This window comes from Cynocephalus volans, chromosome 8 (assembly GCF_027409185.1).
Source record: "Cynocephalus volans isolate mCynVol1 chromosome 8, mCynVol1.pri, whole genome shotgun sequence".
NCBI lineage: Eukaryota > Metazoa > Chordata > Mammalia > Dermoptera > Cynocephalidae > Cynocephalus > Cynocephalus volans.
In genome coordinates, this window is record NC_084467.1 from 15,570,534 (window position 1) to 15,640,902 (window position 70,369).

The 70,369-nt window shown below is 48.1% G+C and overlaps 3 protein-coding genes across 9 annotated transcripts; 2 read left to right on the forward strand and 1 right to left on the reverse strand.

The window, feature by feature from the left end:
• Positions 1-14,364: 14,364 nt before the first annotated feature.
• PLA2G2F (phospholipase A2 group IIF) lies at positions 14,365-22,112 on the forward strand. Its single transcript, XM_063105713.1, has 5 exons — positions 14,365-14,480; positions 15,050-15,102; positions 18,128-18,272; positions 19,194-19,303; positions 21,916-22,112. Exons 1-5 carry the CDS (start codon positions 14,365-14,367, stop codon positions 22,110-22,112), a joined length of 621 nt encoding a protein of 206 aa, XP_062961783.1.
• Positions 22,113-30,299: 8,187 nt separating this feature from the next.
• PLA2G2C (phospholipase A2 group IIC) lies at positions 30,300-51,381 on the reverse strand. 3 transcript variants are annotated; one of them, XM_063106318.1, is made up of 8 exons: positions 51,296-51,381; positions 42,876-42,991; positions 40,913-41,057; positions 40,114-40,217; positions 36,612-36,721; positions 36,423-36,512; positions 31,519-31,849; positions 30,300-30,539 (listed from the first exon to the last, which is right to left on the reverse strand). In XM_063106318.1, exons 2-8 carry the CDS (start codon positions 42,967-42,969, stop codon positions 30,415-30,417), a joined length of 999 nt encoding a protein of 332 aa, XP_062962388.1. In that variant the 5' UTR covers positions 42,970-42,991; positions 51,296-51,381; the 3' UTR covers positions 30,300-30,414. The 3 variants fall into 3 exon arrangements, with proteins under 3 accessions (XP_062962388.1, XP_062962389.1, XP_062962390.1); XM_063106320.1 differs by lacking the exons at positions 30,300-30,539; positions 31,519-31,849 and having other exon boundaries at positions 36,433-36,512; positions 36,601-36,721; XM_063106319.1 differs by lacking the exons at positions 30,300-30,539; positions 36,423-36,512; positions 36,612-36,721 and having other exon boundaries at positions 31,421-31,849.
• Positions 51,017-58,676, forward strand: UBXN10 (UBX domain protein 10). Of its 5 annotated transcripts, none has more exons than XM_063106321.1 (3): positions 51,018-51,087; positions 55,796-55,847; positions 56,299-58,676. In XM_063106321.1, exon 3 carries the CDS (start codon positions 56,314-56,316, stop codon positions 57,154-57,156), a length of 843 nt encoding a protein of 280 aa, XP_062962391.1. In that variant the 5' UTR covers positions 51,018-51,087; positions 55,796-55,847; positions 56,299-56,313; the 3' UTR covers positions 57,157-58,676. The 5 variants fall into 5 exon arrangements, with proteins under 5 accessions (XP_062962393.1, XP_062962391.1, XP_062962395.1 ...); XM_063106322.1 differs by having other exon boundaries at positions 51,074-51,158; XM_063106324.1 differs by lacking the exon at positions 51,018-51,087 and adding an exon at positions 52,370-52,390.
• The last annotated feature ends 11,693 nt before the right edge of the window (positions 58,677-70,369 follow it).

A 70,369-nucleotide genomic window follows, 5' to 3' on the forward strand; every position in this document is an offset into this window, starting at 1 on the left:
CACAAGAAGGCATTTTCAAAGTCACTTGAAATCCCCATGCCCAGCAGCTTCGAGATGGTCATTGCTCAAAGGTTCTTGCTTGTTTTCACACCCAGCCCAGCCCTCTGCTGCCTTTCTCAGGCCACTTCAGGCTGGGAGGCAGCAGAGCCTGGATGTTCAGAAGGAGGCTTGGGGGTCAGACAGACCCGACATGGATCCTGACTCCTCCTCTGTGTTATCATCTGTTAAATGGGACAGAGGAAAAAGATAATGCCCAGTGAGTGTGGTTGTTACAAGGATTTCAAGACATGGGGCGTGTTCAGTGCCTGGCAGTGTGCCTCAGACAGAGTGCTTAGTAATGGTAGTTGGTGATGGTGCTATTAATATGAGCTTGTGGGAAGCCGAGAGCTCACTTCCCAGTAATGCCATGGAGCCCAGCCAATAATTCCATTCAACAGGCATTTTTCTGAGCACCTACTATGTGTTAGGCCCCAGACAGACCCACAACACCGTGTAGAGTGCAGAGAGGAAGAAGAAAGAGAAGTCTCCCTGCCCACTAGGAACTTAGAGTGTCTCCAGAGTGACTAGAGCTGGTTGAGACCTGGGCTGTGCAGACCCCCGGTGGGCCGTCCCGTGGGTGGGGTGGGGGCTCACACTGATTTGCACAAGTTGGTTTGCATGGAGGTAGGTTTCTCTGCCTGAGGAGTCAGAATGGGGGGGATGACTGTGCACTCCAAGATATTTGTCTGGTGGGATTGGTGGAGAGAGCCCTGTAGAGCCTCCAGGCACCCCTAGGGTCACTGGGAGGAGTTCTGCAAGACACAGAGACAGAGAGGGTGCAAGTGTGGCAGGGGCTGGGGCTGGGGCAGGTGCCTCTTCAGTGCAGAGCATGGTGTGGCCCTGAGCCTGGAAGGTAAGGCGACCTTACCTCGCACCTCGAGAGTCTGCAGATTTGGGGGGTCTGTGGATGCCAAGACCTCTGTGAATAGCTGTGAGTGGACATGAACAAGGTGGGGGAAAGGGGAGTCGAGCAGAAAATGAGCCACTGGGCTCTCAGGCTCCTCTGAAACTCGCAGAAGCAATGGGCGGCTTGGGGTTTTTGTTTTGTTTTGTTTTGTTTTGCTTTGCTTTGTTTTGTTTTGTTTTTTGAGGGGGACTGGGTGTGCTGACTTACGTGGGTGGGACAGAAGCCAGAGGCAATTCTTGATGTTAATATGATCCCACAGGGGCCCACAGACCTGGTGGAAGGGCCAGCCCCAGTGGTTGCACCATTCACCCCGCAGGAAATCATAACTCTTCAGGGTGCACAAGTCTTCCATCCCACTCACTCCTTGAAGCACAACTTGTAGGCTGGTATTATTTGTCCTGTGTGTAAATGAGGTTAGTGGGGCTCTGAAGGGTCACGCCACTTCTCAAGCTGGCCCGAACCCAGTCTTCTTCTTCTTTTTTTTCTGGTGGGCCATAGTTATGGGCTCTATGGCATTGTAATGAGCTAAATTGTGTCCCCTCCCCCCATTCATATGTTGAAGTCCAAAACCCCAGTACTTCAGAATGTGACTGTATTTGGAGATAGAACCTTTAAAGAGGTAATTAAGTTAAAATGGGGTCATTAGTGTGGGCCCTAATCCGATATGACTAGTGTCCATATAAAAAGAAGAGATTAGGACACAGACAGGTACAGAAAAAAGGCCATGTGAAGAAGACACAGGGAAACAGTGGCCATTTGCAAGCCGAGGAGAGAGATCACAGAAGACACCAATTCTACTGACACCTTCATCTCAGACTCCCAGCCTCCAGAGCTGTGAGACAATACACTTCTGTTGTTTTTGCCTCCCAGCCTGTGCTACTTCATTATGGCAGCCCCAGGAAACTGTACAGGTGTTAAGAGAGCTCAGAGAAAATATGAATGCCTGGTGGGTTTCCTGGAGGAGGTGAGCAGCTGGTAAGTCACTGCCCTCTTTCTTCTGCTCACTCCCTGTCCCCTTCCCCCAATGTAGGCACAACAGGGTCCCTGCCGTACAGAGACCTGGTCTGAGGGACTGACCTGGTTCTTAGGACACTGCCTGTAGTCGGGTCTTCCTGGCTCACAGGACTGAGACATGTGACTTCCCAGCTCACTGCCTCAGTTTCCACCTCATAAAATGGAAATAACAACCTTTGGTGCCTCCCTCCTCCAGAGTTAAACAACTTAATGATTAGGAATTATCTGGTGAAATAGATATTATACATATAAACATTTTTGTTTTAAATGTAGAAACTATTTATTTCTTATAAACATTGTTCTGGTTTCTTTTAGAATCAACTTTATTGAGGTACAATTTATGTAAAATAAAATGTATCCATTCAAAGTGAATGGTGAATTTTGACACATGCGTACAGCTGTGGAACCACTTCCTTTGTCAAGACACACAACATTTCAATGACCCAGAAAAATTCCCTCCTGCCCCTTTGAAGTCAATTCTAACACCAGCCCCAATCCTAGGCAACCACTGATCCTCTTTTCTGTCACTGTAGATGAGTTTTGCCCTTTCTAGAATGTCATATAGTTGGAATTATATGATGTGTAGAATTCTGTGTCTGGCTTCTTTCACTTAGCATAATGCTTTTGAGATTCATCTATGTTGTGTGTACCAATAGTGTATGAATTTTATTGCTGAGTAGTATTTTATTGTATAGATGTATCACAGTTTGTTTATCCTTTCTTCAGTTGGCAGACATTTGAGTTGTTTATAGTTTAGGCTATTATGAATAAGGTTGCTATAAACATTTGTGAATAAGCCAATGTATGCATACCTGTTTTCTCTTGGGTAAATAACCAGGAGTGGAATGACTGGGTCTCAAGTTAAGTGTATGTTTAACTTTATAAGAAATTGCCAAACAGTTTTCCAATGTGGTTGTATTCATTTCCTCCAACTGCTACAGAATATACATTTTTCTCATCAGTATATGGACTATTCTTCAAGATAGACCACATATTAGGTCACAAATTGAGTCTAAAAAAAAATTTTTTTTAAATTGAAATCATTTCAAGTATCTTTTCAGACTGTAATGGATTAAAACTAGAAATTAATAACAAGCAAACCTCTAGAAACCATAAAAATACATGGAAATTAAACAACATGCTCCTGAACAACCTATGGATCCAAGAAGAAATTAAAAAGGAAATCAAAAAATTTCTTGAAACTAATAAAAATAAAGACATATCAAACCAAAACCTGTGAGATACTGCAAAAGGAACACTAAGAAGGAAGTTTATTCAATAAACACTTACATGAAAAGAATAGGAAGATTTCAAATAAACAACCTAATGCTATACCTCAAAGAACCAGAAAAACAAGAACAACCCAATCCCAAAATTAGCATAAAGAAAGAAATAATTAAGATCATAGCAGAACTAAATGAAATAGAGACCCAAAAAATGATATAAAAGATTGGTGAAACAAAAGTTGTTTTTTGAGAAGATAAGCAAAGTAGATAAATCATTAACTAAGCTAACTTAAGAAAGGAGAGAAGACCCAAATAACAAAAATCAGAAACAAAAAAGGAGATATTACAACCAATACCACAGAAATACAAAGAATCATTAGAGACTATTTAAACAACCACACACCGATAAATTTGAAAACCTGGAGGAAATGGATACATTTCTGGACAAATACAAGCCACCAGAACAAGAAAACCTGAACAGACCAATAACAAGCAATGAAATTGAAGCAGTAATCAGCAGTCTCCCAACAAAGAAAAGCCCAGGACTGGAGGGCTTTACTGCTGAATTCTACCAAATCTTTAAAGAGGAATTAATACCAATTCTCTTCAAACTATTCCAAAAAATTGAAACACAGGCCATCTCCCAAACTCATTTTATGAGGCCAGCATTACTCTGATACCAAAACCAGACAAAGATACAACAAAAAAAAGAAAACTACAGGCCAATATCTTTAATGAACATAGACACAAAAATCCTCAACAAAATATTAGCAAACAGAATACAGCAACACATCAAAAATATTATACACCATGATCAAAGTGGGATTCATCCTAGGGATGCAAGGATGGTTCAAAATATGCAAGTCAATAAATGTCATACACCACATCAACAAAATCAAGGACAAAAACTATATGATCATATCAATAGATGTAGAAAAAACATTTGACAAAATTCAATCTCTCTTCATCATAAAGACTGTTCGCAAATCAGATATAGAAGGAAAGTATTTCAACACAATAAAAACCATATAATACAAACCCACTGCCAATATCATCCTTAATCATCCTTAGAACAGGAACAAGACAAGGATGCCCACTCTCACCATTCCTATTTAGCATAGTATTGGAAATACTAGCCAGAGCAATCAGGCAAGAGAAAGAAATAAAGGGCATCCATATTGGAAAAGAGGAAGTCAAACTGTCCCTGTTTACAGATGACTTGATCCTATACACAGAAAAACCTAAAGACTCTAAAAAAAAAGTCTTAGAGCTGATAAATGAATTCAGTAAAGTTGCAAGATACAAAGTCAACATGTAAAAATCCGTAGCATTTTATGCTTCAACAATGAACTAGCAGAAAAAGAAATCAAGAAAGCAAGCCCATTTACAATAGTCACCAAAAAAAACAAAAAACAAAAAAAAAACCTAGGAATCAATTTAACCAGCGAGGTGAAATATCTCTACAATGAGAACTATGAATCACTACTGAAAGAAATTAAAGAGGACACAAAAAAATGGAAAGACATTTTATGCTCTTGGATTGGAAGAATAAACATTGTGAAAATGTCCATACTACCCAATGTGGTCTACAGATTCAGTGCAATCCCCATCAAAATACCAATCACATTCCTCACAGAAATAGAAAAAACGATCCTAACATTTGTATGGAACAACTAAAGATCCAAAAATTGCCAAAAATTGCCAAAGCAATTCTGAGCAAAAATAAATAAAACCAGAGGCATTATACTACATGACTTCAAATTATACTACAAAACTATAGTAACCAAAACAGCATGGAACTGGCATAAAAACAGACACTCAGACCGATGGAACAGAATAGAGAACCCAGATATCAACCCACATACTTACAGCCAACTGATCTCAACAAAGGCACCAAGAACATATATTGGGAAAGACTGCCTCTTCAATAAATGATTCTGGGAAAACTGGACATCCATATGTAGAAGAAAGAAACTAGACCCTACCTACCACATACCAAAATCAACTCAAAATGGATTAACGACTTAAATATAGGACCTGAAACTATAAAACTCTTAAAAGAAAACATGGGGAAACTTAAATAAGTAGACAAAGATTTTATGAATAAGATCCCAAAAGCACAGGCAACAAAAGGAAAAATAAACAAATGGGATTATATTAAACTAAAAAGCTTCTGCACAGCAAAAGAAACAATTAACAGAGTGAAAAGACAACCTACAAACTGGGAGAAAATATTTGCAAACTATGCATCTGACAAGGGATTAATATCCAGAACATACAAGGGACTCAAATAACTTAACAGTAAAAAAAATCAGTAACTGCATTTAAAAAGGAGCTGAATAGGCATTTCTCAAAAGAAGATATAAAAATGGCCAACAGACACATGAAAAAATGCTCAAAATCACTAAGTATCGGGGAAATGCAAATCGAAATCACATTGAGATATCATCTCACCCCAGTTAGACTGGCCATTATCAAAAAATAGAGAATAACAAATGCTGGTAAGGATGTGGAGAAAGGGGATCCTCCTACACTGTTGGTGGGACTGTAAGTTAGTGCAGCCACTATGGAAAACAGTATGGAGGTTCATCAACTACAGATAGCACTGCCATATGATCCAGCAATCCCACTGCTGGGTATCTACCCAAAGGAATGGAAATCATCATGTTCAAGGGATACCTGCACTCCCATGTTTATTGCAGCTATATTTACAATAGCCAAGAGTTGGAATCAATTTAAATGTCTATCCGTGGACTACTGGATAAGGAAAATGTGGTATATATACACAGTGGAATATAATCTGCCATAACAAGAATGAATTTCTGTCATTCACAGCAGCATGGATGAACTTAGAGAATATTATGTTATGCCAGCCACAGAGAGAGAAATAACACGTCTTCACTCATAAGTGGGAGTTAAAAATAAACAAACAAATAAAAAAGAAAGAAAGATACAACAATCACAATAATTCATTGAACTTTCAAAAGGAGAGAACTGAACCAAGGCTACTAGAGGTGGGAAAGGGGGAGGTGGAAGGGGGGTTAGCAAGAAATTGGTAAAGGGCAGCAAAAAATGATTACATTGTGTAGTGTTGAATATACTAATTATCCTGATTTAACCATCACATATTGCACACAGGTATTGATAGTCAATGCTGTACCCCACAGATATGTACAATCAATTATGTTTAATTTAAAATAATTTTTTAAAATTAAAATTCTTTATAAAATACAAAAAAAAAAAAAATCTATAGATGGAAACAAAACAGAACAAAACAAAAAATGAAGTGATTCTACCATTTTGCATTCCCACCACAAACATATGCAGATTTCAGTTGCTTCACATCTTCACCAAAATTTGGTGTTGTCAGTCTTTTTAAAGGAGCTGGCCAGTTTCTCAGTTGGTTAGAGTATGGTGCTGATGACACCAAGGTCTACGGTTCAATGCCTGTACCAGCCAACTGCCCAAATAAATAAATAAATAAATTAATTAATTAATTAATTAATAACAATAAATTTTAGACTTTCTAATAGATGCATAGTAGAATCTTATGATTTTAATTTTCATTTCCCTAATGACTGAGGCTGACCACCTTTTCTGTGTGCTAATTTGCCAATTTGTATACTTTCTTTAGTGATGTGTCTGTTCAACTCTTTTGTTCATTTTTCTGTTGGGTTTGTTTGTTTTGTTATTACTGAGTATCAAGAGTTCTTTGTAAATCCTGATTCAAGTTCTTTATCAGATACTCGATTTGAAAATATTTTCTTCTGGTCTGTCTGTGATTTGTTTTTTCATTATTTTAACAGGATTTCTGAAAGAGCAGAAGTTAAATTTTCATGAAGCCCATTTTATTGATTTGTTTTCTCTTATGTGTTGTGCTGTTGGTGTTGTATTAAGAAATCTACCTGATCCAAAGAAACAAAAATTTTCTCCCATGTTTTCTTCTAGAAATTCTATAAGCTTAGGTTTTACATCTACGTCTATGATCCATTTTTAATATTTATTTTTTTAAATTGTGGTAAAATACACATAACATAAAATTTTACCATCTTAACCATTTTTTAGTGTATAGTTTAGTGGCATTAAGTAGATTCACATTGTTGTGCTAACATCAACACCATCCATTTCCAGAACTCTTTCCATCTTGCAAAACTGAAACTCTGTGTCCATGAAACACTAATTCCCCATTTTCCCTCTCCCCTCACCCCAGCCCTGGCAACCACCAATCTACTTCCTGTCTCTATGAATTTGTCTAGACATTTAAAATAAGTGGAATCATTCAGTATTTGTCATTTTATGACTGGCTTATGTCACTTAGCACAATATCATCAACGTTCGTCCATGTTGTAGCATATGTTAGAATTTCCTTCCTTTTTAAGGCTGAATATCATAATCCTTTTTTTAAAACAGCTTTATCGAGATTAATTTGCATACCATACCATTTATTTATTTCAAGTGTATAATTCAATTGTTTTCTTCCATATATTCACAGTTATGCAAACATTGCCACAATCTAATTTTAGAACATTTTTGATATCCCAAAAAGTAACTGTACTCATTAGCAATCACTCCCCAATTCCCTCCACCACACTCTCCCTCCCTTCAGCCCTGGACAATCACTAATCTCATACTTTCTGTCTCTACAGACTTGCCTATTCTTGGTATTTTGTATAAATGAAATCATGCAATATGTGGGCTTTTGTGTCTGGCTTCTTTCACTTATCATAATGTTTTCAAGTTCATCCATGCTATAGCGTGTATCAATACTTCATTATTTTTAATGGCTGGATAATACTCCATTATCTAGATATATCACATTTTATGTATGCTTTCATCAACTGATGGACATTTGCTTTTTTTCCCACTTTCTGGCTGTCATGAATAATGCTGCTATGAACATTTGTATACACTTTTTTGTGCGGATGCATGTTTTCATTTCTCTTGGGTATACACCTAGGAGCGGAATTGCTGGGTCATACGGTAAGTCCATATTAACACTTTGAGGAACTGCTAAACCATTTTCCAAAGTGGTGCATTATTTTACATTCCCATCAGCAGTGCACGAGGGCTCCACCTTCTCCCTGACACTTACCATTTGTCTTTTTCGATACAGCCATAGCTGTCCTGGTGGGTGTGAAGTGATATCTCACTATGGGTTTGATTTGCATTTCCCTAATGACTAATGATGTTGCACATCATTTCATTAGTTTGTCTTCTTTGGAGAAATGTCTATTTAAGTGCCTTGTCTATTTTAAAAATTGGGTTGTTATCTTTTGACTGTTGAGTTGTAGGAGTTCTTTATGTATTCTAGATACAGATTCCTTATCAGTCACATGATTTGCAAATATTTTCTTCCATTCTGTGGGTTGTCTTTTTACTTTCTTGATGGTATAGTTTGTAGCAGAAAATTTTTTAATTTTGATAAAGTTCAAATTATCTTTTTTTTTTTCACTTGTCTTTGGGTATACTATCTAAGAAATCACTGCCTAACCCAGCAGTACAAATATATATTCCTCTGTTTTCTTCTAAGAATTTTATAGTTTACATTTAGATCTCTGATCCATTTTGAGTTAATTTTTGTGTATAGTTTAAGGAAAAGGTTCAACTTCATTCTTTTGCAGATGGATATCCAGTTATCATCTCAGCAACATTTGTTGAAAAGACCATTCTTCCTACTTAATTGTCTTAGCACCGTTGTTGAACTGAATGATCCATTCTGGATTAATTTTTGTGTACAGTGAGAGGTATGAATTGAAATTCTTTTTTTTTCCTTTTTCTCTTTCTCTCCCTTCCTCCTTCTCTCCCTCCTTTCCCTCCTTCCTTCCTTCATATCAATAGCCAATTGGCCCAGTACCATCGTTAAAAAAAAAAAAAAAACAACTATCCTTCTTCCATGGATTTGCCTCTGCATCTTTGTCAAAAATAAATCTTCCATCCATGTATACATCGAATTCCGGATCATCTATTCTGTTCCATTGACCTATGTATTTTTATGCCAACACTACACTGTCTTGATTAAAGTAATTTTCTGAGTCTTAAAATCAGATAGTATAAGTCCTGCAACTTTATTTTCTTTTTATAGTTGATTTGGCTATTCTAGATCCTTTTACTTTCCTTATGAATTTTAGGATCAGCTTGTCAATTTCTACAGAAAAGCCTGTTAGGATTTTGACTGAGAGTGTTTTGACTCTATCGAGCAAGTGGGGAGAATAGACATCATAATGATATTGAGTTTTCTCATTCATGGTATGTCCTTCAATTTATTTTTGGTCTTCCTTGGTTTTTCTGAGCATCGTTTTATAGTTTTCAGTGTACAAGTCTTCCATATTTTTTGTCAATTTTATCCCAAATGTTTCATATTTTTGAGTATTATTGTAAATGTATTTAAATTTCTTAAATTTATAATTAATTGCTAGTATGTAGAAGTAAATTTATTATTATTATTTCGCATCTTTATCCTACATCTTGCAATCTTTCTAAACTCAATTATTAGTTCCAGTACCTTTTTAATAGATTCCACAGGATTTGTTACATGGAGTATTATGTTTATGACAGTAGAGATGATCTTACTTCCTTTCCAACCCAAGTGCCTTTCTTTTCTTGCCTTATTGTACCAACTAAAACCACCAAACAATGTTGAACGGAAGTGGTGAGACTAGACATCTTTGCCTTCTTCCTGGTCCTGGGAAGAAAAACATTCAGTCTTTCACTATTAAGCATGATGTTAGCTGTAAGCTTATTGTAAATGCCCTTATTCAAGTTGAGGAAGTTCCCTCCTATCTCGGTTTGCTGACGGTTTTTCATTTTTTCGTTTTTTTAAAATCAGGAATAGATGTTCAATTTTGTTTAATGGTGTTTGTTTGTTTTGTTGCATTTATTGAAATGATCATATGGTTTTTCTTCTTTAGTCCATGAGCATGGTGTGTTACATTGACTGATTTTGAATGTAAAGCCAACCTTTTATTCCTGGGATAAATCTCACTTAGTCATGGTATAGTTTCCAGTTTATGAATTGCTGGATTCTCTTTGCCAAAATTTTGTTAAGAATTTTTGTATCTGTGTTCATGAGGGATATTTGTCTGTGGTTTTCTTGTAATGTCTTTTCTTGGTTTGGGTATCAGAATAATGGTGGCTTAATAGAATGAGTTGGGAAGCATTCCCTGCACTTAAATTTTCTGGGAGAATTGGTGTATAATTGGTGTTATGGGCTAAATTGTGTCCCCCTAAAATTCATATGTTGAAACCCAAACCCCCAATACCTCAGAATGTGACTATATTTGAAGACAGGGCTTTTAAAGAGGTGATTAAGTTAAAATGAGGGTGGGTCCTGATCCAATATGACCGATGTCCTTAAAAGAAGAGGAAATATAAACACACACGGAGAGACACTAGAGATGTCCATGCACAGAGAAAAGATCACGTGAGGACGCAGCAAGAAGGCAGTCATCTGAAAGTCAAGGAGAGAGCCTGAGAATAAAACCAACCTTGGACACCTTGATCTTGGACTTCCAGCATCCAGGAAAGTGAGAAAATAAATTTCTATTGTTTAAGCCACCCAGTCCATGGTACTTTGCTATGGCAGCCCTAGAAAACCAATGCAGTTGGTATTATTTCTTCCTTAAGTATTTGGTCAAATTCATCAGTGAAGTCATCTGGACCTGGAGTTTGTTTATGGCAAGGTTTTAAATTACACATTAAATTTACTTAGCAGATATAGGGCTACTTCCAGTTGAGTGAGTTCGCATCTTTCTAGGAAACTGACTATTTTCTCTTAATTGTTGAATGTATTCTGACATTCATTTTTATACCAAAAACCACAAATAAGAAAATAAACATCACCAGTTATTCTACTGTCTAAAGATGACCATCCCTCTTCCCCCCTCCCTCTTGTCTTTACAAGTTCAAGGAATTGTTGTGATTGTTGTGTCTTCTTCCCCCCACACCTTTTATTTGTTTGAGTTTATTTATTTATTTATTTTTAGCTCCCACAAATAAGTGAGAACATGTGATATTTCTCTTTCCGTGCCTGACTTGTTTCACTTAATATAATTTTCTCTAAGTCCATCCACGTTGCGAATGGTAGTATTTCATTCTTTTTTATAGCAGAGTAGTACTCCATTGTGTAGATATAACCACAGTTTCCATATCCACTCAGCTGATGATGGACATTTGCGCTGGTTCCAACTCTTTGCTATTGTAAACAGAGCTCCAGTAAACATGGGAGTACAGGTGTCCCTTTGGCATTATGATTTCCATTCCTCTGGGTATATTCCCAGAAGTTGAATAGCCGGGTCATATGGTAGATCTACCTGTAATTGTTTGGTGAAGGGTCACGAAAATCAACTACAATGTATATTGAAAAGTTAAAATAAAATTTAAAAAATATTTTTAAAATAAAGAAAGAAAGAAAGAAAGATGACCATTATTACTGTTTTGGAGTATATTTTTCCAGATAATTTTTTAAATATGCACACCAATCCCTTTTAAAAACACTATTATCCTGTATTATAGTTTTTTTTAAATGTCAGATATTCTTTGAAAACATGATCATAGATGGATGTTAATAATTTGCCTAATTCCCTAACTTAAGTTGCTTCTGATTTGAGGGCCGTCATAAACACACCCCACTCAGTGTTCTTTTTCATCTGTCTCTGGGAACAACTCAAGTCGGCATCTTGGTTTACAGTCCCCAAAGTGGAATGACTGGGTTGACCAGTTTATTATTGACTAGTTATTGGGCACCCATGCTTGATAGGGGCAGGGTGCGGAAGAGGGAAGACCAGCCCAACCAGCACGTCCAGTGGGAATTTGAGATGAGAAAGTGACAAGTTTCTGTTCAGAGGCTCCTGGGATCCAAGGCTCCTGGGGTCCCCAACCCAGCCTTGACCTCCTTAACATAGATCTAAATGGATCCCGGTTACCCGCAGGTTGGAGGCTGTATGCTTAGCATGTGGACTGTACCCGGCATTGCTTCTTGACTCTTCCTACTTTGGAGTGCAGTGATACCATTCAGAGGTGTGTGCAAAAATCAGCCAAGCTTTGTTCAGACAAGTGAAGGCAGGGACTAGCCTTGTCTTCCCATCGCTCCCAGTCCGATGAGGCAGATGCAGCCCTTGTTCCACTGGGAACCCTGGGGAAATAAAGGGCCCTGCTGTCCAGGATCCCCAGCCTGCGTGAAGCGTCAAGATCTACAAACAAGAACGTATTCAGGCATCTACAAAGGAGTGCATAAGCAAAATAACAACTCCTCATGTGGGGATGTGTGCTTGGATGCAGTGGGGTTTTCCAGAATAACTTCCTGAGAAGAAGATGGCCTGGACCCACAGAGGGGAAGTTGGACAGAGGAAGGGTGGGGCTGGCTGAGGGGGAAGAACGTGTGGGATTGGCCAGTTGATTTGGTATAGCCAGAAGAGGAAGCTGGCAAGGCTAGGGGTAGGGAGGGAAGCCTGGGGTCTCTTCTGCCTATTGTTAGCAGTTTTGGGCACATTGGGGAGAAAGGTCAACATGAGGTTGAAGGTGTTATTTGGAGTGTCAATTTCCAGATGTCCTCTTTTCTTCCCCCTCCCACCATCTCAATTCACCCCAAGGCTGGAGATCGGGCCGCTGCTCTGTAGCCATCAGATCTTTAACTGAGCACCTACCACGTGCCCCAGCCATGTGACACCTGCCCCCTACTAGTACAATCCTTACTCATTGAGGTCTGGCTATATTCATTCTACAGCTGAGGATGCAGACCAGGGAAGAGAGCGCTCCTGCCACAGTCTCACAGCCAAGAAGTGGGGGTGATGGCACCGGAGCCCCATCAGTGCAGCTGCTCAAACCTCTAGGCCCAGCCCAAAAGGCCAAGCCCTGAGCAAGAGCTCCCAGAGCTCAAGCCCCAAAAGAGGCAAACAGCTCTGACTCCCAGCCCCCCCAACCTCTCAACTGGAGGTAAATGTGCCCCCCACCCCCCACCCCAAAAGTGCAAATTTGTCAATGTCCAGGGATGTTTTTGGTTGTCATAACTGTGGTGAGGGGGAGAGGGTAACTATGAAAGACCAGGTGCGTTCTCAGTATTCTGGGATGCACTAGACGGTCCACCTGCCATTCCTGCAGCACCAAGACTGAGAAGCCCACTCCAGATGGAGCAAGCTTGCCCTTCCAGATGTGAATGGGGTCTAGAGGCATGTGCCTGTGCCCCTCTAGTCTTAGCCCGGTGGCCAGACAGATGTGGGCACTGACATGCTTCTAGATGCAGGGAGCCCCCCTCTTTCAGGTGTGGGTGGAGAGTTCTCCCCAGATTCTGGACTGTCCTCTCCAGATGTGGAGGAACGCCCTACAGACATGGGCTTGTCCTCACACAGTGGTCCCCCGACAAAGATTCTCTCCTTGACCAAACTCTGTGCAGGCTCCCAGGAGCTCTGTTTTCAACTAGGTCTGAACATTTGGGCTTCTGTTATCTCAGCATTGTCCAATTTTAGCAAGAACCCAGCTAAGGTGGTTTATCTAGAATCCCCTGTCCTCCGTATCTGATCAGGTTCCTCATCCTCCACATCCCCCAGGTAATGTCTGGTCACCTGCCCTGCCTGCAGCAAGAATCCTGCTAGATGGGTTCAGCCAGAATCCCCCCTCACCCCTGATGTGTTAGTAATTTTCCATCCACAGGCCCCCTCCGCAACCATGTTCCTTGGCTATGAATTCCCACTTTTCCTTCTTGAATTTGGAGTTGAGTGCAGTCTCTCGTTCCCACTGCAGGACCCACTGCTGTGGTCCCCACACCTCTCACCGTGGCCCCCCTTGAATAAAGTCTGCCTTCTGTGCTTTAGCAAGTGTCATTGAATGACTTTTCCTTTAACATCTTTCAGATGGAGATAAAGAGACCTTGGGGCTAATTTCCTTTCAGACGCCTGGGGAGGGGCCATCTCCTGGCCAGGTGCATACATCCCTCCACCAGGAAGGCCAGAGCACCCTGGGGTGGGGACTGTACCAGCCAGCTGTGGGCAGGGCTGTGGTGGTGGGAGGGGGTGGAGCCTCCTTTTTCTAGGGCATGTGTCACCTACCTCCTGCTCAGGGGCACTGCCCTGGCACTGCCCTGCCAGCGTGTGTGGCAGCGTGAAGCTGGGGCCTGCTCCCCGGAGCCTTTGGAGTGTGTCACAGACCTTTCAAGACCTATGTCGCTGGCCCCCCAGAACCCGGAACATGGCAGATGGGGCACAGGCCAACCCCAAAGGGTTCAGGAGGAAGGTGCTGGTTAGATGCCTCCCTGGGTGGAGGGGCCCAGGCCTCAGGGCCCCTTCTCCTGTGAGAACCTCCAGGTAGGTTGCTGCTGCCCTGGGACGGAGTCCTCCATGGAAAGGGGCAGGGAGGGGGCAGGGACTGGCTCCTAGAATCCATTTCCCCTGGGTCTCTGAGTGAGGGGCTGAGATGTGTCACCGCGTTTCAGCACTAGAAGGGCCAGGGAACACTTACAACCCTCATGGGGCTGAGGGATCTGTCCAAAGTCACTCAACATTTTGGAAGCAGAGCCAGAAGTAGAATCGAGGGACCCAGGTCTCTTGGCTCCCGGTTCAAGGCCCAGCCACAAGTTTGGGTCATGTGACTCCCTGTCCCAGGACTCCCTGGAGTGTGATGAGCGTGGGTTGGAGGCTGATGCATGGAGGGGATTCCTGCTCAGGGTGGGAAGGACAGAGTCTTCGGTGCCCCCCAGCCCTGCCATCCGGGGTGAGCTCCTCCAGGAGGAGCAGGGCAAGTGTGGAAGTGCTGGTTGCAGGGCCGGGGTGGCCACTGGGGCATCAGGGACAGCAGAGGTGGCACCCGTGATGAGGCCCTATGCTGCAGGAAGGTGGAGGGGCACACTCAGGCTTTGGGGTTCTTCCTCTCTCAGGTGCAGCCTGTGTCTGAAGAAACTCCTCGCCATGGCCATCCTGGCCGGCAGCGGTGAGTAAAGGTTCTGGGGGAGACTCTTCCCCCTCTTCCCCTCCCAGTCTTCCTCCTGTGACATTGGGCGCCTCGGTTACTGTTCCACTGACCGGCCTGGAGACCTTAGGCCAGTCCCTTCCTCTCTCTGGGCCTCCACTTACTGATTCATCCCCTCTGCTGGGCTGTTTACTCCTCCAGCCAGCTGTAAACATGCCAGGGGCCAGTTGGCATTTACGAGGCTCAAGGGGCAGGGCGCAGAGCTGAGCAAGCATCGTAAAATAGTGGTGTTTGCTGGGCGTTTGTGTACATAAGAGTGTGTATGAGTGCGTGTGTACGTGTGGGCAGGAGTTAATGAGTGTGTGTGCAGATTGACACATGTATCTGTGTGTAGGTTCATCTGAGCATATGCTGGTGGGTACGTGTGCAACACACATCAATGAATGTCAGTGTCGGCACCTGAGTGTGTGAGCCTATTAGTGCCTCTTCCTGTGCATGTGTGTTCTTTGTGGTGTGTGTCTCCAGCATGTGCATATTGATGTAGGGCACACACCTGTGCACGTGGGTGTGTATAGGGTGGGGGTCTGCGTGAGTGTGCAAGGCAGTGGTGGGAAGGTCCCACACTTCTTTCCCAGGGCGGTGCTCTGGGCATCCTGGATCGGGGGCAGCTGCCCACAGGGTTGTTGAGGGAGGCTCCTGCCAGGTGCCTTTGTGCAGGTGCCTCAGGGACATCGAATGTTAAGTGACACCTCGCTGGCTTTTCATGCAGCCTGTTAAACACGGCCCGAACACAGCCTGGCTTGAGGGGAAAAAAGGAAATGCCAAAAACAAAAATAAGGTCTGGTGTGGCCAGATATGAGAAGGGGTTGACTGCACTCAGGCAAGGTGATCTGATATTTAGAAAACTACCGCCTGGGTTCAGCCCAAACCACTGGTTAGGAAGGCTGAACGCGGACTTTGTTTCTTGCGCTTGGAGTGTGAGTGCGGACATGGCCTCAGTCCAGCCACCGTCTTCCCCCGGGGGCCGTGTGCGTGTGTGTGAGTGCATCAGGCATGTGTGGGCGTGTGCGTGTGTGTGAGTGCATCAGGCACGTGTGGGCATGTCCGTGGGTGTGGGGTGTGCGTGAGTGTGAGACGTGTCAGCTGTGTGCGAGGTGTTTCTGGGTGAGTGTGTGCATGAGTACGTGGTGTGTAGAGGACAGTGTGAGGTGGGGAGTGTGAGTGTGTGTCTGTGTGTGCGGCCACCTCGCATGGCCAGGTAAGTTTCACTCTTCTCTTGCCACCTGGGAGTTGATGGTTGGGGGTCCCCTTCCCACAGGGTAACATCTACATTGCTAGTGGGGGGGGGCCTTGGGGGCTGGGGGAGGAGGCGGCCAGGGTCAGACTGCTGCCAGGGCCAGGTGCTCCACACACATTCATGATGACACTTAAACCTCCGAGGTGCCCTGCAAGGTGCGGGGGCGGGGGGGGGGTTATTATCCCCAGTCCTCAGATTTGGGAATCGAGGTCAAAGAGGTTACTGGTGTGCCAGGCCCCGAGCTGGGCACTGGCCCGCCTGATCTCTCATGGTGGAGCTTGTTATTCCCATTTACAGATGAGAAAACAGAGCCCCAGAGGGCTTTAGTTATGGGCCCAGGTGTGTCTGACTCCAAAGTCCATGCTCTTCCCACTAAGGCACGTTGAAGTGATGAGTTCCCCATCACTGGAGATGTTGGGCAGCCACGTCTAAAGAAGCAAGCCAGAGTGGACTTTGGGTTTTCATGCAGCCTCCAGTTTCTGAAACCCTTGGCTTTGTCCCTCTCCTGGTACATTTTGTCCTTCGGGCTGTGAGGCGGGGTGGGGGATGTGGAGAGAGTGGGGACAGGGCACTGAACTGGGCACCTAACCCTGGCGCAGCTGGAGGTGCCCAGGGGTGGAGGTCACAGGCAGGTGTCTGGGCTCTGCCACTTCCAGCCTATACGACCTGGGCAAGGCTTCACCTTTCTGAACCTTAGTTTTCTCATCCATAAAATGGGGATAGAGAGGTTCTCCTGCTATGGGTGGGGTGGCTTCACCCATGTAAGGACCATAGCACCAGGCTGGGTGTGTTGATTCAGCACCAAGCCAATAAGACATGCGGAGTCAGCACGGGCTGCTCGGAGAACCCAGCACAGCAGGGACTACAAGAGAGAGGGAAGGAGCGGAGAGGGGAGATGTCCCTGGGTGGGTGGGCCTGGCAGGTTCCATGAAGCTGATTTCACTGGTACAGGAAGTGTCCTTGCACTATTGCTTCCTGTGTGTGTGTATGTGCGTGCATGCACGTGCGTGTGTCCTTCCTCCAGCACCAGCCAGTATCAGCCTATAATGTGAAGCCTTTTCTGTGTCTTCATTAAATGACCAGAGCACTGAATTCGTCTCTGGATTAATCCTGAGATACACCAGCCCCAGGACGTTGGTGCTGACAGCGACTCCCCGCAGGAGGCAGAGGTGCCAGACAGAGGCCAGGAGGGCAGAAGAGGACCCAGGATCAAAGCCCTGTAGTTCATAGCAGCGTGAGGCCTTTGCAAAGCCCCTTCCAGTGTATGGAGCCCTTGGGCAGCCCCTCTGAGAAGAGTGTACAGCCAAGCGGCAGAGGGTGTGGATGCGGGACCCTTGCTTCCGTCTCCCTCACTTTCTGAAGACATGACCTTGGGCAAGTTACTGAGAGCTCCAGGCCTTAGTCTCCTCACCTGTAAAATGGGACAACAATGGGCCTCGTAGAGTTGCAGTGAGCCCTCGGTGAGGTGATGCCTGGAAGAGGCTTAGGACAGTGCCTGGCCTGGAGCGAGCCCTCAGCAACATTAGCCGCATTAGTTTCTCAAGGCTGTAGGGTTTGCTGTGGAATGTGGGCACTCAGCATGCTTGGGACCCTCTAGATTTCTTCTCTCTTGCTGCTCTACAGTCCTCCCTCCCTCCCCCTTTCCCTGGCCCTGGGGTATTGGGAAGACTGTCAGTCCTGACTCAGGCCTGGACAGGAGCAGCCATTAATGGGGCAGGGGCTCACAGCGTCCCTTTGGTCATCTTGCAGTTCTGTCCGCAGCCCACAGCAGTCTGCTCAACCTGAGGTCCATGGTGGAAGCCATCACAGGGAGAAACGCCATCCTGTCCTTCGTGGGCTACGGCTGCTACTGCGGGCTGGGGGGGTGCGGCCACCCCAAGGATGAGGTGGACTGGTAGGTGCCAGAGGCCTGGGCTCCTGTTGAGGACAAGGTGGGGTGGCTGAAGGTCAGACTGACTTCTGTCGCCGAGAGGTGGGATCCTTTCCCCAAAGGATCAGGCTTGTTGGCTGGGTTAGTGACCAGGAGCCTGATCTCCCATGTCCTTTCCAGCTGTCTTGGATGCTTTCTATTGTCCTTCTCCAGGGTCTCAGGCTTGGAAATATTTCAACCCCTCCCCTTTCCAGGAAGGTACCTTTGACCTGCCCCCAAACACACATGGGAGCAACAGTCACAGAGCTGATGCTCTGCAAAGGCGAGGGCTGTGACCCCAACCCCCATCAGAGTGGAGGCTCTGGAGGACAGGACTGTCTTCCTCCATCAGACTGGCTGCCTTCTGCTCTTATCTCCTCAACAGCAGCCAGCACCAAGTCTGGTATCACTGGGAGCTTAATAAATGCATGTTAACTAACTGGCTTCACTCCCCCAGAGGTGATGGGGACAGCCACACTGCATTTGCTTCCTGTACCCCCCATTGACCCTCCAGACCTTTGCTCCTTCCTGGCCATCAGGCCCAGCTAAGCATAGCTTCTGCATACAGTTGGTGCTCTTCTGGCATTGATGTAAACCTAAGCCCTTCCATCCCACTCTGACCCCATTGCTGGACTGCCCCACCCCTCCTGCAGTTGCACCCAGGGCTCCAAGGGGGAAAGCTGGGAACCCTGGGGATAGGACAAGGAGGCAGGATCATGGACAAGAACCTGGGACCCGGACTCCAGTTCTGCCCGGCTGTGTGACCTCAGGAAAGTAACTGCCCCTTTCTGGGTCTCAGTCTGAAGGTCTGACCCGTGAAGGACTGAAACAGATGATCAGAGGTCTCTGCTGGTGAGAGATGGGCCAGCTGGCCGCACCTGCCTGTTCACCTCTGCCCACCCCTAGGTGCTGCCATGAACATGACTGCTGCTACCAGAAGCTCTTTGACCAGGGCTGCCACCCCTACATGGACCGCTACGACTACACCATTGAGAATGGCACTATGATAATCTGCAGTGAGTCCCTCCTCCACCGTCTGGGCCAGGACAGGGGCAGGGACTGCCAGCCCCACCAGCTTGTGCCAGGGTCAGGGGCAGGCTTGCCAGATAGAATACTGGATGCCCAGTTAAGTTCAAATTTCAGATAAACAATAAAAAATGTTTTAGTATCAGTATGTCCCAAATACTACATGGGATATTCTGACACTAAAAATTAAATGTTGATATGAAATTAATTAATAATTGATAATTAACTAATATTCATAAGAAATGAAGAATTAGGATAAGTATATCCCATGCAGTATTTGAACATACTTATACTAAAACATTTCTTGCTTATCTGGAATTCAAATCTCATCAGGCATCCTGTCTTGTTTTGTTGTTGATGTTTTGCTAAATCTAAATCTGACAAGCCCAGCCGTGGCTCTTGCACATCTCCCTGATGTGCTCTGATCCCCCAGCCTGGAATTGGCACCCTGGTTCTCCAGTTCCAGTGATTCTCAGGCTTTGGAGAGCATAGGAAGTGATTCTGATTCAGTGGGTCTGGGTGAGACCCAGGAATCTGGTTTTTAGCCAGATCCCTAGATGATTCTGAGACTGTTGTTTTGCAAGGGGCCCTTTGAGATGTGCTGGCCTGAGAGTCAGGAGACCTGGTATATATATATATATCAGTCCGTTTCTGTTGCTTATAACACAATACTTGGAACGGAGTGATTTTTAAGAAAACAAAATGTATTGCTTACAGTTTCTGAGGCTGGGAAGTCCAAGGTCCAGGGAATACATCTAGGGGGAAGGCCTTCCTTGGTGGTGGCTTCAGTGACACAGGACATCTCACTGTGAGATGGCAGAAGAAGAGAGAGAGAGCTCCTCATGTGCTCTCCTGTTAAAGCCCTCAGAACCACGCTCGTTATTCCAAGAATGGAGCAATCCATTCATGAGGCTACAGTCCTCACAATCCAATTACCTCTTTGAGCCCCCACCTTTCAACTACCATGGTAGTATTTCCCATCCTCTTAACACTGTCACAGTGGGGGCCAAGTTTGGAGGGGGACATTCAGTGCAAGGCACCTGGGATTGAACACAGGTCCTGCCACTGGCTCCTCACTGGATAGCCCCAGCAGCATCCTTCTCCACCTAACCTCAGTCCCTCACACTTGGGTACATGGAGGGGTTTGGATCAGAGCAGACCCTTTCCCTTCCAGTTCCATCACTGGGTGCCCACCAGAAGAGGTGGCCCATCCTGGGACTCCCAGCATTTCCAGGGATCCAATGTGTTGGAGCCAGGCCTGGTGGGGTCCATCATTTACCGCGAACTCCCAATGGCCATTCCCCAACTAAGGGGTATAGGCAAGTGGCATTCAAGATAATAGGGCCCAGGTGTCCCTGCCCTGCCTCCCTCTGTTCCCCTCTCTAGGGCGGGGTGGGACTGCCATGGCCTAGCCCATGGGCAGCCTCTGGGCTCTCTCTGCCTTCATGTCTTATCCAGGCTCTGCACGTTGTTTCTCTCAATAGCTCACAAGCAGTGCCAGCTTTGCAAAGAAACCTGAGTCTCCTGTTAGCTGGGAAAGAGTCTGGTGGAAAACTGTCCACATTTGGGGCCCCCAGGGAGCCCATAGCTCTGCGTAGTCTGCTGTTCAAACATGGGGTAAAGGGACTGGCTTGCAAGAGGGTATCTCCCCATTAAAACAGTTCAAGGAGAGAAAGCCTCTCCCTATCCAAACAATGAACTAACCTAAAGCAGAGGAGTGGTTTTCAGGCTGGGTTCTAAGGCTTCCCAGGGGCAGGGGACAGCGGCCTTGAGAGATGATGGGTTGGGGGGAGGGGGGTCCCTGAGTGGTCTGGCTGGCTCTTGAGTGTATTTTGTAATTAAGCAGCTTCTCTTTCAGCTATTTGACATATCAGCCTTCTGCAAAGAGTTTCATTAAGAGAAAGGATTCTGCTGATGGAAAGTTTGAAAAGTTTGCAAATCAACGGGGCTAGTCAGAGGTTCTCAAAGGATGTTCCCCGAACCAGCAGCAGCAGCAGCAGCTCCTAGGAACTTTTAGAAATGCAAATTACAGGCCCCACCCAGACCCACTGGATCTGGAGCTTAGGGGTGAGGTCCAGCAGCCTGTTTCAACAAGCCCCCAGCTGGTTCGAATGCACAGCGAAGGATGGTTTCTGCAGGCTGATAGCAGCGGCAGCAGTTGCCCTGTGTTAAGCATTTGCTAGACATTGAGTGGTTTTCTCTCTCAGTCCTTACCAAAACTCCCTCCAGGGTGAGTGCTCTTTGATTCTGTGACTGAAGGGAGGAGGTCTGAAATAATAGAAAGTAACTGGCCTGGGGGTGGGCCTTTATTTAGTTCTCTGGTGACTTAGGTAAACCCACCCCCCTTTCTGGGCCTCAGTTTCCCCAACTATACAACTGGATTTAGTGGTTCCCCAACTTCAGCAAGCCCCAAAGTCACCCAGAGGGCTTGTTACAACACAGATTGCTGGGCCCAGCCCAGAGATGCCAACCCCCAGGCCCAGGTGGGGACCACATTCTGAGGACCACTGGGCTCTCAGAGTCTGTGTGCTCTCTCCCCCAATGTCCTGGTGGGCCCACTGCCCCTTTCTCTTACAGCCTTTGCTGCTCCTGCTGTTCACAGGTGAGCTCAACAATACAGAGTGTGGCAAGCAGACATGCAAGTGTGACAAGAGCTTAGTTCTGTGCCTCAAGAAACAGACATACCGGGAGGAGTACCGCGGCTACCTCAACATCTACTGCCGGGGCCCCACGCCCAGCTGCAGCATCTACCAGCCGCCCCCCGAGGAGGCTGCCTGCAGACAGGGCGCCCCTCCCTAGCACCTCTGAGGTCTGATGGAGAAGAGGGTCTGGGGGACCAGACAGGTGGAGCAGAGGGTGGGGGCTATAGAGGGAGTCCGGGGGCTGGCCTGCTGCCTCCTCCTGGGGCACCCAGAGGACTCAGGAAGGCCTGGGCCCTGGCTGTGATCGCCGGGCTCTTCCAGCCCAGCACTGGGGTGGCTGTGTCCTGCCACTGGTTCTGGACTCAGGAGGAAGCTGTGGCTTGTAGAGGTCTCCCCTGAGCGTGGGCGTCAAGACCTGGGAGAGAGGAGGTGGGGCCTCTGAGCGGGACCTCTGTCCCTGGCCCCGTCTTGCCTCCCTGGAGCCTGAGAGACCAAACCTTGAGCCAGCACAGGACCAAAGCTTGGGTGTGTCCTAGTGCCAAGACCCCAGGCAGGTAGAGTGCTGGTCACCAGGCCTAGGTTCTGGGGCCCCTTGGCCAACCCCACAGGCTGGCTCAGGGTGACCTCGCTTTGCAGCTTGTGGCCCTCTAGAGCCCCATTAACAGAGCAGGTAGCCCCACCCCGTCCTTCATCAAGGGGGCACCTGAATCCAGGCCCAGTCCTGGCCACAGTGCTGAGTGTCCCAGTCCCTAAGCTCGGCCACCATTGCCCAAAGTGCCTCAAAGTGGCTCTGGGGCTCTGATAGAGCCCACCTGCCCCTGCCCGGGGACACTCCTCTGGGTGCGTGGGGGACAAAGGTGGGGCACAGGGACTAAGGTGGGGCACACTTGAATATGCCCCCAACACTCACAGGTCTTCTTCTTGCCCCCCTCCGGCCCAGCCCTGCCCTCAATACCACACTGCTCTGAGGAGCACCCAGCTGGGGTGGGGGGCAGGACACAAACCCCTCTCTCCCTTTGCAGGGGGAGGCAGGGCTGTTTCCAGGCGCCGGAAGTCCTGTCCATGGGGAAGAGGCTGAGGGCTGGGACCCACCGCAGTGGAGAGGGAAACAAGGGCAGGAGGGAAAGGGTCGAGGCAAGCGGCTGTAGGGAAGATTCTAGAAGGCAGGAGGGAGGGAGCAGGGTGGCGAAGAGGGAAGGAGGAAAGGATGGAGCGAGGTGAGACAGGCGAGGGTCAGCCATCCAGAGGCAGCGGCAGGACGGAGGAGCTCGGGGTGCAGGGGCCTGGGCGGGATGGTGGCTCCTGGGCCTGCCCAGAGGGCTGTTTCCCCAGGGCACCTCCCCCTGCTCCTCAGCCTCCACCTGGCCAGCCCTGCCTCATGCCCGGCTTCTGCCTCTGTCCCATGTCAACTCAAGGACCCTCTGATAATGTTCCTCCTGCCTAGACCCCGTGAGCAGCCATCAGGACACTGGCCTGCCCTGGCAGTGTCCCCGTGAATCACGGTCACTGGGAGGGAGCTCCAAAGGGGTGGAGGTGGATAGGGAGAGACGTCTGCAAAAAAGATGGCAGGAGGGGCAGAAGCCTCCAGAGCAGCAGCTTCTAGAACACCAGCCTTCAGGACTGAGGAGGAGGCCGTCCAGGGTCAGCCGTCATCGCTGTGTGTGGGAGGAGGCCCTTCCACTGCTTGCCTGCTGGCCACGGTGGCCACTGTCTGTCCAGTCACTGAGATCCTTGCCCCCTCAGCTGGCCTGAGTCTCTGAGACAAAGCCCCTACCCTGCCAGGGGTGGAGCTGGGATGGGGCCCCTGGGGGGTCCGGCAGGGGCCCTGTCCCCTTACCTGTGGGAGCCCAGGCTTCTGGCTGTGCACCCTCCATGGTGAACACACCCTCCCCTGCTGCAAGTCTGGGCCAGCATGTGGGGATGAGATTCTGCTGCTAAGGGGTCCTGCCCCTCCCACAACTCTCCCAGATGCTGCAGCCCCAGAAGCATCTGCACAGGCCTCGGCATCCCCTTCTCTAATTAATAAAGTCCTCCTGCCTCAACTCCCCACTGCTGGGTCCTCCTTGGCTGGGCATCGGGGGAGGGGAGGGCACAGTGCCTCACTCCTGGGACTCCAGCTCCGGGAAGGCGGTGTCCTGACAGCCAGCAGCTGGCATGGCCCTTCCCCTTGCCGCCCCCTGGCCTGGGGGTGAAGAGGCCTTACTCCAGCAGAGAGGCAAAGGTTGGGAAGGTTGGAAAGCAGATTCTGTGGTCCAGCCATGGGACAGTGACAACAAAGACTGGGTTAAGTGCTTTCGGGCCTTCAATCTCCGCAACACTCTTCCCAAGGCCCAGAGAGGGAAAGCAACTTGCTCAAAGTCACACAGGTCATCAGTGATGGGGCTGGGCTCTGAGTCCTCAGTGTGTGACTTTTAACCACCCCTCCGCACACCTCCTTAATGATGATTAGGACAGCTGGGGCAGTGGGACAAGTGACCACGGTCCTGGATATCAGCAAACTCCAGTTCTCCTTCCAGCTCTGCTAATATAGATTGAGCCTCTGTTGTCCCATCTGTGACATGGGCCTGAAGGATCATAGGCTTACTGCAACAGTCACTGGGACAGGGGGCTGGCTGGAAAAGACGTTGCGAGCTGAATGGGGGGTGAGGGAGGGGTCAGGGAGGGGGGGAAGATAATTATCCCCCCACCCCGTGATCATTAGTTCAGAGGCCAGATACTTCCTAACAATGAAAGTGGGTTGGTGACAGTGAGAATCTGGCAGAGCAGCAGCATCCCGGGTCCTGGTCTTGGCCCCTTCCCCAACTCCATTCCTTCCCATTATGGGCCTCAGTTTCCTTGTGTGTAGAGAGACCACAGTGGCTGCTTCTGCTGCTCCTCAAAGCCATGGGTTTTCCTGGGGACCTCTAGGGGTGATCCCTGGGGAGGAGGAGACTGAGCAAATGGGCTCTGCCCCCCCACCCCCATCTTCAGTCGAGCAGCCCTGCTTTTCTGTATTATATTCCAGGCTTTCGCACAAGATACTGTGAGAAGAAAAGAGATTCCTCAACTCCATCTCTTAAAAGTTGGAAAACCCTCTGACACGATCATGCGTTGATTCATTCATTCAATGCACCTGGACCGACGGTCTCCCCTGTACCAGGTGTGACGCTGCGCTTCCAGCCTCCGTCCCAGCGGGCCGCTGCCTAGAACGGGGAGGCGGACATGGGAACTAATGGCCTTGACACGTGCCGCCAGGTGGTGTCGCTGGGAGCACAGAGGATGATGCCCCAGGTCCCTCCCTGAAGGTGCCCCAAAGGGGACCAGGAGTGGAGCTGGGATGCTGTATCTGTGGTTTCCCTGGGGTTGGAGAAAAGGAGCAGGGGGTCACATTTTTTGAGGAGGGGGCTCCTTGCTTCTACACTCTGGGGGTCTCTCCTTCTCTTAAGACTCCTGATGACTCTTTCCAAGTTGATGAGGTCTTTTACACTAAGGCCTGAGGAGGGGCTGTCCTTGCTCCTCACTGGCCTGGAGGCTGCCATCTCTGCCCAGACCTTGGTCATTCTTCTGCGTGTTCTGGACACTCATGGCTCCTCTCCCTGCCCCCGTTCCCTAGTCTCCAGGACCCCCCGGGGAGCGGCTAACTCTCCTCTAGAACTTGGGCGACACCTAGTGGACATTATGGGACACCACCGGTGCTTTGCTCTGCACCTCCTGCCCCTCTCTCCTTCTGGAACCCAGGCTGGCAATGCCCAGGACAGCATCACCTCCACCATCTCACTGCTGTCAACGCCGCCTCTCACTAAGAGCAGCCCTTAAAGCAAAGGACACAGACTGGGTGGCACCCTGGCTCTGACACTCACGGACTGCATGGCCTTGGGCAAGTCACTTTGCCTGTTGGAGTCTTGATTTTTCCCCTTCCATAAAATGTGGTTAGTGATGATGCAACATCACAGGGCCTGAGGATTAAATGAGGTCAGGGATGGGAACGCCCCAAGCACAGGGTCTGGTGTAGAGAACAGACCTGTCAGAGCTGGTGGCAGGTGCCCTTGGCTCCTGTGTTGGGCGAAAGGTCCTTGGGGTCAGGCTGGCACACAGCAGCAGGTAGAAGGAGTTGCTGATGGAAGTGGATTGCCTGTGACATTCTCCCCTGAACAGAAGCCTGGCAGAATCAAGGCTGTGGTTTAGCAAGAAAATCTGGTTCCCTGCGTGTGGGCGTGAGGGGGAGAGCAGAGAGCGAAAGAAGGAGGAGGATGGGAAGGGGGCAGACAGGAAGGTTTTGTGGGTACTTATTGCCCAGAACCACAGCCAGGCACCTTACACCCTGCCCGACCCTGGTCTCAGCTGCCACTTCTCCGCCATGTCTATGAATGCAGAGAGGCGACACTTTCTTCCTCAGAGGTCGGCTCAGCAACACCGGCTGTCAGCCTCCCCAGTTGTGGCTTTCTAACAACCAGCTGATGCCACCAACTGTGACGAGAAACAGAGTTCTGAATAGATATACAAAGGCCCCCAGCATTGGCACAGGGTACAGTAAAAAAGGACATATTGTCCTGCCAATGGCCACCCCGCTGGAACTCCCATGCTCCACCTGGGCAGGGGGTCCGGGATCTCAGGATGTCAGGGCCCCAGTGGGGAGAGCAGGATTTATTGAGCACTTACTGTATGCCGAGCACTGTGCTGACAGCTTCATGTGTCATCTCACTGAACCCTCCTATCAACCCTGTGAGGTTTGGACTATTCGTAGCTCTGTTTATAAGTGAGGAAACTGAGGCCCAGAGAAGCCAAAATTACTCAAAGTCGTGCAACAGAAGCAGGATTTGAACTCTGATCCCAGAGCCTTAACCTCAGGGAGCACCTGGTCCAACCCCCTTTTGAGGAAGGGGACGGGAAGCACGAGATTCTGAATTGGAAGACGCGGGTCCGTGCCCAGCCCTGCTGCGTGCCAGGGGCCACCTGCAGCCAGTCCCCAGTCCTCTCTGGCCCTCTGTTTCCATACACAACATGGGAATGAATAATTCTGGGGCTCCCTCTGATGCCCGACAAGAAAATGGATGAGAAAGAGCCTCTGGAAGGGTCGGGTCTGCACAAATATCAGTTGTTCACTACGATGAGGAAACTGAGGCCCGGGGAGAAGAGGCGGCCTGTGTGAAGCCCTCCTTCCTCCAGCTGCTTTCACAGGACTCGGGGCCTTCTCTCCAGCCCCAGGCTCCGGCTCCACCCTGCCTCACACTCCACTGCCTGCCTGTCATCCCCAGCAGCAGCCAGAACCAGAACCTTCCAGCAGCGTCCTAGGTCACCCCTCCCCCCACGTCTCTCCAGCCCTGGATTTCTTCTCAGACGAGCCCGATGAGAGGGATCCTGGGGGAGAGTCAGCAGGGCTGAGCTAAGTCCCCACTCGCTGCGTGCTGGCTGTGCAGGCTTGAGGAAGCCTGTTCGCTGCACTGAACCTCAGAAAATGGGAGATTTTAACAGCACCTGCTTGGAGACTGCTCAGATGGTCTATGTGCCTGGCTCAAGGTGAATCTTCGGTACCTACCTGGAGTCTGTTCATCCCAGCAACCGAGGCTTAGGGAAGACGTCTCGATGTCCTTTCTCCCCCATTCAGGCTCTCAGAGCCTGGGCCACACCCTTGCCCCCACCTCTTTTTGTTCTCTCATCTGGATGGGATCCAGCTTCAAGTGACCTCAGTAATGCCTGGACCACGCCATGAGCCACCAGCCCGTGCACTTATTGACCCAGAAACCCAGTCACCCACCCTACCACGCCCCAGCTGGCTGTCCGACGGCCCACAGCCACGCCTGGGTGGCTGTATGCCACATTCCCTAACATCTGCCATGCCTTGCGCAGCATTGCAGACACCCCAGGGAGGGAACGGAGAACCAGCAACTCTGCCTCCCTCAGCTCACACATGCACAGTCAGCCCAAAGCGAGGAACAGCCTCTCCCAGGTGTGTTACTGAGCCCCACACCCTCCTCAATGGAGCCAGTGCCAGCTGCTCCACCACCCTGCCGAAGGATGGCCTCAAGCAGATATCAAGAAACATGCAGCTGAGGAAAATGTAGTGAGCTGTAAAAATATATCCACATTCAAAGCCTGTCCCCCCAGCAGCAGGGCACTTGCTCCAACAGCAGTGCCACGTGGCCGAGGGAACTGTCAGGCCCGAGTGTCTACTATCACCACGTGCGTCCATGTGTTTTTGCACACTGTGGTCTTAGCCGCCCATTTTGCTCACCAGGACACTGGGGCTCCCAGAGGCTGTGCTGCCCAAGGTCATAGAGGTGGAGAGCGGTGAGTCCCTCAGGACATCACTGACCTCTGCCGCTCCCAGGATCAAGGCCAGACTCCTCAGAGCAACTACGAGACCCTCCTTGACCTGCCCACCTCATCTCTTTTGCTCACTCTAAAACCCACACCCCACATTCCATGTTTCCTACTCTGAGCTACTTGCAAATTCCTCCATGTTCCACATGGTCTTGTGACCTCAAGTCATTCCAGATATATGTCAGTGATTAAAAAAAAAAAAAAGGGACAGAGAGCCTTGCCTGCATGAGCTTCTATTCTAGCAGGGGAGACAGACGATAAACAAAGAATATAAATGAATGTCTAGTGCGTTGGGTGGTGGAGAAAAGAATTAAAGCAACAGGACACAGAGGGTCAGGAATGCCAGCAGGGAAAGGGGCAGGTATTAAATAGTGTGCTGAGCATCAGCTTCATCAAGAAAGAGAGATCCCCGCAAAGATTGGAGGGGGTGACCCTGGAAAGACCTCGGAGGAAGCTGCTGGAGGGTGAGTAGGGGAGTGACATGGCTGGACTCAGTGACTGTGTTGTCTGCTGCTGCGTGGAGAAGAGACTGAGGGCCACAGGTGGATGCAGTAGCCAAGCACTGGGTGATGGTGGCTCTAACCCCAACATGGTGGCCGTGACAGCAGCCAGAAGTGGTCAGATTCTAGATTTTCCCCCTCATTTTATTTTTCTTATGTAAACACTTGACTGACTTATTGTATAAATACCTAGATGTATTTTGAAGGTAGTGACAACAGATTAGATGTGGGATGTGGGCTATGGGAAGAATTTGATGCTCAGTTTCTGGCCTGGAGGGGCCAAAGATGGATGGAGAAGGGGCCTCCACTGAGATGGGAAAAGTGGAAGGATGAGGAGCTTGCGTTCGCGTACCGTGGGGTGTCTTCCAGCACTCTCCCTGGGAGGCCTTCCTGACTCCTCCTATCCTCCAGGTCTCAAATGCATTGGCAGACCCCCAGCTGTCCCCAGGGAAGCCTTTGCTGACCTTCCCGGTGGTGGCCGCTGTTCCCCAACATTTCCCAGCCTGTTAACCTGCATTCCCCCTGGTCCGAGATCTCCCTGGAGTCTGGTGTCTTTATTTCTCCACGCTTTGCACAAGGCCTGGCTCATACACCTTTGCTGAGGAATGAATGACTGCCTTTGGAGGAGAGTGGGCTTTCCCAGCGAAAGTCAACGACATCCCTTTACAGTCCCACCTTGGTCCTCCCAGAATCAGGGCGTCCACGCCAAGTGGGGCTTATATACCATGGGGTCCATCCTCTGTACTCACAGAATAGGGGCTGGGGCCAGGGAGTGGAAGAGCTGGCCTGGGGCTCACCTGAACCCCACGCTGAGCCTGGCCCTGGCCCCTTTTCCTCCACTAGGTCGGTCAGGTAGAAACCCTCAGTCTGGAGCGGGTCTCTGCTGTGGTCCCAGGACACCTGGCCACCCTGGTTCCATGCCTGCCTTTCTACAAGCCCTTTCCGCACAGGCCATCTGGACCCTCCCTGGAGCTCATAAGTGTCGTGCTTCCCTTCTGAGCTTGCAATTTCCATACGCGTGTGGGTGGGGGAGGAGGAAGAGTGACCCACTCCACGGAGTGACTATGGGAGCTGAGGCAGGTACAGCCCAGCAGCCCTGGCTCCCAGACCCTCTGCTGATCACCTGCCTCTGCTGCCCCTTTCTCAATCCACATTTTAAGTGTCTGAACTCCTAAAAGCTGCTACAGCTCTCAACATTCTCCCCAGGATTTTTAGACCTGATTTTGTTTGTTTTCTTCAAATTTCCAAATCCCTCCTGCCCAGCACTGTGCCTGGCACATAGTAGGTGCTCAATCAACATGTGCCACACGACTGAGTGAATGATGGCAGCTCCCCATGGGTTCTCCATCACTGCAGGAGTCTGACCTTCTCCTCCCACACCTGCCAGGTAAGGGGCAGGGCCGTGTCCACATTTCTGTGGCCTCCAAGCCCAGCACAGTGCTGAGCACCCAGTGCTGAGAACCAAATAAACACAATTACATAAGTTAGTTATTGCCGCATAACAAACCGCACCAAAACTTAGTGACTTAAAACAGCAGCCTTTATTTAGCTCGTAGTCCTGCAGGTTTCCAGGTTAGCCTGGGCACAGCCTGGCAGCCATTGGGTCAGCCAGGTTCTCTCACGTGTCTGTGGTCGGCCCTGAGTCGGCTTTGCTGATCTTCACTGAGCTTCTATGTGCATCCAAAGTCTCAGCTGAGACACCCGGGCTGGCAGCTCTGATCTGGGGGGGGTCTCGTCCTCCAGCAGGCTAATGTAGGCTTTTCCTCGTGGTAGAGGCAGGTGTCCTGAGAGAGAGTGGAAGTGCCCAGACCTCCTGAGGCCTGGGCCTGGAACTTGTGGACCATCACTTCCACTACATTCTGCCGACCAGAGTCACAAGGCCAGTTCACATTCATGGGTGGGGAAAACAGCCTCCTCCTCTTGGTAGGAAAGGCCAAGCATTATAACGTGAAAGGTAAGGATGCAGGAAGGAGGAACAATTGTGCCCATTTTTTCAATCTACCATGCCAGTCGGGCTATACAAACATCAGAATCCACCCAGACTAGATCACTTTAATATTTATTAGAATTTAAGTCTGATGTAACCAGAGGCTTCTAAATTTGGGTGGAAATTCTGCACACCTCTGATTCCCTCTCCCATACTGTCTTTCTCCATTTCTTTGACGTCTTCCTGGCCGTGACATTCGCAAGGCAGAAGTGGGGTGCTAAGGTTCTCCTGAGACCTGAAAATGGCACTCATTTTTTCCTGCCTGAGGGCAGAACTTGAGCAAATGAGAGCCAACTGCAAGTGTGCCCTCAGCCCTCAGTGTGGGCATAGACCTCGTTTTCCAGGACCTCTGCTTTGTTTCCAGCTAGATCTGGGTGGTGGGCCTGGTTCCCAAGTCTGCCCTGCATCCTGATTTGGGGGTGGGAGTGGAGGGAGAGTCTGGGGTCCATTCTGGGGCCTCTCCCCTCCTGGAAACTTCCTCGGATGGTGGGTTGGAAGTATCTCTCTACCCTGTCCCTTGGTTTTACTGCTTCACAGCACTTACTACTAACTGAATGTATCATACACACACACACACACACACACACACACACACACACACACACACACACACACACACACACACACACACACACACACACACACACACACACACACACACACACACACACACACACACACACACACACACACACACACACACTTTGGGTAGTCTGCCCTCCATCATAGAATGCAAGCTCCTTCAGGACAGGGATTTTGACTTTTTCGTTTCTGACCTTCAGTCCTCAGGTGCTGAACGACATGGAGCATCCTAGGCCAGAATGCTGAAGACGCTGCTCTCGGGGGAGACGTTTTGTTCTCTCTCCTAGGGGAAGAACTGGAGCCTGCTGGGGATGACACTAAGCAGATGCTGAAGGACAAGGGGCCTGTGACCTCCCTAGCACTGGGGTCTATGGCTGCCACACTGGGGCCGGCTGGAGAAGAACTGCTTGAAGTTTTTCTCGTAGGTGGGCAGGCTCTCTCTGAAGCAGTACACAGATCGCTTGTCACACTCACAGGCCTTCCGCCCGCAGAGGCAGCCGACACCAGGACCAAGGGCACATCCACCTGCAGAGACACACAGGGTCACTGGGGGCTCCCAGCAGGCCCCCAGGATTTGGGACTAAGGTCAGCGAGAATGAGGGGCTCGCTGCAATGGGGCAAGGGTTGAAGACAGAAACCCTCCTTTTCCTTCACCCCCAAGCCCATCCCCGATCACATCTGAACCTCCCACAAGTGCTCAAGTGAGGAGGGGAGGGGGGGCTGCACAGAGGGGCCCTCAATCGCTGCACCCAGGCAGCACACAGGCCAAGGCAACAGGACCCATTTTCTCCAGTCATTTCATACTTCCTGATGCTTGTCTGACATCTCACTTGGATGTCTCTGGCATCTCCTCTCCAACTTGAGACATTCAAAAGGGGACGTGATACACTGTGCTCCCTCCGCCCCCTGAGCCTTTCACCCACATTCTCGGTACACGGCCCCCTCCAACGGGGAGCCCACCCGGCTTCCTCCCCTCCTTTCACTCCTCATGTCCAGTCTACCAGCAAGTGCCATTGACATTCTCCATGTGTAAAACAGCTCATGCTTTGCCCTCTCCTCTCCGTCCTCTTGGCCACTACCCAAATCCCTGTCACCGCCAGCTCTTCCTCCTTAATGGAAGGAAATAGTCAGGGACTGTCTTAAAATGTAACCTGAATTATGTCCACTCTCCTGCTTAAATCCATGCTGTGGTTTCCCATTATTTGGGGAAGACATCCCAAGTCCTTGTCGTGGTCCACAGAGCATAGATGCCTTGATGCAACCCTCATCAACCCATCCCTCCTCGTGGCTCTCTGCCCTCCCGCCCGCCTCTTACACACCCTCAACCTGCTCTGTCTCACCTCAGGGCCTTTGCATTTGCTGTTCTTTGTCTAAAATGCTTCTTCCCAGGATCTCCAAGTGGTGGGATCGACCCACCCTTTGGGTCTTGGTCAAATTTAACCTCCTCAGAGAGACTCTCCCTGCCCACCCGAATGAATGCTGTCTGCAGGCCACTCTCTCCCACATCCCCTTGTTTAGTCCCTACTTTATTGTGCTTTTCACAATCTGCACTTCTCTTATTTGCTTATGTGCTTACGTCTGCTTCTCCTCAATGGAGTGTGAGCTGTGTGAGGCTGTGCCCTTGTCTGTCTGGCTCATCCCAGTATCCCCAGCATCCAGAATCAGAAATCACTGTTGAATTAATGAACAAAGCCTCTCTGGGCCTTTGAGATTGAATGTCAGCCCTTCGGCTGAGTCACCACTAAACAGGGACCTTTCATTTAGCTTTCATTTAGCAGTCAGAGCTGTAGTGCAGGGGTGTGTGTGTGTGTGTGTGTGTGTGTGTGTGTGTGTGTGTGTGTGTGTGTGTGTGTGTGTGTGTGTGTGTGTGTGTGTGTGTGTGTGTGTGTGTGTGTGTGTGTGTGTGTGTGTGTCTTTTTACTAAACAGGGACCTTTCATTTAGCTTTCATTTAGCAGTCAGAGCTGTAGTGCAGGGGTGTGTGTGTGTGTGTGTGTGTGTGTGTGTGTGTCTTTTTACTAAACAGGGACCTTTCATTTAGCTTTCATTTAGCAGTCAGAGCTGTAGTGCAGGGGTGTGTGTGTGTGTGTGTGTGTGTGTGTGTGTGTGTGTGTGTGTGTCTTTTTACTAAACAGGGACCTTTCATTTAGCTTTCATTTAGCAGTCAGAGCTGTAGTGCAGGGGTGTGTGTGTGTGTGTGTGTGTGTGTGTGTGTGTGTCTTTTTACTAAACAGGGACCTTTCATTTAGCTTTCATTTAGCAGTCAGAGCTGTAGTGCAGGGGTGTGTGTGTGTGTGTGTGTGTGTGTGTGTGTGTGTGTGTGTGTGTGTCTTTTTACTAAACAGGGACCTTTCATTTAGCTTTCATTTAGCAGTCAGAGCTGTAGTGCAGGGGTGTGTGTGTGTGTGTGTGTGTGTGTCTTTTTACTAAACAGGGACCTTTCATTTAACTTTCATTTAGCAGTCAGAGCTGTAGTGCAGGTGTGTGTGTGTGGTGTGTGTGTGTGTGTGTGTGTGTGTGTGTGTCTTTTTATGGTTGCGAGTGCCGAAGGGAGGCCATCAGAGTCCCTGGTTTGTGACCTTGGGAAGTTAGCTTCGGTCTCCTCATCTATAAAATGGTGATAAGAATAGTGCTGTCAACATAAATGACAGTGTCTACTGCACAGGCTCGTGGTGAGGATCGTTGCTGTTGTTTACAGATGGCGTGTTCGGCTGCGCCTGGCACGGAGGACATGCTCCGCAGATGCTTGCTGTTGTGTGACCATGAGGCACCCCAGCTCCATGTACACGAAAAGGAAGTGCCCTGTCGAGTCGGCCCCGGCGCTGGTGACAGGCTGCTTGTTTTCCGCTCGCTCTCCGTCTCCCAAGTCCACATTCCTGCACAAGCTGTCCTCCCACACCTCCCTGGAGACTTGAATCCCCCGGGCATGTGACACCCCCACGCGTCAGCTGCCCCTCTCCACTCACCCGCAGGAAATATGCCAGGATGTCCATGCCTCTGGTTCCCCATTCCCGCTGCCCCCCTCCGTTCCCGACGCCTGGGTCACCCCTGCCCTCCCACTCCCCCTTCCCCATCTGTGAAAATCCTTCCAGATCCATCAAGCCCCAGCTCCCCAGAGTCCCCGGAGCCCCTGTCCACGTCTCTCCCCACTGCTGTGCCAGCTCTTCCCCTGCAGCAGCCGCAGGCCCTGCTCCCCCATCCTCAGCGAGGGCAGGGGCCTCGGGCCCACCCCGGCCGAGTACGCCCTCCTCCCAGAGGGCCTGGACCAGGCACTGCCACTCTGGAAACCTGAAGTGAGACACCTCTCGCCCTGCCTCGGTCACCTCTCATCCTCCTCTCTCCATTTACCTCTTTGTCTCCTTTTCCAGCTCTTCGTTCTTCCATCTCAGCCCACTGAGCCTTCCTCCTTTCTGTCCTTCCCACCGTGTGCGCGACCCTTCTCCCCTGACATTCAGTTCCACTTCTGATGGCTCGCCCCGTCCCCAGGTCTCCAGAACTCATCTTGAGTAGTGGCCTTTCACTGTGGACTATCATTTTTGTGGCATCCTCAGCCATGGTAGGACCGGGCCTGTCACGAACTGGAAGAAGAGGCAGCCCTAGGCCAAGAAATGCCATCTTTGGAAGCCACCTTTTAAAACCAAGCCTAAGTCCAGATCCTGCATCTTCCAGTGTGCTAATGGAGAAACTGAGGCACGAGAGAAGGAACTGATGGCTTCAGAATGTTCATTCTCATTCCATGAAATATATCTCCACAAATGGGACAGGGCAACCAGGTCTACATCCCTGCCTGTGGCTGGCCCAGGACCCTCCCAAGCCTTTGTCTGTGCCCCGGGCCTCGGCCCTGCTCTTCCCCAAACTCTCTCCATGTGTTCCTGTTCAGTCTCAGGACTTGAAGTGCTCTCAAGTTCTCAGCTCCAGGCCAGACCTGTCCCTTGAGTTGTGGACTTCACTATGCATGTGTCCACTCGCCACCCTCCCTCAAACTCAACACGGCTCACACCAGACTCTGGCTGTCTCCAGGGTCCACTCGCCCCCATCGCTTCCCCCATCTTCACAAGCTCAGTAGACGGTGCCACTGTCTATGGCTGCTCAGGTTGAGAGCCTTAGATTCAGCCTCTCTTTCCTTCACACCCACATCTGATCCATCAGCTGGTCTGTCTGGACAATTTTGCCTCCGAAACGTACCCAGCATCTGATATTTCTCCCCATCCACAGTCACCACCCTGGTCCAAGCTGCGGTTACTCCTCTGTAGTGCTTTGAAACAGCGTCTAACTGGTCCCCTCTCTCCTCCCTCAGTCCCTTCTCTGCATAGTGGCCAGAGTGATCTTTCTCCAGCAAAATTAGAGCATCCCCTGCCTAACAGGCTCCAGTGGCTCCTCGTGCCATTCAGGTAAAAGGCGAGCTCCTTACCTCGCCCTCCCAGTCCAATACCCAACCTCATAACCCTCCCCAGGCTCCTCTGCTCCCAGCACACTGGCTCGAGCTCTCCCATCAAATGCCACCTCCTTAGAGGCTACCATGATCACCTAAAGTAGACACTCTTCCCTCCCCCAACCCCTGCCATAGCCTCGCCTGTCACCTTGTTTAAGAGGCTCCAGAGCCCTTGCCGCTGTCTGAATGTATCTTTATTTATGAACATATTACATCTCTCACCTTCCCTGGAAAGCGAGCTCCTTCTGGGCAGGGGTTTTGTCCTCTTTGCTGACCACCAGCTCCTAACACTCAGCAAATGCTCCGTCACTGTCTGCTGACTGCGGCCTCTGGGCCAGCGCAAGGAGACTATGCCTGGGGACAGGAAGCCAGCTCTAGTTCCAGACCCAACTGCTCCTATGCTTCAGGGTCCTAGCAGGTTGCTCCTCCTCTCCGAACCTGTCTCCTCAGCTTTCAAAAGGGATAAAGGTACTTGCATGGCCCATTTCATGAATTTTTTTCACTCATTAAACAAACAGGCACTGAGTTCCCAACATGTGCCTGGTCTTTGGCTGGGAACTGGGGGTCCGGGTGTGAGCAAGCAGACCCTACATTGTGCAGGTCCGGGGCATGGTCCTCTGTGGGCTCCAGGAAAACGAGCGCCTCCCAGACAAGACAGGCTTCTTACCTGATTTTGGAACTTACAGTCTGGTTGGGGGAGAGTCGATGGAGAAGTAAACAAAGACGAAAACAAGATGATTCCAGCTAGAGATGCATGCTGGGAGAAAGGGCTACATGTCAGCGAGTGAGGTCGCTGTGAGGAGGACACTTAGTAATAAATGACAAAGGTCTTTCCAAATACAGACCCGATAGCTACCATTTCCACTTTCCTCTGCTGGCAGCGGGAGGCGTCAGAGGCCTGGAGATGGAGGGGATGTGGGAGAGTTGGCTGGAACCCGGTCTCCTCCCCACACAACACATGTGTGCCTGTGTGGGTGGACGGGGGTGTCACTGCTGGGTGATCTTAAAGTCCCTCACAAATGCCAAGTCCTTATGTAATCCCACTCAAAGGGATAACCATCTCCCAGGTGGCCCTGGAGCAGCTGTACACACCAGGCAAATTGGTCCCCAGGCTCTGATTACAGTCCTTCTCCGTACTGATGTTCCAGGTGACACTTAGGGACATGGACAGACCAAGCCATTCTCCTTCTTTCCCTGCCATGCTCACCTACCTCATCCCAAAGCAGTAACTGGTTGCTAAGCAACCTGGGACCAGGCTTGGGTGCAGAATCTCAGAACTCAGGACACTGGGGAGGCAGTTAACCCTTGCAGGGGCAGCTCTTTGAACTGAGGTGTGATTGGGGATAGGGGAAAAGGTTTTATTCCATAAGGGGTTAATAAGTCTAGCCCAGGGGTATATAAGTGCAGAGGAGACTCTTCAAAGAAACCACTGAATGGTAATTTTAAAAAGCCCCAGTGCTTTTCCAAAAAGTAAAAGGGGTAAGAAACTTGGACAAAAAAAAAAAAAGCCTCCAGGTCCAAAAGTAAGGGCATGAACTAAGCACTTACTACAGGCAGGCAGCCCCTTTAGCAGGCTGCTTCAGCCAATCCTTCCAGCAACACTATGAAGTAGAGATGACAGCTCCAGTTTTCACATGAGGAGACCAAGGCCCAGCTAAAGGGGTGAAGCTGGGATCAGACCCAGCTCTGCCTGATTCCGAGGCCTCTTAGCAGAAATGGAAAGATCCAGGGCATTACAGAAGACCAAACTCTCCTCTTTGCCCTCCCTGGGCCAGTTTGCTGCAGACCACGTGGCAGATTTGTGTGTGAGCCCACCAATCAAGGGCACACCTGTCACCCTCCACAGGGCAGGGTGTGAGACAGGACCACCTGGGTCTGAATCCCAACTCTCCTTTCCCTGGCTGTGTGACCTTGGCCATCCACTTCACCTCTCTGAGCCTCAGAGCCCTCCTTGATAATGGGGAGAATAATGCCCACCCCAGAGGTTTATCTTGGGGGGTCAAGGTGCTGTGTGAAGCATCTATTACAGGCGCTTGTGAACTGCAGCTGTTGTCACTGTGCCTGTTTCATGGATGAGAAAAAACGAAGCCCAGACACCTCAGGCCACGCAGTATGTTCAGAGCACTGGAAAGGCTCAAGACATTTGGATAAAACTTTTCTCCTCTGTGGGCCTCAGTCTCCCCGTTGCTACAACAAGGGCTTGGTATGGATGGGCTCTAAGGGTGCTTTAAGCTCTGGAGTTTCCTCAAGACTGTGAATGCTCTGAAAGCAGGGGCATGTTCACCTTGTTCTGTGCCCTTGGCCCCTGGTGCAGCACTGGCACTGGCAGGCACTTAGTAGGCACTTAGTAGTCAATACTGGGCAAGCGAATGAATGTGCCTGGGTCTCAACACATAGCAGCAGCAGCAGACCTAGGACTAGAACCCTGGTTGCCTGGGAGCAGGGCTTGGCGAGGTGGGAATGGGGATGACGGGTGGGCCTAGTGCTCACTGCTGGCTCAGCTGCAAAGGGGGATGCTGATGCCATGGTGCAGATGTAGAAGCCCCCTCCCATGGCTGCTTTCCTGAGCAGGGCTCTGGGCTTCAGAAGCCCTGATCAAGGCTTCAGGAACAACTGGCTGCTTCAGCTTGGCAGGGCCAGCAAGTAAGGGAAGCACAGCCCAGGCCAGAGCCTTCCAGCCCAGCTCTTGCCCCTGCCTGCACCTGCTGTCACCATCAAGCCTGTGCAAGCCAGGGGACATTTCCCTGCGCCATCTCCTGTGCTCCAGCCCCTGCCTCAGGCCACTTTCCTCACTTTCCCCCTTCGCCCATGGTCCTGGGCCTGGAGAGTGAAGAAGGTTGAATAAAGCAACTGCCTCAGGTACAGAGCGCCAGGCCGACCCCTCTGAGTGTAACCAGCCCACAGACCCAAAGGCAGATACGACCTGAGACCATGAGCCAGGCTGAGAAAAGGCTCAGGGTACCTCTGTTGTACAGCCTCCCTCACCAACCAACAGCCAGGCATCCCACCACCTCCCCACGTGGGGCACGGACGGGAGGGAGGAAGCCTCAGAAACTTGGCCCCAGGCCTCAGGAAGGCATCGTGCACTGAAGCAAACCCGACTGCGGGGGCAACCTTCTCTGGTCCCCTCTCCCCTTCCCCTTCCGCCAGGCCCTGATCCCTCCCAGCTCCTGGACTTGGCCTCAGGGGATCACAGAAGAGACACTTTGCTTTAGGCCTAAGGATGATCATAGCCAGAGAGCTCCAATTCAGCAAGTCTCATTGAGCTCACAGGGGGCAGGGAGTTCTTTCCCTGTTGGCAATGTGCTCAGGACAGGGGGCAGGGCAGGCTGGTCTGCCTGCTGCAGGGTCTGAGCCCCAAACCACCATGTTTAGGCTGCTCAGTCCTAACTCTGGGTCTCTGTGTGTGCTGAGCGGGAATCTTAGGTGGGGGGTGCTGGGGAGACCTGGGGTCTGAGCACCCAATATGGAGCGGGGGGCGGGTAGTATGTATCTCCAGCCCCGGGAGAACAGTGGAGAGGAGAGGATAGTTCTCTGACCTCAGGAGGAGACAGATGAATGCCAAGAAACAGTCACAGCTGTGAATAAATACACCTGGGGAGGAAGGGGACTGGTCCAAGCCCACAGGGTCGGGCAGGAGGTAAGTTGCAGGTCACAAGGGGCATCACAACCACTCCAGCACTGGAACAGACTGGTACTCACAGAAGGCTATTGCCAGCACCTTCAAATGTGCTTACTCTTTAGACCAGACTTGCCTCTACGTGCCCACATCCACCAGCCCCGGAACACGCTCCAGGATATGAGGGACAGTCCCCGTGTGCTGGACACTCTGTACGCTTGGCTTGCCCACCCTGGCTCATTCTCTTCCTCCCTGAATGCACTCGGTCACACGTAAGTTCCCCTCCCCTTCCCCACCCATTTACTTTTGTGTCCCCCACGGCACCTGTCACAGTGCCTGGCACGTGGCCAGCCTTCGCAAATATTTGTTCGACTGAAAGACAGCTGAACTGCTTTGTTAACACATGACAGAAATAAGGAAAAATGTTTGCAACAGCAACAGTTGCCAAGGGAAGCTGCACAATTCGATGTAATCTCCAGTCAACAACTACTTATTGAGCACGTGCTACGTGCCAGGCTCTGGGCTCCCAGAGGGAGCTGCAGGTACAGTCGTGGGCAGGAGAGACCTGGGCTAGACAGAGCAAGAACTCACCGAGAAGCTCGAATTCTCGGAACTGCCCCTTTCCATCTCAAAGCACTGGGAAAATCACATTTCCTAAAAGTTCTCTGGGTCAATGAGGAGGTGGACATTAAGGAAGGGCCCAGGTTCAAAGACATTTCCCTACAGAGAGGCCACTCACAGACCACCGTTCTGTTGATGATGTGGAACTGGTAGCTGTTCAACACAGGCTGGCAGCCAAACTCCTTCAGCTTCTCGTAGCAGCAGTCGTGTGCCAGGCAGCATCTGGGGCCAGACGAGAGGGAGATGAGGGCTTTACCTGTGGTGGGTCTCTGGGGAACCGGCTGGAGGACCTCAGGTGGAGCTGGAAAGAACTCACCTGCCTCCTTTCCCAGGTGAGAAGGCATGGGGGGGAGTAAATTACTGATAATATGAAAAATAATAGAAAATAACCAGTACCATTTACTGAGCCCTCTCTAGTACCTTTTGTACCAAGGAGTTCTAACAACTCACACTCCCCCACCCCATTCATAGGAGCAGGCCTGGAAGCCAGGTTTGTGCTGTGTGACCTCACCCAGATGGACAACTTTTCCAAACTGGGCCACTTGGATTCTTGGAATTAGGACTGGGAGACAGCAAGTCAGTCTACAATCCTAAAAATGGGGGAGCTGAGAGACAACACATTTGTCATGAGGCTGAGAAAGTTGCTAGAGCAGGACCAACTACGTAATTTGCAGGGTCCAGAGCAAAATGAAAATGCGGGGCCCTGTGTTAAGAATTTCCAGGTAGAGACAACACAGCAGGAAACCATGTTCAGGCCTTAGGAGTGCTGGGCCCTGTGCAACTTCACAGGTCACACTGGGGCCTGTGCTGGATTCTGCTACTTGCCATGCGAGAGTCCCAATACCTTCTCTCTGGCTTCATTGCATGAACTTCAATGCAAATCAAATGATGGGTGGCCTCAGAGCCTCTGCACGCACCTGTCAGTGTCATCCATGGGGACCCCTTTGCCCCCCAGCCCACAGTAGCAGCCATATCCGTAATATGAGAAGAAGGCACTCCGCCCTGTGACGCGTTTGACCATCCTCTGAAACTGCCAAAAGCTGCAGTGGGTGGGGGCCGTCACTGTCCGTGAGAGAACAAGGAAGAAGGAAAGATGGGTGAGCACAATGCTGCCCTGACACCCCCTCACTAGAGTGCCTTGCACGTGGGATGTCACCAGATTCCTGAAACAAAGTGCGTGGTCCCGGCTGGGATCATCAGCCCCTTTTAGGGCAAAGGAAATAGGATCAGATTTTACCTCCGTAACACAGCCATTTTCTTGCTAACCCAGAATTAGCACCCAGTGTCCATGACGTTTAGGACGATGTTCTACTGCCAACCATGGTCTTCAAAAGTAGGAAACCATCGTTCTAGACAGAAACACCCTTAGGTCTGATGCAACATTAACGGGAGAAGTTCAAAGCCAGAAATGCCAGTCACTACAGACATCATCAGGCATTTATAATCTCACAGGAGAAACAAAACGCTTTAAGAGGCAAGAAAGACACACACAATCCATTTTAAATGGCAAACCCATGTGGATCCAGCAATTTTTACTTCTACAAAATGCTTACGAAAGCGGGCACAAAGATGCTTGCTGCAGCGCTATTTGTGATATCAAAAAATTGAAAACTACCCACGTGTTCACCAATAGGATAATAACAAAATTATGTGTCTTGAAAATATACTATCTTTAGTAGCAATATCTTTGGGCAATGGGATTGATAGAAAGAAATTTCATATACGTCTGTGCTGCCTGACTTTTTTTGACAATGAGCATGTGTTACTTTTTTGTTATAATGTTTTAAATGTGTATGTGTAAAGGCCTAGAAGGTTGTACACCAAACTCTTAAATGTTACATCTAGGTGGAGGAAAGGATTGGGGTTTGGGAAGGATGAGGAGGGGCTTTACCTTGTTATTATGTACTCAATTATTTTACTTATTAATTACAAGCATATATTAGTTTTGCAATAAAAAGTACAATAAAAACATGAACTCGAAGAAAAACAGAGGCAGAGTTGGGGGAATCTTTGCAGATGCCTTCCTGTCACATTGCCATGCCTTACTGTCATGAAGTGCTGCAGGGGGTGGGGATGAAGCCTTGGGGTGGTCACTACTGCCCATGCAGTCCTGGGAAAGAGGGTGGGGACACACCGTGGGGCTGCAGAAGTGGGCCTTCCTGCATATGGGTGGCTGCATATGGGTGGCTGCCTACTATGGTCTTGAAAACTGAAATCCCACCCCTCAGGGAAAAAAGGAAACCTGTTTTTGACATTTTTAACTTAGAATAACCCAAAAGTTATTGCTACACAACTGAAAAGGACAGAAAAATGAATTTGGACAAATCTCTACTCAACTAACTAATCCTGCAAAAGAGTCTATGAGTTTTCCCACAGACCCAAAACTGTTTCCCAGTAAATCCTTTACACTTTGCAGAGGCATGCGATCTCATTTCTGGTAGCAACTATTTACTCATTATTCCCTAAGTCACCATAACAGTGTCTTCTGATAAGAATTAATCATTCCTAAATTAGCTAGATACACATCTACATTTTTGTTATGGAATCCACATGACTTTAAATACCAGAGGCAACTAGCATCCAAAGGAAAAACAACTCCCAGGGGTGGGGATGGTCAAACAGTAGTCGAACTCCCTCTTTCTCAATATGGTTAGTAACCTTTAATTCCTACAAGTCTTATGCGATCCCAACACTGGGATCAACCCATTTTAGAGCAGAAACAGAAGCAGGAGAACTTTGGTGGAAGCCGTTTCTACTCCTGATTCTCTTTTGAGTGACTTGTGACTTTCTCTCACCCAATGCCACTTCCAGAGGGTCCGTCCCAGTGACACAGACAGGAGGTCAGCACCTCAGCTCTCTCTGGGCTGGTGTACTACTTACAGCAGGAGACGAAGATGAGGAGACTGGCAACAACCTTCATTCCTGAGGAGACCAGGGGGTCCGAGGTGACACGGTCATGCCTTTGTCTGCGCATGAGGGGTCCACCAGTTGAACTCCTGTTCAGGGAGGAAATGACCAAAACGAGGTGAAGCCATCTGGGCGCAAAACCCCAACCACAGTGTAGGCCTTCGAAAGCCCTCAGTAGAGGGCTCAAAGAGATCCTTTTCAAACCTCGTTACCTCTGAATATGACACCATTTCTGGTATTTAGACCTAAATATAACAAGGGTTCAGTTGTTTGAAAAGTGCAAGCATTGTTCGGTTTTACAAAAATTTCTTTCTTTGGCAACACTATATCTTCACCTTTTTTTTTCTTTCTTTTGAGGAGTCAGTATTCCCTCTGTTCCCAAGTTTAAAGGCATGACACTGTTCATCATGAAAACCCAGCTCAGGAAAGTCTAGCTCCATTTGCATGGTGGTACTGTAGTACACCCAGGTATCTGATTCATAAACGTGGCCCCTCTGATCCTTGGTTCCCTCTCCTGTAAAGTGAGACTAAAAATACCTATCAATAATTTCAAATATTTATTAAGCAATGCCAAGGGCTTCACGGGTATTACACTATTTAATCCTCACAACAACTTAAGAGGTTCCATTATCATTTTAGAGATGGAGAAACTGAGGCTCAGAGAGTTTCAACCAATTTCTTGCAGTCATATAGATGTCTACTTCACAGACTTGTGGACCAGCTGGAATAATGAAAGTAAACTGTTCTGCACTATAAAAAGCAGTAACAGTCAAACACACCATTCTTAGTCTTATTAGCAGTGGTAACGTTACCCACATTAGGCACACTTCCCACAGGACAACTCAGGAGAATGTGGGCTGCGCCCTTGCCGTGGAGCTGCCACGGAATCAGTCAATAGCTTTCTTTAAATACAAGTGGGTTTTTCAGGCCCCATCACCAATCAGGCTAAATCTGATAACATCAGGACTTGGAGAGCGAACAATAGCTCAGTTGAACCTAGAGAGTCTGGTGGGTGCAGAGCTTCGGCTAGATTTACACCTGGTGGCAAAGTTTCCCAGGAAGAATTCAAAATGACTGTCCTGCTGCAGAGGGAGAACTAATCAGGTGCCTCTGCCATTTCTGTGCACTTCAGCAAAATTCTGGTGGATGCTGTGTGGCCAGGCCATGACCAGGCTGGGTCCCAGCCAACCTTCATTTCAACTGCTGTGTGGGATGTTTTTAAATTAGGTTCCATCTCAACAGGCTTGCTTTCTTTTTGTCTTTTGAGTCTGAAAAAAATAATAATGTGCAGGTTTAGTCCACGAAGAAGGGACTCACATCTTTTGAATGAGCAGGTGATGCCTCTTTAGAGAGACAAAGAGCCTGGGTGCATTACTGGTAATGAAATCAGACAGACTTATTAGGCACCAACTATATGCTCTTCTTATGAGAAGATTCTGGCCCAAGGAAGGTTGAGAAGCTGGCTGGAAAGAACAAATTGGTAAACATAGACCAAAAGGTCCATGTGGACAAAAGTTCTGTTTGGTTCTCCATTGGTTCTGGAATGCTTAGAATAGTCTCCAGCAGGCCCTCTCTTAAGGGATAGGATATCAGCTGCTCCTGACACTCTCACTCCCTGGGAATTTCCCTCTGCTGAAAGGAACTTCCCTCTGCTGCAGGGAACTGTGTGGTCTGAGGCTATGACTTTTCCCAGCACAGAAGGGAGGAGTAGCCTCTAGCCAATGCCTGACTGGAGTGATAGGATAAAGAGCCATCTCTTGCCTCTTTCAGGACAGTTCTGAAAGGCCCTCCCAGTCCTAGAGCTCCCTGGAGGGCTGGCCAAGGTCTCGGCAACTGCCTCTGTGTGCCAGCTTCTCCCTCTGTGTCAGCTTCTCTCGTTGTATCAGCTTCTCCAGCTGTGTGCCAGCTTCACCCCCTGTCGACCTCTCTCTATATATGTCAGCTTCTCCCTCTCCCTCTGTGTGCCAGCTTCTCCCTCTGTGTCAGCTTCTCTCGGTGTATCAGCTTCTCCAGCTGTGTGCCAGCTTCACCCCCTGTCGACCTCTCTCTATATATGTCAGCTTCTCCCTCTCCCTCTGTGTGCCAGCTTCTCCCTCTGTGTCAGCTTCTCTCGGTGTATCAGCTTCTCCAGCTGTGTGCCAGCTTCACCCCCTGTCGACCTCTCTCTATATATGTCAGCTTCTCCCTCTCCCTCTGTGTGCCAGCTTCTCCCTCTGTGTCAGCTTCTCTCGGTGTATCAGCTTCTCCAGCTGTGTGCCAGCTTCACCCCCTGTCGACCTCTCTCTATATATGTCAGCTTCTCCCTCTCCCGCTGTGTGCCAGCTTCTCCCTCTGCATCAGCTTCTCCCGCTGTGTGCCAGCTTCTCCCTCTGCATCAGCTTCTCCCTCTGCATGCCAGCTTCTCCCTTCCCCCATCTTGTCTTGCTTACTTCCTGACCACTCTAGCTCCTGGGAGCCTCCCAGAAATGCACTTCTCAGCTCAGAGTCTGTTTCCAGACAGCCCAATCTAATCCCATGTGGAGTGATGAGCATCGCTCTACTGGTTGCACAAATAAATGCCTGTGAGCTCACAGGAAGGATCAGTGAGCCTCCTGGGTGGGTAAGAAAAGCATCCCAAAGGAGGCAGTGTTTGAGGAAGGATTGAGTTCCCTTAAATTTGCACTCTGCTCCTACTTACTCTTCACTATAACCCTTCCAGGGAGGTACTATCACATTCCCATTGGACAGATGGGGAAACCAACGTGCATAGAGGAGAAGTGACCTAAAAAAAAAAAAAAAATCCACACAGCCCTAAGTGGCAGGGTCAGGACTTAAACTCTGGTCCCTAACTCCAAATCCAGCGTCTTTGCCACCTCACTAGGTTCCCTGCCTAGACCTCTCATCCCTGTGGCGCTTTGAAGGTTTCAGAGCATTTTCACAGACACTGACCTTCACCACTATGACTTAGCAAGACAGGCATAGTTCTCTCCACTTGACTAATTGTTTGGGGCTGCTTAGGATCATGCTGAAACAAAACCAAGAGCACAGGGTCAGAGAGCCAAGACTTGATGGGGGCAACAACATGGTTGGGAGCATGGGATGAACTCCCACGCCAGCCCTAGGGCAGAAACCAGTCAGGAGGTCCCTAGGAGCCACCTTCAGGTCATTTGCCAGGCCCACAATTCATCTTTTACAGACAGTGATGAAACACTGGGTGGCTTTTCTTCCCATGGAGAAAATAAGATGGAAAGAGCCTGCAAGCTCCATAAGGACAGAGGTGATGTCTATTTTGCCGACCTCGTTATCCCTAGTGCCTACCTTGCCCAGTGCCTGGCATAAACTAGTACTAATGACAGTGATGGGTAACATGTATATCACCTTATTTTATACACTGTGTGGTTTCTGAAGACTTTACATATATTTACTCACTAAATCCTCACATTCCGCAGCTAGACAAACACTTTTATTATCCTCATTTTGCAGATAAGGAAACTAGGAACAGAGAGATGGGCAGCAAATGTATATTTGAGGAATGAATGAATGAATGAATGAATGAGTGATCAGTCTTATCATATTTCAAGTTACAGATTGATTACCAGCATGGGACTGAGGACAGTATGTGGATTATTTCCTTAAGTCCTCTTTGAATACTCCCAATGAGGCATATTTACCAATCCCACTTTATCAATGAGGGTAACTGAAGCTGGCAGAGGTTAGGTAATTTGTCCTGCAAATTGGCAGGTCTTGAACTTAACCCCAGGTGTGTCTGACTCCAAAGCTGGCACTCCTAATCCCTTGGCATTAGTACCTTTGGATTTTGTCTTCTCCACTGTTTTGGATAGGCACAGCCCTTGGATAGATGATGTACACGAGCAGATTAGTCTCTATTCAATGGCAGAAAGCTGAGAATATGTCCATTAATGCTCCATCCTAAGCAGCCCCAATTTGTCAAGTGGAGACTAATCTCTTGCTTGTGTGCATCATCGATCCCAAGGGCTGTGTCTATCCAAAACACAGTGGAGAAGACAAAACTCAAAATGACCCAAGCAGCTAAGTAGATACCACAACACTCTTGTTTTAGACTCAATTCTAGCAAGCTGCTCAGCCTCCTTTTCTCAGTCTCAGCAGATGAACAGGAATGGAGCTAGAGTGACTTCTCTTAGTAGGAAGGCACCGGAGGAATGACTAAAATGATAACCAACAAAGCCTGGGAATCGGAGGCCACTGAGCATAGGGGCAGATGGCTGGACCCACATCAACAGCATTGCACCTAAAGCCCAATTATTGGCTTTGAGTTGCTAAGAAAAGGTTGCCTTGTGCATGAGACTGCAAAGGCAGAAAGCAATTAACTCAGGACTCTATGGCAAAGAAGAGGGTTGGAGCTGTTCCACTCCTTTCTGAAAGAACGGTTTAAGCTATCTGAGCCATAGCTTCCTCATCTGTGAGGCCGAGACAATGATTCTGGCCCCCCATGGAGCATGGGCAAGATTCAGCAAGCTCCTGAAGGTGAAAGCACTTGACAACAGTAGCCAAGGTGAGTTACAGTGTTTGACATGTTCTGCTTAACAAGACTGGAGAGAGGCAATAGATTTTTGGGTGTTTTCCAATAATATGGAGGAAATAATAAAAAGCTGTAGTATTTCAAGGGTTAAGTTTCATTATCCTGAAATTTAGCCTCTGTAGATCCCCTCAGGAGGCTGATCCAGGAGACATGACTAACTGTACCAGCCTTTCAGCCTTGCTACTAGATTACCCACTCGGCTCACCTTCTGCTTAAAGGTTGCCCATGATCTCAGTCAACATGTCTAACAGGATCAAGGACAGACAGAGCAGGACACTGAGTGTAGACTTTGAAATCTATAAGTCATTAGTTCGAAATGGGGGCAAATGCTCTTTGGGGACAAGTTGCTAAGAAACTGGAGCTGCTCAGTCCTGGGGGAGGTCATTTAGACTTCAAGCCAGATATCCTTGGGGGGACATCAATTGGCAGCACGCTGGGTCTCTCAGTAGAATAGCCAGCTGCGGAATCGGCATCACCAACATCGTTAATTTAATTCTCGTTTGCTGAGCACCTACCACAAAGTAGGCATTGTGCAGGCAAAGCAGAAAATTTTGCGACAGGCAAGCTCCTGCCCTTGAGGAGCTCATAATCTACTGAAGGAGATGTACAGTGTATGATAAAACAGTATCATGATCGTTAACCCTCACTAAGCACTTACTATGTGGCAGGCACTGTGCAAAGACCCTCATGTGCATTATCTCATCTCACCCTCACAACAATTCTACTCTTACCTTCTCCATTCTACAGATGTAGAAATTGAGGTCCAGAGAAATTAAATCAAGGTCCTCAGCTGGCAAGTGGTGGAGCCAGGATTCAAACTCAAGCTTTGAATCCAGAGGCCATGCCTGAAATCCCTATGACCAGCACAGTAGGTGGAGATAGATAAAGTGCCCAGCAGGAACATGGGGGTAGGGGGTGGGGCTCTGGGGTACAGGGTAGGCTTTGGGACCAGCTAGACGTGGGTTTTAAAGCTGCTCTGCCATTCATTTGCTGCGGGGCCCTGAGGCTCAGTTGTTTTCTAAGGCACAGGAGGCCAATGGTGCCCCTGTGGAGGAGAGTCATGAAGACCAAGGGACTGACCTAGTGAGGGTGCCTGGCACTATTTTGGGCATGTCCCACAAGACCAAAAGAGACCAGAAAGAGCACATGAAATTTGAGGGGTGGGGGGTGGTCAGAAAAGGCCTTCATGGAAGAAGGGGCTATTAAGATGAGCCTTGAAGGATCAACCAGTTTGAACTAACTTCAAGGAAGGGTGCATGGTAGGGCAGGCATGAGCAAAGACCCTGGTGATGAAAAAGCCAAGAGCCTATTTGCGGAAAAAGCTGGCTGGAGCCAAGGGAGAAAGCTGGGGAGTAGAGTGAGACAGAGCTGGAAGGGAAGATGCATCTACATTCAAGCTGGAATGACAGTGACCTCTGTCCATGTTTATTGAGAATCCACTTTGTGTGTGTGCCAGAGACCAGGCATTATTGAGTTCATCCTTTGAAGACACCTCTTTAAAGAAGGTTGAAAGACAAAAGCAGCAGAGTCACAGCAATGGACTGGCCCACTTCCTTTCCTTCCCTCTAGGCTCCCTCTGGGGCTGTGTGTTACATGACATTGGAGAGCGAAAGGCATATACTGCTGAACATTAAACAGACCATAAGCAAAACTGCCATTTCACTGTACATCAGCAAGGGCGCACACACACACACACACACAGTGAGAAGCCGATTTAATTCTCCAAAGGATTGACACACACACACACACACACAGTGAGAAGCCAATTTAATTCTCCAAAGGATTGCATAATTCTTAGGTGATATTAAAATAGCTGATGAAGAATCCACTTTAATCTTTTCTGGGTGGGCGCTGAAGGGCTGAAGAGCATCACTTAGATATTTCTGACAGAATCATTAAATAAGAAATAAGCTGCCAGCACTGAGCTGCAAAACCATCAACTCCTAAAACCACCATCTCCTGCACCTTCCTGGGGCCACAGATACCTCCTGGATGTTCAGGGTGGGTTGGAGGGAGCAATTCTAATGGGAGGCCTGCCCAGCCCAGGCCCTTGCCAGCAGCTCCCACAGGTCAAGCATAACTGAAATGAAATCCCCTCCTTCCCAGCCCCAAAAGAACTTCCTGTCTGTGCCAATCACTTGGCACATAATCATGTCCAGCCTGTGCCTGCTCTTCTACCCTTGGCTTGAATTGTATTAAGAATAATCTGACTTGTAACTCTTTATCAGTGCACAATGTGTCTTCTCAACCAAGCTGCGAATGTCTTGAAGGAGAGTTAGAGCTGTGCTTGTATCCCAATCCCTGTCCACGTGTCTGGGACAGGCCAGACAGCAAATATTTTGCCACAATGCTAGATAATGAATCTATGGTTCTTGAATGTCTACTAACATTATCTTCCAATAATAAAGTCACTAAATTATTCATCTGCATATTCCAAGAGTCTAGAACAGAACCTGGCAGACAATAGTCCAGTTAAGACTCCTTTTGCAGCCTTCTCAGTTGCAACTTGGAAGAAAGGCTTCCTCCATTAGGTTGGACCCGAAGGGTGAATGAATGAGTGGGGGAGGGGCTGGGGAGGGTGGGGAAGAATATTCTAGGCTAAGGGGACAGCAGGGGCAAAGGCCTGGAGTATAGTGAGGGTATGGATGTGTGTGGCCACGTGGCAGGGAATGGGTTTCAGAGCCTGGTGGAGGAACAGTTAACCGTGGATGGAATGAGAGGACAGACCCTTTCCATTAACAGGAGGGAGTGGGAAAGGTGGGAGGTTTCTGGAGCAAGGACAAGGTTTGAAACAGCCAGTGAGGAGAAAGGAGAGAGAACTGAGTTGGGCAAATGGAAGGCTTGCTGTATAAGGTTGAGGGTCCAGTTGAGGTTGGTGACCACACGTCTCTATCATGCCAAAGTGTGTGACTGGCCAAGATTTCTTCAGTCCCCAGTGTAGGAGGACTGATTTGGGTTGGAGTTACATCAGATGGAAAGGACAAAAAAACAAGGGCAGAGAAGATTCTAGCAAAGAGAATGGCTGAGGTAATAGGTTATGGACTCTGAACAGGAGAGGGGAGAAGCAGGTTTATGGGAAGGCAGAAAGCAGAGGGCAGTGGCCTGGGAGTCTCCAAGATGTCGTGGGAGGGACTCAAGTTGCTGGAAGGACAGGAGATGTGGTCAGGGCCATCAGAGGAGGTGCAGATGCCCCTGACAAGGAGGTGCAGGCTGCGGGAGGCAGCTGCGGAAATGAGGCATCGAGGAGCTGCTGCTCCAAGGGCAGGACTTAGGCGCATGAGGCAGGGGCGAGGTCCTGCTCCCCGGCCCAGGTTCCCTAAAAGGGCCCCTCAGATTCCAGGGTTCGCAGGAGTTAGTCAGTCCCACAGCCCCATTTCCAAACCGGGGCCACTGAGAGGCCCAGGGCCTGCTCCAGGTCACAAAACGGGCTACTTCTCACTGCCCCAGACCCCCAGGCCGAGCTCCCCCACCCCCGCCTCGGACGCAGCCTCCGGGCTCCGGCCCCGCTCCCCTCACCCCACCCAGGCCGGCCGGTTCCGGTCAGACCGGAAGCACGTGGCCCCTCACCCCGCGGCGGTTGCCGCGGCGACCAGGGCTGTTTACCGGCCGGCCGGGCGCAGGAGGCGGATGGAGCGGAGCGACGAGGTGAGCGCGGCCGGCTGCCCGACCGACCGCGGCCTGCCAGGGGCCCGGAGAGGCCAGTCCCCAGCCCCCGGGTACGTCGCCCGGGCGGGCCTCCCCAGCCCCGGCCCCAGGGGCCGACCCCAGGAGACAGGAGAGAAGCTTTGGGAAAAGTCGCTGCTCCCCGGGGTGGGGGTGGGGTGGGAGTAAAGCAAGCCTGGCCAGAGCTCACCGTTATGGAAATAGGACAACTCCCGGGCTCTGCAGAAGCCGAGGGGCCTACGAAACCGCTGGGCCATGCCCTCCTGGCTGGGCTTTACCGACCGGGACACAGACCCAGAGAGAGGAAAGGACCGCCCAGTCACACGGGGACGAACCGGAACCACATGGAGCCTCCCCCAACCTGTGCTCTTTCATCCAAGTCAAATCTCACTTTCTAGATGCTCTTTCTTGCCCCTCCCCCCAATCCCTCCTCTGCTACTTAAGCTTGTTTCCTTCTAGGGCTGCCAGAACTTGGAAATAATTGAGTTATCCCACCACCTCCCCACCCTTCTGCCGCTGGAATCTTCCTTAATTCCCTTTCCAAACCTTTGATCACTTGGTGGCTTGTGGTTCAGTGCACTCTGCATAGGGCAGTGTATTCTAATCATTATTCTGGGGTCGAACTGGGAATGGTACCAAAGTTTTTTCATTCTCAGACCAGCCACCATCTCCTGTTCGTTCTTCTAAGTGTTTCCATCCTGAAAGCCTGATGGGTGGGGCGGAGTGGGGGTGGGGGGATTGGCAGGGAATAGTATTAACTGATAAACATTTTTAAAAGACCAATTCAAATGTATGCATCTTGGTATATACCAGCAGATGGTATGTAGGTGGTTATATTTTATTGCCTTTACTGTAGGTTTAGATTTGGGTTGGGAGCAAAATAGCGTGGTCTGACCACCTATTTCCAAGGGTTGTGGGTAGCCTTGGAAAGCAGGAATCTTGCTTTAGCTTCTCCCATAAAATTTTCCTTCTTGCCAGTTGATTTGGTGATTCATCTTAGGGAACCGGCACCTGCCCTTTTGGCAGTTTCCTGGAAACAGTTATCAGTGTTTGTTTCCTGCCTCCTAGCTGGCCTCTGGGGTGCAGCTATTGTGTTTAAGTAAACAGGCCACTTGCCTATTCAGCTGGCAGCTTGATGGATGCCCACGCCTAGATCTTGTCAAGTCGCTTGGCGGTTGAGCATCTGCCAGGCCTAGAGGTGGTGAAATGAGCTGAGCAAGGATAATGATGGCTGCTGCAGAAGCCCTCCTGGACTGAGGGCGGCGGGCAGAGCTCAGGACCCAAGGTGTGAATATAACGGCACAGTTGGCCCAGATCCCCAAACACCTGTTTCCCCCACCTCCCCTCTCCATGTGATGGATGCTGGGGAGAGTTGGTGTTCCCTCCATGTAACAGATGGTCCCTGCACTCGGGAGGAGGCAGTGGGTTATGAAAGCAGGTTGGATATAACGGTTTTACCTGAAGGAGGTGTTAGTCTCTAAATAACCATGAGTGGGTTTGTAGGAATTAGTCATAATTGAGGTTTTTCTCTGAGATAGCTCGAAGTCATGTTATCTTATGACCAGAGCGTCTTGAATATGAAACCCCCCGAACATGGATAATTATATAGCACCAAAAGGTATAGAAAGTGCATGCACATAATCAAGTTTTACTGTTAAAAATAATCCAGCAGAGAGCCTGTGAGAACACATGACTTTATTCATCAAAGTTGTTAAGGAAGAGGTTTCTAAGTTACCAAACTTACTGACAGTTAAACCCTTCCTGAGGCGTGTGTGGGTGGTGGAAGCCAAGCCTGTGATAATTCTGTAAAAGCTGTGGCAAATTAATGGCCATTCCACAGTGGGGAGGGTGAGCTGAGAGGGGAGTTGGTTTACCAGTTGAGCTTATCTTTGGCAGAACAGTTGGACAACGATGACCTTCTAGTGCCATCCCAAGTTAAAGTGCAGAGCTGCTTAATTACAAGCGAAAGACTTTAGAACTCAACTAAAAGGGGAAAAACACATTCTTCACAGTTGATCAGAAAATAGATTAAATTAACAAGGAGTTGGGCAGGCTTTTTTGATGCCGAAACTTTACTAAGAAGGAGGCTCTTGAACTCCTCTAGCAGCCAGATTGGGTGTGAAAGACGAGTAAGAAGTGGAAAATGGAAGTGGAGAAAGACTCGGGCTGGGAGCAGAATGCAGCAAACAGAGAGGCCTTTAAAGTGAAAGAGAGGGTAACTCTGCCCAACTCTGGCTGTTTGGGCAGGACATTAGGAATGTACAGGAATATTGTGTGTTGTTTGGTCATGGTTTTAGTGGAGAGGAAGAGGATACTCCCTAAAATCAGGCAACAGTGGTGACATACATACAATGGTAAGGTTAGGATCCAAAGCTTAAGGAGCTTGAATTACATGGTTGAGGACTGTGTGATGAAGGAGCTTGGAGGAAGTGAATTTGAGGTAACAGTGTGGAAGTGGAAGAGAAGTGATCAACTCAGGAATGTTTTCACATTTTTGAGGCAACTGCGTAGGCAGTAGCTTACTGAAATCAATCTCCCAGCATTTCTGTGCAGTGAACAGAGCAGGCATGAGTCCCAGGGAGTAGAGAACCACCAAGAACACCCTGGGGAAATGCTCTAAAGCAACAGGAAAGGCTTTTGGACCTAGAGTGATAGAAAGCACTAGACAGACAGACAACCAAAACGAAAAGCAGAAAAACCTTAACATTTAATTAAGCCTCTACTATGCGCCAAGTCTGATGCTTTGTGCCTTACCTACATTACTTCATGTTACTATCATCATGTTACAGACAAAGAGACTGGTGTTCAGAGGTATTTAAGTAACACCTTCAAGATCTAATTTGATAGATGAGGAAAGTTATATACTGGAAAAGTAGAGTGATTGCCCCATGGTCACATAGCTAGCTGGTGGCAGAGCCTGAAATAGAACCCAGGTCTGTGACACCTGGTCCTGTGCCCTTTGTACACAAGCATGCTGCTTCCTGGGGACCATGAGGCACTAGGACGTTACCAGAAGGTCTTTAGAAGGCTGGGAGGGACTTGGTCAGCCTGTAAGCAGAGAAAACAAGTAATTACAGTGATGGTCAGGATTCAGAGGGGGCAAGGGGCAGGGAGCCCACCAAGATGTTTGCAGTGTTCTGGGAAGATGTAACTGGGGACTGGGAGGAGGAGGTGGTGGCAATGATGTTAGTGAAGGGGCCACCAACATGGCAGTGAAAGAGGGGGTGACATGATTTGGCAATTCTGGGTCTGCACAGGGAAATGCCCATGCCTCCCACCAGGCTTTAATACATTGCTTCTGTTGGATTTAAGTAGCACTAATGAGTACGCCTGGTGGGAGATCCAAATACAGATCTCGGGGTGTTTATAAGGTAGCTGGGAAGACAGAAAGGTAAACAGCTAACAGAGGGACAGAATGTGATATGCTGGGAGAGAGCCGAGACTGGTTTCAAGAAGCAGCTTGTTTGGGTGCAAAGGACACAGGGCTGAGTGTCATAAGACCTGGGTTCTATTTCAGGCTCTGCCACCTGCCAGCTGTGACCATGGGGCAATCACTCTACCTTTCTGGCTCATGTCTATAGAATTAGCATGTGCCCAGATGCCCTTTAGAGTGGATCTAGGACTGGGTTCCATAAATTATAACCCACAGGCCAAATCTGGCCCACCACCTGTTTTTGTGTGGCTCATAAGCGAAGAATAGCTTTTACATTTTAAAACTGTTGAAAAAAAAAAATCAAAAGAATATTTTGTGACACATAAAAACTGTATGAAATTCACATTGCAGAATCCATAACTGAAGTTTCGTTGAAGCACAGCCACCCCCACTCATTTACACACCGTGTATGGCTACTTTTGCACTGCGAGGGCAAAGTTGAGTAGTTAGGAGAGGCTGTATGGCCCACAAAGCCGAAAATATCTAATACTTGGCTCTTTACAGAAAAGGTTTGTCAACCCCTAGTCCAGAATCTGAGTACCTCTCCTGCGAGTTCTGGCAAATGGCCAGAGCAGCAGTGGAGCTTCCTCTCCCTGCAATCCCTGACGACAAAGTTGGGTCAGTGGAGGAATATCACACTAAGTGATTTGTGAGAGCCACCTAGCAAGGCAGAACAAAAAGACAGTAGGAAGGAACGGAGGTAAAGGCAAACTACGGATAGACAAGAAAAGAGTAATGAGGAAGGACTGAGGGAGAAAGGGAAAATGGGGATCCCAGAGGGTGGCTCTTCCACAGTCAGTAATGTACCAGGCAGACCGCGAGTCCCTGGTTTAAGGGAGCTCTCTGAAGCAGAGCGCAGGGAGAAGTTTGTCAGTCTACCTCTCTCAGCCCTTGAGTGCAGTTGAGCCCAGTTTCCCTGCTTAGTAACTTAACAGGGCTGCTTCCACTCTTTTGAGCAAAGGCAGCTGCTGGTACCACTCCGGACTACACCTCCACATCTTTGGGATGGTATAGGCCACCCCAAGGGGCTCCCCACCCTCGGGGCCAGCAAATTCCCTGGAACACGCCAAGCTCTGCCTTGCTTCAGGACTTCACCCTTGTTTTTTCCCCTAGACACTTTCCTCTGAATCAGGGGTAGGCAAACTACGGCCCTGGGGCCAAATCTGGCCTACTCCCCGTTTTTATACATAAAGCTTTACTAGAACACAGCCATCGTCGTTTGTTTAATATATTGTCCATGCTGTTTTTGTGCTGCAGTGATAGAGTTTGGATGCAACAGAGACCAAGTGGCTCCCAAAGCTGAAGATAGGTATGGAAAAAGTTGGCCGACCCCTGCTCTAGATTGCAACATGGCTTGTTCCTTCTGGTCATTGTAGCCTCATAGCTTAGAGGCCCCTCATAAGAATAAGAATCAGTCCCCCCTAGTCACTCTCTGGTATGATATTTTATTTTCTTCATAGCAGTTATTACTCTTTGAAAATGCTATTTACTTGTGGGTTTAAACCGCCTTTCCTCACTATAATAACTTAAGTTGCAAGGACCTTGGTTCACTGATATATTCCAAGCGCCTAATATGAATGAATGCATGAATGCAGCTGGTGCCTCCTACAGATGCCAGAAATCCAGAGAAAAGTGCCCCTCCCCCGCCTGACTGTGGCCCCTTGTTGCTTATTCTGGGTACTTGGAGAGTGAATAGCTTGGATCCAGGAGTCCTGGGAAGTTTAACCTATGCCCTCCTCTGTTTTTTCCTGCTTCCTTAGGGGTCTTGAGAAGCAATGGCCACAGAAGCCCCTGTGAACATAGCACCACCTGAACGCAGCACTGCTGTCAGCACAAAAGCTGACAGCTTCATCTGGCAGCTAAACTCACTGAACATGCATGTCATAAGGCCCAAGTCCGCCAAGGGACGAACACGGCCAAGTCTGCACAAATCCCAGGGCACAGAGGTGTGGTCTCAACACACACCATCTTCTCCGCCTCCAGCCATTCCCTGTGAGCCACCAAGTAGCCAAAAACCAGGAGCCTGTGCACCCAAATCTCCAAATAAGGGAGCTCCTGATGAGATCCCAGAGTTGCTGCTGCAAGTGCCCATCGGGGCTTCCTCTTCTCTCAATAAATACCCAGTCCTTCCTTCCATCAACAGAAAGAACCTGGAGGAGGGTGCTGTGGAGAAAGTAGCTAAAAAGGCCAGCTCACTGCAACTGAGCAGCATCCAGGCTCTTTACCAAGAGGAGACCTGCACCATGAAGACAGGCCAAGATGCCAGAGCTCGAGCTTGTACCCCGGAGAGGAAATTCATTGTCAGAACCAAAAGACAGGACTCCCCCAGGGCCGGAAACCTGGAGGAACCATCAGACCAAGAACCAAGGCTGCTGCTTGCTGTCAGATCACCATCAGGCCAAAGGTTTGTACGCCATTTCCGGCCAACTGATGACTTACAAACCATTGTTGCCATAGCTGAACAGAAGAACAAAACCATCTACCAACACTGCATCATTGAAACCATGGAGGTGCCCAGGAGACGTTTTTCTGACCTCAGCAAATCTCTGCAAGAATGCAGAATCCCCCACAAGTCGGTGCTGGGCATCTCACAGGAAGATGGGGAGGGGTGGCCCTGAGTCCACAGCCGCCCAAGCTGGGGTCCTGGATCTCTGAGCAAGGAGCATGCTTGGGTGTCATGGCTTCCCAGGCAGCCTGGTTCCAAGTGCCATGTGAACCTGGGGCAGCCATGATCCTTGGGACTCTCATCTCCACAGCATGTCCTCTGAATCAGTGAAGTCTGCACATTGTACTGAATGTGCTGAGAGGACTCCCTTCCAGTTGTTACATTCTCTCCACCACTGCAGTGAACTGGCAAGTCACCAAAGCTGTTCCTGAAACAGCTGTGGCCAGGACTTCTTCTTTCCAGAGTTTTGGGTTTTTCTAAAATAGTGGTGCTTTCTGGAGCACCTGCTTGCCTTTATAATGAACTCTGATTCTCTGAAGCCAATGGTTTGCCTTTCTGTATTTGATGCAGGATTAAACATTTCCTAGAGAGGATTCTAGTCTAGTAAATAACCAGGGTTTAGGAAATATCTAATTGGCATTTGTATTTCTTGCAAGTATCTTTAAGAAACAGGTGGTTGATCCTATCTTTGGAAGCAGCCTCTTTCCTGGACTCGGGTGGTCAGAGTTTCTTGGGGATTAGCATTATATGAGATGGTATCAAAGGGAAGAATAGGTCTTTTGCTAACACAAATCCTCTAGTATATCAACATTTCTAAAACAGTCCTAGAGCTGGAAGTAGATTGCTTCCACGACCAGGGATTACCAGTAGTTACTTTTTAATAGAGACTGACTAGGTTTACAACTTTTGGTAGCTACTCTCTCTGTGCAGAATTCTTCCAAAACTGAGAAAAGCCAGTGAAATCTGATTTCCTTTGCTTTTGTCAGTAATGGAATTTTTTGTTTTTAAAATGTACAAATCTGCAAGTCTGTACAAGTCTGTACTAATGGCCCCCTGGCTTATCTGGGTGGGGATAAATTGTTTTATCCCCCAGTTTCAGTGTCTCCCTTACATCAAACATGAAAGGTCCTTTGGAACAATGACAGCAGTGCCCCTGTTCTCTGACTTAGAATCCTCTGCAGGAGGAAGAGGGCACCTCGGTTTGGTGTGCCTGTGCTGAGACCATGTACCCCAGCATCTGGTTGACTGGCATGAAGCGCATCTGACTGCCTTAGCCTGAGCTGGGTGGAAGACTATGGAGTCTTGTTTTTCCAACTCTGAAGTGGTGACCTGGACAATTTGCCAAAGTTCTCTTGTATTTCTAGTTCAGCCAGACTCCCACAACTCATCTGGATTCCCTTTATGGCCAAATCACCCCTCAGAGCACAGCCATCATGAACCCCTGAGTATGTGCCCTCACCTCCTAGGTACACAGAGAAAGCAGGAACCAGGGGTTCTAGAAGCACATAAGTGTTGCTACCTCAGCAACAAGCATATCTGTGCACAGATGAGGCATGTAGTAGGAAATGTCACTTCTAGCATGCCACAGAGATTATTAGTACCATCACCATTTGCTCTGGAGAAGGCTTGTCTTGTCCTAACTGCATCCCACACCACCCAGATCACTTGAGAATAAATTATTTCTGAATGTTTTGTAGAATTGAATTTCTTAATACCACGCTGATTTGGTCAGCTGATCCTTTGATTGGAAAGGTCAGCTGGGGCTGGCAGTGCCTTGGGCAGGCCCACGCAACTGACCATTCTAATTACTGACCAATTACGGCTGAAGGGAGTGGTGGCTTGAGCCTGGTACCTACAGTACAGGAATTTCGCCTCCCATCAGGACTTAGGCACATTACTCTGCCTCTGATCTAGGAGGTTGGGGGAGAGCTTCCCATAAAATCACACCTACTCTGTGGTAAGAATAAAATCCCACCCACCCGAGACGTGGTAATTTCTCCAGAGAAGAAAGCTTTAGAAAACTTGGGTGAAATGGAGTATGCCTGAAGGAGTTAGGATCTTCTGTACTTAGAGTTTGTTGCTATTCAGCTTAGAATTTTAGGGTGGTGGAAAAAATGGGAGGCATGAAATATAGAAGAAATATGTTAGGATATTTTAGGACATGTGAATAAAGCTAGATTTGAACCATCATAATAAACTTTTTTTGGACAAAGGATGATGATACTAACAATAAAACCGATGTGTGTGTAACTGAGTCAGCAGAGAAGCACGCCTCGTGTTTAGCTAAGCCTTCAGAGGCCACGCGCTAGCAGGCAGAGGGGTGCACTGACCTGGTCGTCGGTTTTCTCACTGGGAAAGCACCTGTTCTGCTGTTAGAACCAAGTCCTCCTCCCAGACACTGCAGATGCCTGCCGCAAAAACCCTCTCGCCCCTGCTTTCAGCTTCTATCATAGCACTTACCTTTTCTTTATGGGAAGAGTCGCCTGAATTTCTCCTAAAAATCATTCCAAATAACCCAATTTTGAAGGTTAGCAAGAACAGACTATATCAGAATTCAGAGTGCTTGGTGGCTCTGCATGTGGCATTACCATAGGCACCCTGACCTAATGCACTCAACTGACCCAGCACACTATTCCCAATGGCTCTGGGTAGGTTGGCCTTGCCCATTTTACGGTCTCAGACCTCAGTCATTCATTTAACCAATCAAGGCCTACCCTGTGCCACACTTAGTGACAGGCATTGGCACCCTAACAAAAGAGTGTTGGCAAGAAAATGTGGAACCACCCCTGGACTCTCAACTGAAAGCCTGCTGAAGTCAGTGGCTATAGCTTTGTCCGTGAAGGACTCCAGAGTGATAGTCTAACTATATCACTACTGTGGTCTTCTCCTCACCTGTTAGAAATGCAAAAGAAACTCTTCCCCATCTTTTCTAGTGATGGTAATAGGAAGATTGCTCATTAGGGATATGAGCTTTGCATAGGACAACGCTTCATGACAAGTTATTCCAGTATATTCCTTGATAAAGTTCAATAGGTAAATTAGTCTTGGCAGCAGAAGGAACAGCAGGAGAAATAAGTGACTCATCATCTAGAATACAAAAAATTTGCACCAACAGATGGCAGGTGGTTCTAACACAACAGTCCTTGCCCCAAAAGTACCTGGGGACCTAGCCAACAGCCATCAAGCCAAAGCAATCCTGCTGAAGAGATGGCCTGTGAACATGACAGTGGGCCAGTGGTCACCCCAGAGCTCCCATATAAGAAACTAAGAGGAGCCTTGAGGTGTTCCATTGTGACAGATACCTGCTTTACAAAAGTAGTCATTTGAGGAACTAAACTTTGCTTTTTTTCATGCTCTTATCTACAATTTTAAATGGGTTTCTAATGTCAAAGCCACCCTGTCAAGAGGGAAAGAAGTTTCTCTTTGCACAGTTTTTATCAAGGTCTTCATAATAAGTTCAGATAAAAGAGTATATATACTGTTTCCTGTAGTTCAGGGTGTATTTTAAATGAGACTTTATGTGGTAGGAGGATCTACTTTTTCATTTTTAAACAGAATCACAAAGAAAACGAGATTACAGTCATCCCCTGGAATCCATGGGGGACTGGTTCCAGGACACACCCCCAACAACAGATACCAAAAATCCACGGATGCTCAAGTCCCTGATATAAAATTGTGTAGTACTTGTACGTAACCTACGCTCATCCTCCCATATACTTTAAATCTTCTCTAAATTACTTTATAATATCTAATACAATATAAATGCTATGTAAATAGTTGTTATACTGTAATTTTTAAAATTTGCATTATTTTTTATTGTTTTTTTTTTTTTTTTAATATTTTTGATCCACAGTTGGTTGAATCTGCAGATGCAAAATTCACAAATACGGAGGGCTGACTGTATTTTGCTTTAGCATTAGTTTGGAAGTCATTCTGAGAATTAAGCAGGAACATCTGTTTTCTTAGTACACTAAGGCAACACACCACAATAAAGTTAAAAGTTCATGAGCCTATTTACTTTCAGCCTGAAACCAGAACCAACCAAACCCCACCATATAAGCTGGGAAGGTCAGAGGCCACTGTGGAGGAGTTAGCAATCAAAGTAGAATAGACTCTGCTGACTCAGTTCCAACACACGAGACAGTAATTCACATTATAAAAATAAAATTGGGTGTTTTATTTTTTTGTCTGTGCCAGAGACATGCCATTTTCCTTTCCTGATCAGGGAAGTTTCTAAAAGCCCTTTCTAACATTCTTCTGTGTTCTGTACATTCAAACAATTTAGGAAGCAACAGCACTCCGGAACAGTGATGCAGAACAGATCTCTGGTGATATTGTTGGACACACATCCTATCCCAAGAAGCTGAACAACTGAGTGACAGATGCCAATGAGTGAAATTAAGCAGGCTCATGCAGACATCCTGCTCAGAGGAACATTCTGGCTGCTGTGTTGAGAGGGAGTGTAGGAGTCAGGGTGGAAGATGGAAGGCCAACTACTGGAGATATGACAGCAATCAGGAGAGAGATGGTGGCTTAGGTCAGGGTGGCAGCCACAGATGTCATGAGAGGTGGTCAGATTCTTGACGTATAATCCATTTTCTTATGGGGAAAAAAGAAGAACAGTTTGGCAAATTGGGTATTTACCCAAGTGGTCTTAGCTTGACCAATATCACCAATGTGGACTGTTTCTGTAAAAACAAATAAGCAAACATGACAGCAACAAAACACATGGCAGACCTGGGAAAGACACTGGCCAGCAGCAGTGTTCACATGAAGGAAATGCATGAATGTTTTTGGACAAAGTGTACAAAGAATCCCAAAGCTATTAATTGCTTTAATTAAAAAAGAGATGCAACTAAAAAGGTTATTATATCACTTAATGTTTAGGTCTATGTTAAAATTAATTACCATCTAACTGTAGGAGTATGATTACTGTCTAAGTTTACTTAATAAGAAACCCTTGTTCTAGCTAAATAACATTGTTTATCTTTATCTTTCCTCCTCCTTCCCCTCCCTTTCTTGCCGACCTCCATTCCATTTATTCAAATCCAGCAGCTGATTTGAAATGCGTGTCTTCTTGGAAGAGCAAACAAAATCACTGTCCTGTGGCCCAATTAAGGGCCTAGTTTCATAATTTCATGCCTGCCTGTTCTTTACAATGAGGAGATCTGTGCAGTAGGGCCTTGGTCCTTTTTGTGGCCAGCTCAGAATTGTGCCTCTCTGACTCTTCTCTGACAGGAGATGTGGGGATCACGTTTCCACTCTGGCTGGTGGGCACCACCAGTAAACAGCCTGGGTCTGTTCGAGCCCTAGCCCACTGTTAACAAGAATGGCCAGCCATCTGCAGACAAACCCTGGGAGAATGGTGTCAACTCCCACCCTCCCAACTAGAAAGTATGGTCTGGAAACTGTCTGCTGCCCCCATCCCACTCCCTGTATACAACCCTGGGATACTGTGGATATCAACTCAGACCAGACTTAAGTATACCATGTCCTGAAGACTCTGGATCTGGACTCTTGGGCAATCTGTAGAGGGTTTCCCCAGCCCAGGCCTGGACTTCAGCTTGTTCTTTTCCTTCTTAATGGAGTTCCCAGCAGGCCTTCATTTTATTCAAATCACCTGTAACAAATTAATTCAACAAATATATATTGAGCATCTCATGTGCCAGGCACATATTAGGCCAATCAGTAGACAGAGCAGGCCCCAAATCCCAACTTATGGAGGTTACATTCTAATGAGGGGGAGACAGTAAATAAATAATACATAAAATAAATAGCATAGAATGGTAGAAGGGGATACATGTGACAGGGGGAAAAAGAAAAAAGAAAAAAGTGGAGCAGCCTTGGGGATCTGGAGACCACAGCAGGGGGAGGTTGGCTAGGATGAGATCTTACATGGGTGGTCAAGAAACATCAGAGTGAGGAATTTATAGGAGATGAGGGAGTCAGCATATGGATATGTGGGGGGAGGAGTGTTCCTGGCACAGGGGACACAAAGGTCCTGAGGAAGAAGCATGTCTAGCCTGTTAAGAGGAAAGGCCAGCGGCCAATGTGGCTGGAGCAAGGGAGGGGTAGAGTATCAGAGATGGGGACAGGAGACAGTCACTGTCAAATGGAGGGGTCAAATAGGGAGCCACTGAAGGGTGCTGTGCAGAGGAGTTGTGCCTGATGTGTGTGTGCAAATCAGCTCTCTGGCTGCTACGCTGAGAACAGGCAAAGGACAGAAGATGGAAGACCGAGTAGAAACTATTAGCGTAATCCAAGCAAGAGATGAGGACCAGATGTCCTGAGAAATGGTCAGCTTCTGGGTATAGAATCTACTTACTTGAAAAAGATAGTAAACTTAATTTTATTGTAAAAATAGTATTAAAGTAAATGCTAATCCATACTATGCATCATCATCATAAATTATCTTTCCAGGCAGAAAAGGCACATTGTTACAGAATCCATTACGCTCTGCCCCCAAAACAAAATACTTCCTTTTTTTTTTTTTAATGGAAAACTTGGAAAATGTAGAGATTAAAGGGGAAAATACAAATCATTCATAATCCTTTCAGTCAGAGATAACCCTTGTTAATATTTTGGCATATGTTATTTCATTCTTAAAGATTAAATTTATGTTGTGCATTACTTTCTTGCCAATAGGCACCCATGCATATTTTTTATATCTGTAATCCTAGTATACAGTTTTATATATTTTTTCCAAATTTCTACAGTCTTCATAATTATTTTAAGTCTGAGTAATATTTCAACATATTAATGTACCATAATTTATTAAACTATTTCCCTTTTATGGAACATCTACATTTTTCCAGTTTTTTGCTTTAGATGTCAATGCTGAAATCTTAAGTTATGCAGTTTTTAGCATCTTTTGAATTATTTCTTTAGGACAAATGTCCAGGCATAGAATTGGTAGGTCAAATTATATGAAAAAGTTTTATGGATTTTGTTTGCTTTTCAAAGGGTTATAGAGCAAAGCCCATAACAGTTTTGCTGCAGCATCTTCAGTTTTGAGGTTACCACTTTTTATAATTTCCCTAATTGTGTTGATTGAAAAAAAAAACTAATTTTTAAAAATTTTGCATGTCCTTGATTACTATTAAATGTTAACATTTTCCATGTCTTTCAATACATTTTTAATACTACAGTGAAAAACCTAAGATGCATTTACTTTGTTGTCATTACTTGGGACATTCTATCACGATCAAAGCCAAGGAAAGTAGGGACTGCTGGGGATGCTCAGAGAGAATTTTATTTTTTCTTACTATTTATATTTACATGAAGGATTATACTTTTCAAAAAATATATGATCTTGAACTGTGTGCATGCTGGATTTTAATGAATCAAATTTTATTTAAATAATATCTTTTCATTGAACCAACACCCTGAACATGTACAAGCACCAGACATGGAACATGACAATGAATCAGACTGGTTTTTGCTCTCAAGGAATTTCCAATCTAGTGGCAAGAGCCACGTGAATAAAAAAATTGGCATATACGTTAAGAACTGTATTAGTCTGTTTTTGTTGCTTATAACAAAATTACCTGGAACTGGGTGATTTATAAAGACAAAGAAATTTATTGCTTACAGTTTCGGAGTCTGGGAAGTCCAAGGTCCATCTAGTGGTGGTGACAGTGACCCAGGGGTCTCACATTGCAAGATGGTAGAAGCAGAGAGAGCAGAGAGCAACCTCTTCATTCACTCTCTTTTTAAAGCCCTCAGAACCAAACCCCTGGCCACCATTTTTAATCCATTCACTACTGCAAGGTCCTACAATCCGATCACCTCTTCAGGGCTCCACCTTTCAATTACCATAACAGGATTTCCCACCCTCTTAACAGTCACAGTCAGGGCTAAGTTTCTAATACATAAAACTTGGGGGACACAATTCAAGCTTCAGGGAGTTTGGGGGGGACATAATTCAATCTACTACAAGTACCATACTGGTCTTTTATAACAGTTGACAATAGTCTGACACCAACTAAGCACAACAGTGGCAGAAAATATTCTTGTTCATCTACAATACACTCTCTGGAAGGATGTCTGAATGCTCCACTGCACAGGAGCCTGGTCAAAGCCATTAACATTCAGCCTGGAGAGCCAGGGCTACCAAGCCACTGTCTTCTAATGTCTTTTAATACAAATTTTTTTAAAAAACAGTGTGGAAAAGGTGTGAGAGGCAGATTGAGGGACAGCCCAGTCTGGAAATCAGTCCACTCTACAGAGAGTATTTTCCACCACTGCCACTGGGGAAACGATGCTGGGACTTGCTGAGAATGCTGTTGGACCTGGTCCTGGCTGTGCAGCCTATGCTATGCTGCTCAAATCACTCTCCACCAGGCTGGCCAGCCAAGGCATTTGGTACCAACCTGTCTAGATTCTTCTGTCCCATCCAAGAAGTCCAAGGTGTAAGCCAAAGACACCTGCTCAAGAGAACAAATCAACATATACACTCACAGTCAACACAAAATGCTGTCCCTTCACTTTCAGGCAGAGGAGCTATAAGACCAGTGCCTAGATACTGTGTAAAAAGAGGGTGGGGTAAGGGTGGAGGATGTAGCTGGCAGACAAGGGCTGGGCTGCAGACATCTGGGGAAATGCAGACAGTCACCAACAAATCTCAGACAACGTGGTTTCCACAGATGGGGATAGGGGACCTTTGACTCAGAATAGCCAGAAATGCCTCCTAAATGGCTTTTGAATTCTAAGACTGAGTTCAATAGGCAAAAATTAGAGCTGGCCAGTTAGCTCAGTTGGTTAGAGAGCAGGCTTATAACACCAAGGTCATAGGTTTGGATTCCCATACCGGCCAGCTGCCCAAAATAAAAGAAAAAAAAAAAGGGTAGGAAAAAAAGGAAAAAAACCCAAATAGGCAAAAATTGAATATCGGATTTTAAAAGGGGGTTTCAGCATCCAAAAGACTCTGGAACTTATTCAAAAGGCCTGCCCCAGATCTTCTGAATTAAAGTCTCTGGGGCTGGACCCTGGGAACCACTCTTCTAGGGAATGCTAAGGACCAGCCAGGCTAAGGACTTATGGGTGGGACTAGGTCATTTCAAGATCTTTTCCAACACCAATAGTCTATGATTCTCTCAGTGACTGGCCTCTGCACCTGCCCAGGGCATCCTTCCTCTCCCCAGCCCCAGCTCTACTTGTCAGGAGGACACCTGACAAGTTTCAGCTCCAGCCCCAGCCCTCCCTGATGCTGTCTGCTAGAAGAGACCTCGCCTGTCCCTGGGGTTCCACAGCTCATTATCCCCTCAATTTTTTTATAAAAGAAACACTCCTATGCAGAGTAGAAAGAGCATAGGATTCAGAATCAAAAGTTTCATGTTCTACATTTGAGTGGGTCATAATTTCTGCAAGCCTCAATCTTCCCACCCACAAATGGAAACAACTGCTTTACAAGGGTTGTTGTGAAGAATCAGATAAAATACTGTGTATGGAGAATGTTTTGACACCTGTAAAAATATGTACAAATGCTAATTTTTATTTTAGGAACTACCCATCTTATATCATTGTCATTTCTGTCTTCACTGGTTCCGCATTTAGTGAACATCTGCTTTGTGCCAGGCACAGGAGCTACAAAAATGAAGACATGCTCACTGCCCCCAAGGAGCTCCCAGCCCGGTGGGGGGATAGGTACACAGCAAACTGTGATATATATCATGAGATTAGCACAATTTTCTTCACTGATGCATCTCCAGTGCCTAAAACAGTACCTGGCACATAGCATGTACCAGGCACTCAGTAAGAGTTTGTGGTATGAATGAATAAATTAAAGGGTATTATGGAATCACAGATGGAGGATGGGAGGAGCCTTCTGGAAAGTAACATGGGAGCTGAGGCTCAAAGGGCCAGGTAGGAGAGAACCAGCCAAGAGGAACAGCAATGCCATAGAAGCAGTGCACAGCTGGCCTCTTCTACAAGGCTGCAGGGCCCTTCAACACCAGCCCATGACTAATTCATCTTTATGCCCTCTTGATGCCTAGCTATGGGATCCGCACATGGGAGGTGCCAACCTTCCCAAAACAAAACTGTTAAAGATCCTGATTTAAAAAACAAAAAACAACTCAGCATCATAGGCATAAAACTAACTTAGGTCATTTGGGTCACCCAAGCCCTTCAGCCAGTTCACAGTGACGTGTCTCACAATGATGCCATCCCCGAAGAGCTTGGCATGATTTTCAAAGCTCCTTGCAGTGCTCTCTGTAGAGCTGGCAAACACAGATTAATTCAGTCCATCTGCTTTGGTCCTCATCCACATATTTCAGAGCAGGTCTCTCATTACCATAATCAAGAAAATATATTCTTTGCAGCAAGGGGCCATGCAGACAGGTAGCTTCCTGTTCTTTAAATATTTTACAAGAGCAGAAACCCAGTCTACAAAGTGTGGCAATGTCATTTAAGTAATCACATACTCTAATGGCCCTTGCTAGGTTCCTTTCAGGGGCCACATCTCTGAATGAAAACACTGTGCCCTGGGCTCGGGAACTAGATCTAAGGGAAAGCTGTACCCTGAGGACACTGGGTAAATACATTTCAGGGGTCCCTCTATGAGTTCTGTCCTTGGATAGATCCAAGAAGAGAAATGGAGTCTTGTGATCTGGATGGTTTACACATTCCCTGCTGAAGACACAGGCTGGGCAATCTCCGGACCCTTTCAATTCTATGACTCCATAGCCCACCAGCGGCTCGGTTTTTATTGCCTGTAACTGGACATTTTGCCAAAATCAAGCACTAATGCAAAGCTGTGAGGATGAACAGGCTTTTTTCTGCAAAATTCTCAAATCCTAAGTTCAAGTGCAACAATTGCCATAGAGCCCTCTGACACAGCCAGCTACCCAGCCTGCATGTGACTAAGTTTCTGCACCATTTACACTTGGGGCCAGGTGAGCACGTGAGGCTCACAGATAGCCTAGCCAAGCTCCAGAATCTCTGGCATTTGGAAAACAAGTCTTCCCTTATTTAATGCTTAGCCTGTGCCCAAACTGAAGCAATGTCAGGATAGGGTGGTTGTACAAGTGGGTATGTGTAGAGGTTGCTGTACAAGTCAAATGACATTTTCTATGCCTGAAGGAGATCACAGAACTAGGAGATGTTTAGTTCCAAATTCATACAGAATGATCTGCACCAGCTCACCATCCCCCACTCCCCTTCCCCTCCTCCTCTTCCAACTACTGCTCAATCTATACCCCATTAACCTGCCTTTCCTTTTCTTCATTTTGTATTACCTGAAATTATCTTATTTGTGGATTTATTTGTTTATCACCTGTTTCTCCAACCCCAATATAAGGTCCACAAGAGCAGGCACCCACTGCCTGCCTGGTAAACATGCATTGAATAAATACATGGATGTCCCATGAACTCAAGAGCATACCCTTGGTGCACTGTTTTGTTTTGTTTTTGTTTTTGTTTTTTCTCTTAAAAATGGCAGCCTAAAGGTGCATTATCTACAAAGAAGTGGAATCCCCAGATTCTTGGAAGCATCTTCTCTAAGCCAGTGCTGCTGACTTAACCTCAACTACTGGTGGACAATCTGAGCCACAAGAAGTGATTTAAGCTGCCAGGGCAAAATGAGCTTTTTAACGTTATGTGGGGAAGAGCATGCCTCCTGGAGACAGACCACCAGGGCTCAACCCAGATCTCCCAGGCCATCCTGGACAAGTTATTTAACCTCTCTATGACTTAGTTTTCCAGTGCTTAAAACATGGGTAGCGAATGTACTTACTCCCCAGGGTTGCTGAGAATTAAACAAGTAAACACACATGAAGCACTTAGAACTGAACGCGGTTCCTGGTAAGCATCATCATCACCTCCCACGTCAACAAATCTGCAAGGTAGGTATTTATCCCCATTTTAAAAACAGGGAGGTAAGAAGAATGGATGGAGGTGCTTACAGTGGGCTGAAATGCAATCTTCCAGTAAGAGGCATGCTCCTAAGCAGATGCCTGCATCTGATGGCTGGCGGGCCACCAAGGGTTCTCTGTCCACTGCCAGCATGGCCCTGCGTCAACGGTCTGTTTTGCCCCCTCTCCCAAAGTGCTCCTTCTTGTGACCCTCCCTTGTGGCCCTTTGGTCATTCCACAGCGCCACCTGGTGTGCTTCCTGGAAAAGCTCTGCGGCCATTCAGCAGCCAATCCACGCCCCAGTGATTACATTGCGTGGAAATGTGCTGCACGGGCCCCACTTCTGCGAACAGTAGTAACACAGCCATGAGTTAGAATCTGTGGAACTCCTTGCTATGAAGCATCTGTGCATAGAACTCTTACCAAGCAGTAGAAAGAAGAGGAAAGGAGACTATGTCTTGCCTAATGCCTCAATCTGGCCTGACTGTCTCTGCATTGTAATGAGAGTGAAGGTACCCAGAGTTCCTTATGTGACTGTGCGGCAACCGTTTCTTCTGTAGAACCTGGGGTGAATTTCTAGCTAAAGCAAGGAAGGGACAAGGAGAGTGGAACTAATTTGTTTTTGGTGTCTACTAGGAATTTCACAGATAGAATCGCATTTGACCTTCAGAATATTCCTCCTAGGCAAATGTTTTATCTCCAATTTATAGATGAGGAAATGGAGATTGAGAGAGGAAAAGTGACCTTGCCAAGGTCACACAACCACCAAGAAGAAGGCTGGGAGGCACTCCCAGAGTCTCCAATGCTGAAGCCCCACGCAGTGACTGCAGCAGGGCAGAGGTGGCAAAGGGTGGGCAGGGGCGTTTTAGAATCTGGGGGAAGAAGGGACACTAGTATCAGCCAGCCAATCTGTGTAAGAAAAGCCCCATGGGTGATTCAGAACTACCTTGCCTCCATCCGTGGTTGAGAACCCCTGCTAAAGAGTTCAGAGGACATTTCCACTGTTAGTTCTACTGCTTTGCCACTTTGTTGTTACAAAAACGATGAGAAGATTTAATGGTGTTTACCATCTCCTAATCATCAATTACACAATTTTCATGTTTAAGACAATTCCTGGTGTAAATGTTCACACTAAGTCTTTGAGGAGGTTGAAACAAACAGCACAGGACAAGTCTGGGACAGTATTTTCCAAGGCCAGGCTACACTGTTCAGCAATACCCAAGCCCCAGGCAGAAGTGGTGGCACAGCGGTGGGGGTGGGGGTGCCAGGGCCAGCTCTTGAATACAGGAAACATATCGGCCTTCACCAGGCTGGAGGTTCCTGCTCACAAAGGAATGTGTGAGGATGGAGATGGGAAACCACAACAGCTGACACTCCTTGGGGTCCTCTCAGAACTGGGGGCACAAATGGGTCTAAGAGGCAGTGTATGATAAGGGAAGAGAAACTCCCCAACCCCTGCCTACCACCCAGCAGACTGGGTTTTATTTCTTAGGCCTATTTCTAGAAAAGAAATTCTTTTACCCAATTCAAGCC

Coding starts and splice junctions, on each gene's coding strand:
- PLA2G2F (XM_063105713.1), top strand. CDS start 14,365: ATGGCAGATGGGGCACAGGCCAACCCCAAAGGGTTCAGGAGGAAGGTG. Junction 14,481..15,049: donor TCTCCTGTGAGAACCTCCAG/GTAGGTTGCTGC, acceptor TTCCTCTCTCAG/GTGCAGCCTGTGTCTGAAGA. Junction 18,273..19,193: donor CCCAAGGATGAGGTGGACTG/GTAGGTGCCAGA, acceptor GCCCACCCCTAG/GTGCTGCCATGAACATGACT.
- PLA2G2C (XM_063106318.1), bottom strand. CDS start 42,969: ATGCGCAGACAAAGGCATGACCGTGTCACCTCGGACCCCCTGGTCTCC. Junction 31,850..36,422: donor ACTGTAAGTTCCAAAATCAG/GTAAGAAGCCTG, acceptor GTGTCTCTGCAG/GTGGATGTGCCCTTGGTCCT. Junction 30,540..31,518: donor TCAGCACCTGAGGACTGAAG/GTCAGAAACGAA, acceptor ACTCTCTCTCAG/GACACCTGCCTCTACCACGA.
- UBXN10 (XM_063106323.1), top strand. CDS start 56,314: ATGGCCACAGAAGCCCCTGTGAACATAGCACCACCTGAACGCAGCACT.